General features: G+C 46.1%; 2 pseudogenes; both read right to left on the bottom strand.

The window, feature by feature from the left end:
• Positions 1–26700: 26700 nt before the first annotated feature.
• LOC136634141 (5S ribosomal RNA) lies at positions 26701–26819 on the bottom strand (annotated as a pseudogene).
• A 15492-nt stretch (positions 26820–42311) lies between these two features.
• On the bottom strand, positions 42312–42431 carry LOC136634149 (5S ribosomal RNA; annotated as a pseudogene).
• Positions 42432–72089: the final 29658 nt, after the last annotated feature.

The following is a 72089-nucleotide window of genomic DNA, read 5'->3' as shown; positions in this document are numbered from 1 at the left end:
CCACACAACATTTCAGATGGATCTTCCTGGTCTGGTCTCACTTCTGGCCCCCAGTTGCCTCTCACGCTGGCTGACAAGCAGCTCCTTCATCTCTCACTTGAAGGGCAGCCAAGACGCTTCTTCGCTCACACCAAAGAGCAGGTGGAATAACTTGGCTCATCAACTGTTTCAAGGTCTTGCCATTCACGGAGCTGCCAGTGGCCTCGAACTGGCGACCTTCAGATGTTATCTTCGGGCTAACGGAGGCTCTACCCACTAGACCAGACCTCCTGCCACATCACCTTCTGTGGTTTGTTGGAAGCAGTGTCATAACGTTGTTCAGTGGTAGGCAACGTCCTGTGCACGGAGAAGGTTCCATCCCTGCATCTCCAGGTAGGGCTGGGAAAGACATTTGCCCACAATCTTGGAGAGCTGCTGCCAATCAGTGTTGATAGCATCGATGTCGATGGACAAAGGGTCAAACTTAATGCAAGGTTGTTGCCTATATTCTGACACTCACCATCTTTAATTTTGATTACAATTAGAAAATTAAAATTAAGATCTTTTTGTTTCTGCAGTAGTAAAAGGTTAAATATAGGGGTGCCCAGGTATCCATGGGGATTTCATTCTGAACTCCTCTCGCGGATACTGGGGTCCCACTCCAAACATGCTTAGAAAGTTTAAAAGAAGCCCCCAGTAACATGCCCAATCGTCACACAGCACTTTTGCCGTGTTTCAAAGCTCCAGGCAGTCTCTTTGGCTTCTTCCAGCTTCTTCTGGGTGCGAAGACTCCCAGGAGCCCTGAAAATCCAGAGAGAGCACATACAATGAACAGGCAAGTTATGGGAACTTAAAAAATTTTCTGAACATGTTTGGAGTGGGTGCCTGATATCCCTGGCATTCATGGATAACTGAAACTGCAGATACTGGATCCACTGATATGCTTATATAGAGACTCCAAGATAACTCCTAGATGTGTTAAAATTTTATTTTTTTGGGGGGGGAGGGAGGTGGCTTCACTGAATAGCTGCACAGTGAAGCCAAGCTGTCTTGCTTTGCATTCTACAATATTGATTTTATATGTGGGATTGTTTCCTGGATGCTGTGCACATTTCTCTGTAGTGCAATCATCTCCGCAGGGAGTGGTTTAAATAAAATAAAATTAATAATGGGGGGGGGGGGAGCAACCACCCAAAACATGTTTAATAAAATCCAGAGCTTTTTTGTTGAAAATTCTGCAGTAAGCATTTTGTATTGCAAATTGGTCTGAATACTCAATGGTGATGCAAGGCGAAAAAAGGTTGCTAAAGGAAAGTGCATCCTCCAGAGGCAGATGTGGTGGGCTGAGGTGTGATCAATGCTTAAATATTTACCCAACTTGAAATTTAAAAACAAAAACCGACAGCCTGTTCTGAGCTAGAATGAATATTTCTCCATATGAACAACAGACCCAGAAACCGGTCTGCTGAAGGATGTCTTTTGCCTGCAGTCACATGACTCTTCATTGAGTTGACAGTCTGGGCTAGTAGATTAGTTATTGAATGACCCTCTTGACCAGTTGTGGGAGAATATACAGGAAGCTCCATTGGCGCATGGAAGTGGCACCTCCTCTCCTCTTTCAGATCCTTGCCCACTTTAGAGTGGATGTTGGTTGGCTGGTTGAAACGCTTATCACCAATGGCCTACCTAGGTCCTTCTTGTGAATGGTAACTGGCAGTGGCTTGGCAGGGTTGCAGCCCTCCCTGAAAATTTCTCAGATCTACCTGGAAATGCCAGAGATTGAACCTGGGGACCATTCATTCATTCATTCATTCATTCATTCATTCAAAATTATATCCTGCCTTTCCCATGCCAAAGCAAATGCTCAAGGTGGCTTACAAAGTTCCACAATAAAATGTACAAAATATAAAAAGAAGATGTAAAAATCATTTATAAAAATGACAAAACCATGGAGGGGGCTATTTAGTTTGGAAAGAGGCAGCTGAACCAAACCACTGTGACAGAGGGTAGACATCAATCTGTCATCCGAAAGTCAGCTGAAACCAATGTGTATCTTTTTTCCCCTCCTCACTGAGCTACTACTCTCTCTCTCTCTCTCTCTCTCTCTCTCTCTCTCTCTACTTGTGTACTCCTCCATAGGCCTCTGGCAAGCCACCAGGATGCTGGAGTAGATGGGTCTTTTGGCCTGATCCTGCAGAGCTCTGAGGTTGTTACATTTAACAACACGAGGGGGATACCAAGATTGTCCCAGTTAGAACTGTGGATGATGTCATGTATTCCTGAGATGTTGTGTATTCCAGTGTTTCTCAACTAGTGGTATTTATAACACCGGTGGTACTTGGAGGTGACATCCAGTGGTATGTGTGGGACCCCCAGGTCCCTGGTAGCAAGACCAGCAATGCAACATGACAAGCGGCAGTAGGAGGCTCAGTTCAGCAGGCAGAACTCTAGCGTGTGCTTCATGTGCACTTGAAAAAGCCCTCCAACTGCCATGTGCCTCTTACTGGTGTTTGTCACATTGTGTTTGGCCTCCCAGTCCAGAAGAAACTGGCAATAACAACATAGGTGGAGCATTCAAAGTGATATGGTAGGGCAGGGGTGCCCAAACCCCGACCCTGGGGGCCCTTGCGGCCCTCGAGGACTCCCAATGCGGCCCTCAGGGAGACCCCAGTCTCCAATGAGCCTCTGGCCCTCCGGAAACTTGCTGGAGCCTGCACTGGCCCGACACAACTGCTCGCAGCGTGAGGGAGACTGTTTGACCTCTAGCGTGAGCTGTGGGATAAGGGCTCCCTCCACCACTTGCTGTTTCATATCTGTGATGCAGTAGCAGCAGCAAAGGAAAGGCCAGCCTTGCTTTGTGCAAGGCCTTTTATAGGCCTTGATTCATATAAGTTCCACCGCTAGTATATTAATTTATGTAAACTTATATAAATTTATTCAAATTTTAAATGTAAATTAATTATTTCTTTCCTTGGCCCCCAACACAGTGTCAGAGAGACGATGTGGCCCTCCTGCCAAAAACTTTGGACACCCCTGCGGTAGGGGATGAACACTGAGTAGTGCTGGTGTATCCCAAAGCTCGCTTGTGGCTTTGGAGCTAGTGAAGAGTTCAACAGTTGGCAACTTGGCTTAACTGGATCTCATTTGCAAAACCAGCAGGTTCTGATTTTGTCCAGCCTGTGATCTTTATTTTACCTGCGCCTCTGGCAATGTTCAACACTCATCCGCCGGGGTGAGTCTTATAGCTGTGTCCTTCAAATCTCTCCTGTATATCAGCCGCTGATGGGAAGGCTGAGTAATGGTTTTCCTCTTGAAATCCCCGTTCAAAGGATTTCGCTCTTGGGCAGCCTTTGCGGCAGGTACATGTTAAGAACCAAAGAACTGTCATTGTCTTTTCCCAGGAAAATAAGGTTGACTCGAAGGCCCCTGTTGCAGACGGCACTAGGATGAAATGTAAATGTGCTTTGAGTTTTTGTATTCATTGGAACATAGGAAGCTGCCTGCCACTGGGTCAGACTCTTGGCCTGTCTGGATCATTATTGTCAACATGAACTGGCAGCTCTTTAAAGTTACAGTTGGGGGTCTTTCTAAGCCCTGCTTGGAGAAGCTGCCTGGTTTTGACCTCCTCCGTTTAAAATCATGGTCTCTGCCATTGAGCTATGGTCCTTCCCCATCTCTCCTCTTCCCATCTTCTCTTAGTTTGTCAGATACAAAAGCAATGTTCTTCATGGTGGGACTGGTTCAGCCATGTCCTCCTGCTCCAGTACCATAAGTGCCCATGCAAGTTCAACTGATGCCCCTTTACTCAGCGTGTGGTTTCTTTACTCAGTGTGTGGTTGCTCTGTGGAACTCCTTGCCACAGGATGTGGTGATGGTGTCTAGCCTGGACGCCTTTAAAAGGGGATTGGACAAGTTTCTGGAGGAAAAATCCATTATGGGGTACAAGCCATGATGTGTATGCGCAACCTCCTGATTTTAGAAATGGGCTATGTCAGAATGCCAGATGCAAGGGAGGGCACCAGGATGAGGTCTCTTGTTATCTGGTGTGCTCCCTGGGCATTTGGTGGGCTGCTGTGAGATACAGAAAGCTGGACTAGATGGGCCTATGGCCTGATCCAGGGGGGCTGTTCTTATGTTCTTAACTACAATTCCCAGGAGGCCTTGCAGGTCTCTTGTTATCTGGTGTGCTCCCTGGGGCATTTGGTGGGCTGCTGTGAGATACAGGAAGCTGGACTAGATGGGCCTATGGCCTGATCCAGTGGGGCTGTTCTTATGTTCTTAAACTACAATTCCCAGGAGGCCTTGCAGGTCTTCTTGTTGTCTGGTGTGCTCCCTGGGGCATTTGGTGGGCCGCTGTGAGATACAGGAAGCTGGACTAGATGGGCCTATGGCCTGATCCAGTGGGGTTGTTCTTATGTTCTTATGCCCCCCCCCCCATCTTCTCTGTTTCTGACTGGCATGTTTCTCTTATGAAGAGATGCCGATAAATACTGTAATGGGGAGGGGTATTTCCGCTACTGCTCACTGCCTGGTAAATCTGTGCCCGGTGCCCTTCGTCACACCCGAGATACGCCCCAAGATACGACTACAATGCTACTTGTACAGTTTTGTTCCTGATTCTGGAAGCACGCCCTGTCCTTCTGAAGAACGAGGAGGTTGCAAGAGACCATTTGGCACCAAACAGGAGTTCTTGTGTTTTGTCTCTGGCGTCTCCTCCTTGTTGGCATTAAGTGTGCCGCTTCCCTGGTGGTTTCTGCCGAGGAGCCAGCTTCTGGGGCAATCTTGGCAGAGGCTACAGAACCCAGATGCACAGCTCTGGAACGCTCTTCTCTCCACTCTGTGTCAGTTTCTCTCTTGCCTGGATGCTCACACTGATGTTGATGGCCAGCGCTCTTCTGCCAGACTCCACCAGCTACTGTCCTGTTTGGGTCTCTTCCCCCTCCCAGATGGCATTTGTATTTTTTTTTCTTTTGGACTTGCCTTTTAAATGATCACGGCTGCTCCCTAAATGATAGCGACAAGGCCCTTTTTGTATGGTGACTGGAGATGCTGGCATCATCTGTGGTGGGGGGTGGCAGGGTGCCCAGTGGGGGAGAAGCCTCTCAATTTGTGGAACAGCTGAGTTCAGAGATCGCCCTCTTTTCCTCTGTTTTTGAAATCCATCTTGCAACGCTGATAGGTTTGGAACCCAAATGGGGCAACCCCCAAAGAAGATGGAGGTTGCTCAATTGGGGAACTTTCCCATAAGCGACACTTTGCCGGTTTGTGTAGAGGCAATGCTATGTATTGCGATATTTGGGTTCTTGCTTGCTGGAGGGGGGAAGGGAGGAAAGGCTTTCCAGTTTCAACATTTTGGTTTCAAGCAGGAATTCTCAATGGCAGTTTAAGGCTCAGGGTAATAGCCTGGATCTTGTGGTAAGCCCAGAAACATATCGTATTTTTCGCTCCATAAGACGCACTTCCCCCCCAAAAAAGTGGGGGGAAAAGTGTTTGCACCTTATGGAGCGAATACTGCAAAAAAGAGTGCACGTTGGGGACCTTAATGATGGGGGGATCTTCATGCCAGTTTATGATCCCATTCACCCTAATAAAGGGAGGGATCTTCATGCCAGTTTATGATCCCATTCACCCTAAGAAGGAGGGGAAGGTTCAAATGTTATTCTGTTATAGTTTATTAAATATTTTATTACATTATTTGGTTCAGAATATTTTTTTCCCTGTTTTCCTCCTCTAAAAACTAGGTTTGTCTTATGGTCAGGTGCGTCTTATGGAGCGAAAAATACGGCACTTGCAGCCAATGCAGCTGGCACAGAGTTGGGGGTCATATGGTTCAGTGGCTCAGCCCTACTCTGCAGCCTGGCTTGTTCTTTTGCACATTGGACTGGCCAAAGATTAGAGGGATGTTCTTTTCCCTCTTGCACAACACCAGGACAAGGGGCATGCACTAAAATTGAGTGTTCTGAGATACAGGAAGCTGGACTAGATGAGTCTTGGGCCTGATCCAGCGGGGCTCTGCTTAGGTTCTTGTTTCCGGGAGTTTTTCAAGGACAGCTTCTTAGGGTCACAGCCCATGGCTTAGAGATCTATTTTAGTTATACAGACTGAGGTTGCAATGCACATGTACTGTACGTAGATAGTAGATTCAGGTCCCCACATGTACCAAGACTTTGGGATTCGGGGAGACCTTGCATATCCGAAAGAAGGCCTGTCTTTTTTTTTTTTTCCTGTTTAGAAGCATTGGCTGTGAGCCAGAGTTCTGCAGGTGTACAAGTCCCCACATAGACCTCCTACACAGGGTGGATAAAAATAAATGTGTGGGTTTTTTTTGTTTTTTTTTTGTAAATAACTAATTTGGATTTTAAAAGTAATGAATAAATTAGAAACAGCACTACTTTATTTTTTTTAATTAACCTGCTTCAATAGGAAATCGGAATGCAGTGCCCGTGTTTCAAAGACTCCCCTCTCCCGGAATGCAGTCATGACCCTCTATCAAAGGCACGGTTACTTTTCTGTAAGAGAGAACCAGGAGGGGGCAGAGCCTGACGTGTTATAATAGGCATTATAAATAGTACAGACCTACATGTTCCACTTTATTGTTGTCACCTGCCAGCTCTGCTCACTCACTAGGATGTGGTGCAGGCAGAAGATCTTGAGTTCAAGCCCTGGCATCTCCAAATAGTGCTGGGGAAGACCCATCTGTGACAACCTTGGAGAGATGCTGCCCGTCAATGTAGCCATACTGAGCTTGGTTGGATCAAGGGTCTGACTCGGCAGAAGGCTGCTTTTCTGTATTGATTTTCTCACACATGCTATACCCTCAGCCGTCATAGCACACAGATCCTGCTGTTTTGAATTATGGACACGCCCTCTGGAAGCACTCCAGGTTTTGGGGCAGAGGCCATAGCTCAGTGATGGAGTGCATGCAGAAGGTACCAGGTTCAAGTCCCAGAATATCTGGACAGGACTCTGGGGATTGTCAGTTGCACTGAATAGTTTGCCTGCTGCACTAGTAGGCGAAATGTTAGGTAAGAACGGTTTTATTTGACTGCGCCCTATTAGCTTGAGGAAATCCAATTTTAACAGTATGAATGCTGGCCTTGAAAGCTTTATTAGTTGCAATAGACCAGGGGTGTCCAAACTTTTTAGCAGGAGGGCCACATCATCTCTCTGACACTGTGTCGCGGGCCGAATTAATTTACATTTCCAATTTGAATAAATTTACATAAATGAATATATTAGAGATGGAATTAGTATGAATGAATGAAGGTCTTGCAATAGTTCAAGGCCTATAAAAGTCCTTGCACAAGGCAAGGCTAGCCTTTCCTTCACTGCCACTGCTGCATCACAGACGTGAAACAGCAAGCAGTGGAGGGAACCATTGTCCAACAGCTCATGCGAGTGGTCAAACAGTCATCTTCACACTGAGAGAAGTTGCGTCAGGCCAGCATGGGCTCTAGCAAGTCTCTGGAGGGCCAGATGCTCGTTGGAGACTGGGGGCTCCCTGCGGGCCGGATTGTGAGTCCCTGAGGGCCGCAAGTGGCCCCCGGGCTGGGGTTTGGGCTCCCCTGCAATAGACCAATGGTTCCCAAACTGTGGGTCGGAACCCTTTGGTGGGTCATGACCTGATTTTTGATGAGTTGCCAGAAGGTGATGGAACGATCAGATAACGAATTGCCTAGCCCTGAAGCTATTCAAAAATCAGATACTGTAGCTGCTAATTACCCTGCAAAGAGCTCAGCTCCTGCAGTTTGTAAGCATGTGTAAATACAGGGAGATTAATGTCTTTTTTCTGGTTGTTATTACTTATAAATAACATATTTCTGTCTAGATCTGCTTTTTTAGAAGTCTGGTAAATCTAGGTGAGTCCCGATAGAGCGTCGTTTAAAAAAGTGGATCCTGGTGCTAAAAAGTTTGGGAACCAGTGCAATAGACAATACTGATTTGTGTAGATCTTGGCTCTCCAAAGTACAGCTCGTGGGCTGAGTTCAGTGTTTGGAGAAAGCCCTTGTGAGAAGTGCTTACTGCTCCGCTGCACTGCCTCTGCTATACAGAGAGACTACGTGCAGCACCCACTCTATGCAGAGAGACTCTCTGGGCGTTTGCATCTGCTTAGAAATCCGGGCACAATGCCTGCAGGGGCGATGGGCACTAGACGCCAATGCGCAGAGCATCTCTCGATACAGGCCGGGTAGAAAGTTAAGTGGCAGTGTGGCAGAACAGTAAGCACCGTTCGGAATGGGGAGGGTTTTTCTGATGTGCAGCTGGCATAGATGAATGACCTGACCAGGAATAATTTGCATCTTTTCATGTAGGAAAGAGAAAGAGTTAAATTGTATTAGTCATACTGATCAGAATAAAAGAGCTCTAACTTGTGAGTTATTTTGAAACAAGAAGATTTCAAAAATAAGCTCCAGGTCTTTGGTACGAGGCGGAAGGGGATGTCTTCCAAACTAGTCATAGAATATAGGCACCTGTGTTCATTTATAGTCACCCTGAATGTCAAAATAATACCTTCCAATCTATGGTGTGTTCATTAGTAAAACAGTAGTAAAAATTCAAGTGTGGTCTGTGATGTGTGTTATGATTTTCAGCCAGATAGATTTAGGGTATGTTCTCGTATCTTCCCTTCAAATCCATGGAGTGTCATACTGCTTTTTGTGTGTGATACAGATACAACCTTTTTCATATCCTTCATGCCAGTTCTCAGAAAACGACATGTAGAGCCGTGTCTTGAGGCCTCCAGCCCCAACCAGGAGCAATCAACATGGTTTGTTGACAGTTCCTCTGCAACTTTATGTGATTGCTGTGTGCGTGTTCTCCCCCAATTTGAGCCATCTCTACATCTCTCAGAAAAATCAGTCTTTGGGAAAGGAGGCGAGGGAGGGCCCTCTCTTTCATGTCTGATCCATCTCTCTGAACTCTTGTCACAAGCCACATTTTGCAGCAGAATGATCACACTTCAAAGCCGAGAGGGTGAGAGACGCTGAGACTGAGGTTAGCACTACCAAGTTGTGTGCTTTCTGGACGTGTCAGTTTTTGGGTTTTTTTGTAAGTGTTTTTCCTCCATGTATTCAAACAAGATAACAACCATGACTCTCCAGCAATGTAATTCAAGGAGTGCCTTGCCCCCCTCCTCAAATTTCTCTCTTCCTTGTCTATCGGCTGTTCCCCTCCCCAAAAAGAATGATTTACTTTTGCCTCCAGGCCAGACTTCAGTGTGATACAGGAGAGCTGTGATTCACATCTCCCATGTTTATTTTATTTAAAAGTGAATAGCTCTGAGGGCTTCAACCCCAGGAGGTCCCAAGAACTGCTGAGTCAGAAGAAGTGGGCAAACTTTTTTTTTGTCCTTTGGTCTTCACTGGGATGTGGAACTTACACACAAGGCCATGATGCAAACTCATTGTTGTGCAGTCAGACCTTGGTATCTGCAGAAGATCCATTCCTGGACCCGCTGTGGATACCAAAACCTGCGGATAAACAGATCTGCAGGTCTGGTCCATAGTTTTGGTAAAAATTGGAAGTTCTGGAGGCCTTTCTGAGGCCAGTAGAGGCTGCACACGGACTCTGTGGGCCTCAGGCTCCCAGACACAACCAGAGAACATCTCTGGTTGCATCTGTGAACTCAGGTGTGGACCACAGGTTAGGAACCTGCAGTTTTTTAAAACAGCTGGTCCTGAATCCACGGATATGGAGGTGGGACCTGTAATTACCATCACATTTTGGGCAGCAGAGGAGAGAGACTTGAAAACATAGTGAGAAGGGTTTTTTTGGTACAGAAAACTGAGGACTTCTGAGTCCTTTGTTGCCCACCCTGGCTCACATTTTTACAAGTCTCATCTTTAACATCTCTATTGTAAATTCCCAGGATCTCCTTTCCCCAGCACCCTCTTCCCCGGGCCCTGAGTCAAATTCTGATGTGAGTAATGGCTCTTTTACCAATGGGAGCTGTGAATCACCTTCCACGCGTGAGAAGCTATTGCCATCTTTTTCTTACTTAATGTAATGGATTTTAAAAAATTATTATTGAGCAATTATCCCTTTAGCGGCATTTTTTTCCCATCTCCTATTTAAAAGTCTGAGTCATTAGCCAAACGTGAGGCTAAGAAATTATGTTCAGAACAGAAATTAAATTCTTACGTGGCTTAAATCCCATTTTCACCCTAACCTTTGTTTTCCTTTGTTTGTGTTACATAGAAAAGAGATTTTGTGTTACATAGAAAAGAGACTATTTGAGATCTAATCTATATGTGCAGTGGAATGGCAGGTGAGTAGAATCTGGAGTTTGTGTGAATTGGCCTGCCAAATCGTTCCGACAACCTGCAACAAAATGTTGCAATCTGCACATCCTTCCCACTAGACCAGGGGTCTCCAAACGTTTTGGCCAGAGGGCCGCATCAAATATCTGGCGTGGTGTGGAAGGCCAGAAAAACAATTTAAATATAAAATTTAAATAAATAAATTAGAGATGGAGCTTCGATGAGTGAATAAATGAATGAATGGGCTCATTCATTCAACCTCTCTGGCCCTCAGTACACCTTCCAGACACAATCAGAGCACAGTTCTGGTCATGTTCAGTTGAGTGGGCCAGAGGCTTTCAGGGGACAAGAGGCTGGCTGCGGACTGGAAAGAGGCTTGCTGCAGGCAAGCATCTGGCCCCCGGGCTGGGGTTTGGAGACCCCTGTGCTAGACTAAACATCAGATGAAACATATATTGAGCCCTGCTGTACAGGGCCTTGAGGCCACAAAATGTGCTCCGGTCTTCTTATCTGACCATAAGCAAAGCTCCAGCATGTTTCAAGGAAAGTAGATGGCCAGTGAACTTGTCTGCTATCTCTGCTGGCTTGCGCTCTGCATTCCAATCCCATAACTTTGCTGCCAAGAAGACACTGTATCAGTAGAGTAGCCTGGCCCCATTTGAACATTATATGGCTCCATTATATTGTTGTCTTTGTCTACTAAGACTTCTGTTTCTACTTAATAAGAGCCCCTCTGGACCAGGCCAAAGGCCCATCTAGTCCAGCTTCCTTTATGTCACAGCGGCCCACCAGATGGATCAGAGAGCCCACAAAATACTTGTATCTCGCTGCCACTCCCCTGCTACCCATCTGCAGCTCCCATTGAGGTACAGAAGCCAAGCTTTTGTGAATGCCTTGAACTGAGTTCTGCGCAAATGTGCGTGTAGCTTCCATAGTTGCTCTTTTCCCGTGCTTGTGGCTCTTAAAAATAAAGAACCAGTAAATAAACCATGAGACATTTGTGTCATCTTCTCCTTAGCATTCCACACAACCATCAAAGCCCACGGCTGGGGCATATATGTCAGGGTGGGTGTCTTCAACATAAGAACATAAGAACATAAGAACAGCCCCACTGGATCAGGCCATAGGCCCATCTAGTCCAGCTTCCTGTATCTCACAGCGGCCCACCAAATGCCCCAGGGAGCACACCAGATAACAAGAGACCTCATCCTGGTGCTCTCCCGAATGAAACAGTCAGCCTTGCTTCTTTCTTTCATTCCCAGTCTTCCCAATTTCTTTCTTTCTTTCTTTCTTTCTTTCTTTCTTTCTTTCTTTCTTTCTTTCTTTCTTTCCTTCTTTCCTTCTTTCCTTCTTTCCTTCCTTCTTTCCTTCTTTCCTTCTTTCTTTCTTCCTTCCCTCCCTCCCTCCCTGTACATGTGCTCTGCTAGGAGTCAAGTTTTTGTACTGACATTGGCTAGACATTTACCGCCACCCCTTAGGGTGGCGTAGGAAGTGAATATTCCAGCAGAGAGCAATGCCTCCCTAGGAATCTGGACTTTCTGTCTTTAACCCTTAAAGCTCCAGGGAAACAAAACATATTGAAGCTTCGTTGCCCCTCCCCCCCAAGTTCTTAACCTTTGAATTTCAGTGAGTACCCAGAAATCTCCCTCTCCTTTTGCAGGGTCCAGCATCTGTCCTATTGGTGAAGGCCTTAAATTGCCCTTGCCAAACCCAAACTGCCATGTCAGATTTTCAGGCACATAGAACAGAATTTGTTTAGGTATTTCAAAATAGAGAAGAACTGCAGAGTGAGTTCCTTTTAGCTGAGCATTCAGTTTTGAGAATAAAGCTCTTTTATGCTTGTAACTCAGAGATTACCTCTCTTTGTAGAATGTTTCTTAATTGGATTAGTTATTCACTGTTACCCTTCTTCTTTTTTAAAATTTTTTTTTTAAAAACCACAAAAAAAAGTCTTACAGGTAGCTGGCAGGGAGCAAATTAGCAGCAGTTGAAAGTGTATGAGGGTTTATTGATGGTTGGGAAAAATGGGTGCCAGCAGGGAATGTTCCATAATTATAGTGCAGGTAATTTGAAACCGGAGTTAGTGGAATTCTTTGGCTGCTCCTGAGTGATAATTACTACAATAGTCTGAAATCAGGTAAATGAAGTTGTACAACATGTCAAGCAAATTTAATCTTCTGCCTTATCATGCTTTAAAAATTTTTTTTTTCCTTTATATGGGGAAGTTTTTTTTTTAAAAAGGGAATTTAACCTGAATATTTAAGATTTGAACTTGCAGTCAGCCTCGGAAATACAGGCATAAATGAGCGTTTGAGTTTTCATGGCTGAAAACAGGAGTTTCTTGGCAAGACTGGGAGTGTCTTCTCCCAGCAACTCCTGTTGGAATCTTTTGTCATATGCGATCATCTGTGTGAGATGCCCGATCTTTTTGGAGATCTCAGCTGTGACTCTACATGATATCATTTTCCTTTTCTCGGCTGTCACGAGCACATGTTCGTTTTTGCATGCTCTCTGTGCTCAGATTGTGAGTGCTCTTTTCTTTCTTGCATGTGTGTCTTCCCTCCAATAATCGGGACCATGTGGATTTCGTGGGCGGACTTCGCATTTAGTGGTGGGTGTCACTGGCATACTGGGGGGGTCAAAGGGGCACATGTTCAGCAGCAGAAGGGTCTGTCTCGAAATGTGATAGACTCTCCATCGTTGGAGGTCTTTAAGCAGAGGCAGGATAGCCATCTATCAGGATGCTGTAGTCATGGACAGCCTGCTCTATCTAGCAAGTGTTTGACACAACAGTTTTGAGGTCCCTGCAACTCTTACATTCTATGCTATGAGCATGTAAGCTTTTCACTGCACATGGCCTCTCTGTGCCCCAGAAGCTTCTGGGAGGCCTTATGAGGTGCATGGAGGTGCACTCGCGGATTTCATTGTCTGCCAGTTTGGTATCTGTGGGGGGTCCAGAAAAGTATCACCTGCGGATACCAAGGACCGACTTGTGCTGACCTAGGTGCCCCAGTGGTCTGACTCAGTATGATGTAGCTTCCTATGTATCTTGCAATTCACAGGTGTATGTGAACTGACTCCAAATCCAGTTTGTTTTATGTGTTTTCTTTGCACGAGTAAACTCTGCTGTTTAAACAACTTACTCAGTAAGATTATCGCAACAGCGTGGTCTGTAGCGACAATGGATTTGTGGTGTTCTATATAATTTGGAAGGCTCGTTCATTGCGTCACAAAAACAGTTCGCTTTCATGGTTATCAACTAAAAAGCCAGATGGTTCCTGTCTAAAGAATACGTTAATAGGGTGGCATTAGCCCTTGGAATTTAATAGAAATTTAATGTTAGGTTGTTAAGGACCCCTGCAGAAGATATGGCTTGCACAGATTTTCATGGGGCTTTAAGACTGCATGATCCAAATGCATTTTTTTTTTTAAACAGGACATTCATATTTCTGCATTTTAAAAAAAGTGTGGTGTTGAAACTTCCTTTGGAGTCTAGACCACTTTCATTTTAAAATCATTTATTAGATCATTTGCCTTTTCAGAGAGTCATGAAGAAGGTTCTGATGGTTCCCAAACTGTTTTGATTGACGACTCCCTTGATCTACTGGGCCATTGGCTGTGGCTCTTCATTAGGGCTACAATCCTATATGTTGCATAGGTTTTTTGCAAGGATTCTGCGGTTCCCCTGGCTGGTTTCCACAGCTCCCCGGGGAGCCCTGGCTCACAGTTTAGGAACCACTGATTTATTCTTTTGTCATATGACTTCTTGACCAGTAATGAAACCTTATCTAAGGAATTGGATTGTATGAGATCATTTGCAATAGCAAGGCACAAGTTTGAAAAGGGCTACTTCTACAAGTAGTCTTTTTTTAAAAATCATTTTTTAACCTAATAGTGATCTATTAGGTTGGGAGGCCAATATTGATTGACCCCTCTTGGACTTTGCCATTTGAGGTGGGGTGGGGAGAAGTTACTTTTTAGGTCACAGTCAGACCTACGAGTGGCTCTTGAATAGCCTTCTGCCCACCCTTGGCTCCAACGCAAAAATAAACCATTGTAAGAAAAGAATTTCAGTTCTCAAATGTTGAATCTGCATTTTGAATTCCAAGTAAGTGTTAGCATTCCAAGCAGATATTACTGCATGTTATACTGTTAAAAAATCAATCCTGTCTCTATGTATAATTTTATATCGATGAATTGAACTTGCTAGTTATTGGCAGAGATTTAGAGTGGAACCGTCTTCTTGAGGCTGACGTTCAGGGAACAACTGGGGTAGGATTATATAATGCTTTAATTGTTAGCATGGAGGACATAACGTGTTTGATCTTATCCAAACAAGCTAGCATAGAGTAATTAACAAGGGAGCCTTTAATTAAATCAAATGAGGCTGTGAAGTGAACCCCGGTAATGGAATTAAGCAGAACAGAAAGCGCTGCAAGAATACAAAGGAAGTCAGTGAGAAATTGGAATTATAGGGCACAAAATGCAGATGTTGGATGAAAATGTATAAATTGTGTTAAGGCAATACCATTATGTCGTGGTTTTCAACAGACAGGGATGTCTTCAGTTATACAGCTGATGTACAGCTTTTGAAAATTTCATAGGTTCAAAGTGACCCCTTCTAGAATTGCAACCTCCAATAATGTCTTGGTGAACATCACCTGCAGCTTGTGTACTTGACTTTGTTAAAAAGGGGATTAAAAATTAGCCCCCACCCCAAGTTGATGTATTCCGATTCACCACTATTGTGTTGAGATCGCAATTTGCCTGGCCTCCTCACGCACATGGGATCCTTGCTAGGGAGTTGAGAGGAAGCCGTGGGATATGTAGGTGGGACTTTTGAGGATTTAAGAAGCTCCTGGCCCACACAGTGGCCTCTCTTGCGTGCAGTCTCTGTGCATGTCGTTTTTGGATGCCTGACTGCCCACCTGCCCTTTGAAAAAGTATGGACCTAGCTAGTTGCCGTTTGGGGCCAGGTAGAAATTTTTTCAGCCCACCTATCTCAGACTGACTACGTGCTGGGTTGGGACCTCTATTCTGCCTTTACTAACTGTCCTGGTCACTTTATATTGCAGGTTAGTGTGGGCTCAAAGGCATCAGATCAGCTATTGGTGTACCGATTAGTCAGGAAAAGCAGGCTGACTGAACCCACTTCCCACTCCTTAGTTGCTCACTGGCCTGAGGGGCTGGCTGGTTGTCCCTGGCTTGGATCACAGGGGCTGTCTAGCTTGGCTTGGGTTGCCCTGTGTTGTCCAGCTGCCTCTCTCCCCCTTGAGGGATGGACTGTGATAAGCTTGTATGTCCCTGGGCTTCACTTGACCTCCTGGACATGTCTGGAAGGATCTTTGGGTCACTTTTGGGAGGCTTCCTGAGCTCTAAAGAGGTCGCATGCCTCCAGTTGTGATTGGAAGGCGCTTCCATTCACATCCACAGGTAATCTGATTGCCCCCACTCATGGATTCCATTATCCACACATTTTGGTATCCATGGGAGATCTGAGAACAGATCTCCCATGGATACTGAGGTCCAACCTGTGTTTATATAAAAAACCAATATAAGATGGCATTTTTCAGCTTGTGCTCTAAGTCTCTGTTGTTCTCTTCAACCCAGTTTGGTTGTATACTTTTCAGGTGGCAGAAATGCATGGAGAATTGATAGAGTTCAATGAAAGACTGCATCGTGCTCTGATGGCCAAGGAAGCACTCATCAATCAGATGAGACAGGAACTCATTGACTTGAGAGGACCGGTAGGTTAAAAAAATGCATACTTTGTCTAAGTTAACAGTGGTCTGATTTTCTTACTGGAGAGGTGGAAAGTTTCCCAAAATAATGCTTGTTTATATCCTGCTTGATCCTGTAAACACAAAGCAAGGAGTTGTTAATGTTTTTGTGTCCGATGAAGTGGGATCTAGTCCACCAAAGCTGATGCCAAAAATCAATATCTTTAAGCTGCTACGAGACTTGGTTGCTTGGCAGAAGTTCTTTCCAAAATATCTTGTAAATCTTCTCCAGGGATGGCATCGCTACTGAATTGCATGTTAATTTCTGCTGCAATTTTTCCGTTGATATCCGAGACCTAGAAATGCTCAGGTGTACATGTTTTGATGCATTTTTTAAGCAAAAGATGTGATTTCTTGATCCACTGCCTCTTCAGCGAGAGGCTGATAAGTTCTGAAAGAGGTGTTGCCTTAGAGAACTTGGTCTCTGGCTGCTAAATAAGAGAGTGTTGTACAAACAAGCCTTTGAAACAAGAATGTGCAGACTGTTTTTTTCCAAGTGTCTCAAACAACAAGGGCAGGAAAAAGCAAGATGGAGAAGCGGATATAGAAATGAGGCATGCCAGTGTAGGAGGCTTTGATAGCTACAGACAGCTTCCTCTTTCCAGGAATTCTTTGCAGCCTCCCACAGGAGAAGACAAATACGTATTGTCTGGTTTTGAGCTTGTATTTCTGCAGCAGAATCTGTTGAACTATTGCTCTTTCTTTACACAATAATATTTGTATAGTGCGTTCTGCATGTGCCGAGTGTCTCATGTATGTTTTGATGCAGTCCTTGCAGGAAACCCTTTGAGATAAGTTCAGGTTGTTATTCCCATTTTACAGATGGGGAAGACTGAGGCTGAGAAGGGAGTGGCTTGCCTAAGCTCACCCTAGTGAGCTAGTTGCAGAAGGGAAATGCATGCTGTTGAAATTCTGATTTGCAGCTCCGTGTCCTTAGGCTGCAGCCCTAAACTTACTTACCTGGGAGTAAGCGCCCTTGAACTCAGTGAGGCTTGCATCTGAGTAAACATGCATGCAGTTGTGCTGCCACAACTCTGCACCCACCATCTATTAAACCAGGGGTGCCCAAAGTTTTTGGCAGGAGGGCCACATCAGCTCTCTGACACTATGTTGGGGGCCAGGGATGAAAAGAATTAATTTACATTTAAAATTTGAATAAGTTTACATAAGTGAATATATTAAAGATGAACTTATATAAATGAATGATGGTCTTGCAATAGCTCAGGCTGGCCTTTTCTTTGCCTCCGCTACTGCATCACAGACATGAAAAAGCAGGCAGTGGAGGGAGCCCTCATCCCACAGTTCACGTGAGAGGTCAAACAGTCACCCTCCCGCTGAGAGCAGTTGCGTCGGGCCAGTGCAGGCTCCAACAAATCTCCAGTGGGCCAGAGGCTCATTGGAGACTGGGGGTTCCCTGAGGGACGCATTGAGAGGCCTCGAGGGCCGCAAGTGGCCCCAGGGCCGGGGTTTGGGCACCCCTGGCTTAAACAGATGTCCTTCATTCGAAGGTGTCTGGATCTGTGCTGTTCAATTACATTGTTCCAGTGAGTGATACAGCAGAGAGCCAGAACGGTGCGATTCAGTAGTTCTCAGACTTTTTGGAGATCCAAGAGGCTGCTGCCTGATTTATAAATGCCAACGGGTGTGGCTATAATGGTGATTGGGTAGCAGTGCTCCCACCCACGTAGCAGTATATCTAACCCTTGGTGCACATAGTCTAATCTGCCCTTTCAGTTTTGTGATCCCCCCCAAAAAAATTGGGTCATGGCCCCCTGGTGCATCCCAGGCCCACAGTTTGAGAACCCCTGGTATAGTGGTTTGGGTGTTGGATTTAGACCTGGAAGATCCAGGTTCAAATCCCTGCTCAGCCACAAAGCTTCTTGGGTCAGCTTGGGCCAGTCATTCAGTCCAACTGTACCTGTTGGTTAGTATTCTTGCCGCTACGGTGTCATTGTGGAGGGATCCCTTGCTTCTTTCTACAAGTCGATTGTTTTCATGCTCATAACTTAGCCACATAATTTACCAACCTACTTCAAAGGGGGGGAAAGCTTCCCTTTGAGTATAGTTACTCACTTTGAAGTGCAAAGTCAATTTTCTGAGTTGAATTGGCATGCTGAGTCGTGTGACGCTTAACCCTCTGCTTAGCTCCTGGGCCTGCTGAAATGGTGGCCATCACAGCTGTCGTCAAACTTATAAACCTCAAATTCGCTTATTTTTATTAAAAATAATATAGGCCGCCTTCCTGTTTCCATAGCAACTCTGTGCCCGGCAGTCTTCACTTCACTGCCAGAGCTCAGGCAGAATTAGTGGGGGGGGGGAGCGCGAGAGGAGTTGGGCTAAAGCCATCCCTAAAGGATGAGGGTGTAAATGTTATAAAAAATTCAGAAAGAGAGAGGGCACAATTTGGAAATGAGTGGAGAGCAGGACAGAACAGTTGGTCAAAGAGTCAGACCCAGCAGCGGAAGAGTTGCATACACACTAACAGCATTTGGAAGAGGACAGAATATATAAAAATATTCTTAATAATAATAATATAGCTGTTTATATGCAAATGCTAGAAAGCTACGTACCAAGGTCAGGAAGCTGTAGTGGTTGATTGCAAAAGAGAACCTACATAGAGTGGGTGTAATTCCCTGGTTCCCAAACTTTTTCAACTATTGGCTCCCTTGACCTACTGGGCTGATGTCTGCAGCTCCCCATTAGGTCTTCAATCCTATACATTGTATGGATCAGCGGGTTTTTTGCAAGGATTCTGCGTCCCCCTCCAGCTGATTTCTGCAGCTCCCCAGGGAGCTATGGGTCACAGTTTGGGAACCATTGGTGTGGGGGGGAATGGAGATAACCAATGGGATATGGTTATTCCAGGTTACAAAGTCTATGGACAAGGCAGAGAAGGGCTGTATTGGAGTAGTATAGCTCTGTATGTCAAGGAGGTTAGAGAATTCGACAAATCTCCCTGGGTGACTTTTTTCCCCCCAGTGGTGTGACTTTGGGGCAAAGCCTTGTCACTTCATGCAAAGCATAAGTGGTGCAGTCAGTGCACATGAAAAATCTTGCCATTGCCTGTTATTGTTATGGGCAGTTTGCTTCTTTGCGGTTCCTGGCTTTTGAAAGCATAGTTCTTTGCTAGCGGTCCGGTTTCTTTGAACACGTTAAAAATTCGGACTAACCTTAAACAGGAAATTGACCTTAGAAATTTGGTCTGCTAAGTGTTAAAATTACCTGCTCTGTCAGTGATGCACCTGACCATGTGCAAAGAGCCAAAGGCAAGAACATAAGCATAAGCTTTATTTCCCCTTCCCTCTGGCTGCAGCAACCACACCTCACTAGCATCTCCTCAACTCTCCCCTTGCTTTGTATTCCAGAGGGGTTAGTCCAGGGGCTGGTTCTCCAGAGGGAGGGCTGTTAGACAGTGCATGGAGGAAGACTGTGCCCTTGGAATTATGTTAGCTCTAGACATGATGATCGAAATGCCTTCTGCAAAGGTTACACGCTTCATGAATAATTCTTCGAGCTCTCTAACCTGAAACTCCTTGAGGTGCAATAATCAGCAAGTTTGATGGCACAGATAATGGGAACATAATTATGGTAGAGGACAGTGCATTTTTTAAGGATGCAGATTTAAAGGTCATCTGGCACTGGAGTGGCTCCCACTCTCCAAAGTGCAGCTTTTTTTTTTTTCCTCCTCTTTTCCTTCAAAGGGTATTTTGTACCAACTTGTATAATTTTTATACTTTTTAAAAAAAAAATGGGAAGGATAATTGTACACAATCCCATGTGCTTAATTTAATGTGACTGGGGTTGGTCATACAAATTTATACGCAGCTTCCTATCAGAAGACGGTCAATCCATCTAGGTCAGTATTGTGTGCACTGCTGCTTTCCAACCAATGGCACGCGGGCCACTCGTGGGTACATAGTGTTAGCAGTCAGTATTTGGTCTCCCTGCCATGATGACTGATTGGCAGTGCCTTGCCAGGGCCAGCCCTACTGGAAGTGGAGGTGGCTTGGCAGCAGGGTTTGTGGTGCACCAGTGGGCAGGACGTGGCCTTTCAGCTCCTTGGCCCTCCTAAAGAAGCTCAGAAGGAGGGTGGGGCGAGCCTCCTACTCCTTTGCCCAGCCCTGGTGATGCTTGCAATGGAAAAAACTGCATTTGCTTCCCCTGTTTACCCTTTCCTCAATCTCCCTTGCCTTTTCTCTTTGCCTCCTTTTACCTAGATTGTGAGCATCTCGGGGCAGTGCTGCCCACATGGATAGAGATCTAAATAGTGTGGTGATTGTCCCCATGGTGACATTCTGAATGTTTCTGTATTTCATAGTTTCTTCTTTTGTGTTTTTATACATCTGCTTGCTTAAATTCAAATACGGGATACACGTTTGGCAATGAATGAAAAGAAAGCTGTAGCCGCTGAAGGATTTTATCACCTTTCTGTTCTGTATATTTATGAAGCTGAAAATTTGCTTCATTATTGGACCCAACCCTGACCCCCTTCTATTCAGGGCTCTCTCATTGTTGCTTTATTTGTGGACTCGGTACATGCTTCAAAGGTCTCACTGTTCCGAAAGCCTCGTGGGGATCTCTGCATACATTGCCCTTTCTTTACCGAACTTGTGCGTTAAATCTCAAACCAAGGAAATAACCATATGCTTAAGACCTTGGCCTTTCTCTCATTAGGGATGTTAACAAATGCAGGCCTTAATGTGCATCCGTGTATTTTTCTTTAAAAGGCACATTTCCTGACCCATCTTCTCAGGAATGTTGCTTTCTGCAATTCTGTGAAATTAATTCAGAGCTCTGTTATGCGGTGTATCAGAATGTAGCAAGTCCAGCATTCCTCCCACCCAATGTTATTTGACAATGCAATTCTATGATTCCCCATAATGTTGATAAATAGTACCTTGAACTTGAATGCATTCTAACTTCGGGATAGCCCCACCACCCAAGGGCCTGTTTGTCCCCATGTTTCCACGTTACCTCCATTAGAATCCTCCTTCTGTACTTGTAATTGTATAATTTTTTTTTCTCCATGGAGTAAGATACCATCTTGAAAATGCCTTTATAGTCTGACTTCTCAAGGTAATACAAATTGAAAATGCTATTCCTTTGGAGGTTTCCATGTGGTTAGTTTGGATCTGTCTGCAAATCTATACATCCAGTTCAATAACATCATTGAATAACACTAATAAGGTCTCCCCCTTACCGGCAATGCTGTTATTTTACAAGCTGTGCAAGGGCATAGGTTGGACGTAACCTCATTTCCTGTTCCTTCAATGATAGGTTCCTGGAGATCTGAGCCAAACATCTGAAGACCAGAGTCTGTCAGATTTTGAAATGTAAGTGGATGGAAAGCTTGTAATCTGGTGGATCACGTTTTTGCAACGGCTTCAAGGGTGTAGCAAAAAATTAATTGGAACATCTTTTATTCCTAAATACATGAGCATATTCTCTTTCCAGTATAATCTTTACATAGCACATTATTCACTGTTTTCAAACTGTGGGTCAGGACCCACTAGAGGGGTCGTGAGCCAATTTCAGGCGGGTCCGCATTTCAATTTGTATTTTATTTTTAGCACATTAAACTAGATGCTACCATGGTATGTGACTGCATTTGGGGAAATGTTACAGATCTGTACTTTTAACAGGCTGCTCTGTACATGCTTTTAACCATGATAGTCAGTGGGGCTTATTCCCAGGTAAGTGTGGGTAGGATTTCAGCCTTTCGGATGGTTGGGGAATTTATTTTAAACATAATAGCAATTGCTTGGGAGGGTTAGGAGGGTTCTTCTTCATTTTAAATAAATTTTCAAACTTACAATAAACTTTTAATTGATTTGATTTTGTTGTATGGAGGTGTTAAAAAATTTCCTGCTTGATGTGTTACTTCTGGCTATGACATCACTGACTGGCGGGCCCTGACTGTCGTTCTAAAAAGTGGGTCCCAGCGCTAAAAATTTGAGAACCACTGACCTATTTGGGGAATTTACCACTGTAAGATGTGGTGATGGCCAGTAGCCTATAAGGGAGTATCATATGGAAATCATGATGGAAAAGTCTGTCAATTACTGCTAGCCATGATGAATGCATGCTACTTCCAGGTGCAGGGGTAGTATGCCTCTGAATTCTAGTTGCAAGGGTGCAGTGATGGGAGAGGGGTCCGCATCTCCTGCTGGTGGGCTTCCCAGAGGGATCTGCAATGAGAAACAGGATGCAGGACTAGACAGGCCTTTGGCCTGATCCAGGAACCTTTCTAATTCATCCAAGTTTGGGACCATTACCCCAACAACACCTTTTGGTGACTGGTAAAACTCATCAGTGAGATTGCATTCTTATAAATTTCTCTCTCTCCCTCTCTTTTCACTCAGATCAAATCGAGCACTCATAAATGTCTGGATCCCATCAGTCTTTCTCCGTGGGAAAGCCACCAATGCATTTCACGTTTATCAGGTAAATGCTTCAACTTTAAGGGCTTAGTGTGCATGGTAGACTCCGCAAAATGCTTTCAACAGATTGAACAACTCACAAGCTTAAGTTCTTTGTTGTGACTGGTTTGTGGTTTGGCCTTGGGTTTGTGGAATATCATAGTTCCATCAGAACCAAATTATTGCACTTGCAAAACATAGTTTGCCTGTAAACCTGAACAGGAAACTGGAAATCAAACCATGGTTTCCAATTCTGGTTTGCACAACCCTCTGTTTGTCTGGTTTGGATAGAATAGTAACCTGTGGTTCGCTTCAAAAGAGGAAGTGGAGAATGGAACTGGAGCGTGCTGGGGAGGAGGGAATGCAAGAATACGTCTCATTCATGTTAACAACAAAACACAATTTGATTTTGTCTGAATCCAGACAATGTCTTGCAAGGTGCTTAAAGTCTGCAGCTGTTGGTGAACCTTTGATTAAGTATATTACGGTCAAATGTCAGTGCATATGAAAAGAATAATACTTTAGTATTGTTGATATTTGCACTATTGTTAGTGAATATACTTGTGAGAAAGTGCAGTGCCTTAACCCATATCATGCACTTGCACTGGGTAACATCAACTGGTTATTATCCAGTAGGACTATTTAAGGTGACTGCCTATCACTTCATTCAGGTGTTCCAACAATGCAAGTCTACTTCAACTTGTATTTTAGGCTGTTAAGCCTAAAAGAGCGATGTTTCATCTGGGACATTTGTAGTCATTTATAGTTTGCTTTTTATGCAAATTTGCTGTTTGTGAATTTGCTTATCTGCAAGGGTCAGAAATGCTACCTACCTCCCATTATCTGCTCCTCTGTTCTTATTATCTGCTATTTAGAGACCTTCCAAAGGCTGCAGGGACCTTCAGAATGGTGCCCGCCACCAGCACAGACCCCCTTCAGAATGACCAGCGGAAGTTTCCACCGGCCACTTTAAAGAGGTCCACACTGGTTGCAGGCTTCATTGCGAAGGTCGCTGCAGCCACTGGTAGGTCTCTGCAGCATTCAGATGTCTTTTGGCATTTCTTGTTGCACTCTGCTGTCTTTCTGTGGGGCTCTGCTGGATTCTTCTGATGGCAGGTAAGATACCCCTTGCGCCTAATCCCATTCCTGGAAATTCACTATCCGCTGGGTTTCCAAGAACCTAACCCTAGTGAATAACTCGAACTGTTGGTATACGGGAAAATCTGAAAGCCCTTCAGTCCAGTGACAGTCTATTTTTCTGCTAAATGTTCTCCCTATCTGATCTCCCCCTCTTGAAATAATCTCCTTGACATCTCACCTCTGCCCACCTTCCTCTCCTGATCCAGTTTCCTGATCTGCTCTGATACTGCAGTGGGCGTGGTGGGGGGAGCTAAACAGCTATGGAGGGACTGTAGCAAACATTACTTTATCAACTTAAGGATTCAAACCATGAATTTAAATTGCTTTGTATTTGGCCATGAGCCATCGGTTTCCAAGTGACATTTTCTTAGTGCACAGAAATTCCCAAGATCCTTATTAATATATGGGTAGACACAGATTCTAAGCCGTGCCCACCTGCTTGCCAATTACGTTCCACTCGTCTTCTGTTTGAAAATCACTTTGTGTTCTTCTTTTTATGCTTTTAAAACTGGCACACAATGTGGCTTAATTCTCTTGTGATTTTTTTTTGGGGGGGGGTGCAATGAAGTTGACTCTCAGACTCTTTGCTTGCGAGAGATTTGCTTCTTGTTATCCAGAAAAATTGTGTGCAAAGATGGAAATAGGAACATAAGAAAGTTGGCAGTGATTGTTGGTGGTTTCAGGGAGATGTCTTCTCTCACCCCTACCCAGAGATGCCAGGAAACTAACCTGAGACCTTCTGCATGGAAAGTAACTGCTTTACCAGTAAGCCTTCCAGTGCCGAGGCCGTGATGTCACATGATGTCACATGATGTCACTTCTACGTTCTCACTGGAGGGGGGGCCACTTACTGCAACCACTGGAAGTGGGAGCCTCTGCAGGAGAAGGAACAGGGCGGAGAAGCCACCAACACCGCCTTCACAACTAGGGCAGAGCCCGGGTGGCTGTCATGTGCCCCTGCTTGGTGTAGCATCCGGGGCAGATGCTCCTCATGTTCCTCCCTAGTTATGGCTCTGAGTCTATGCTTCTTCTCCCAAATCATCCCATTAAGTTCTCAGAAACAGAAAGATAACCCTGGTCATTCACTTCAGCCACAAAGCACATCCGGCTGAGGTTAATTTTCATATTTTGTGGGCATGCCAACAACTTTCCACTCCATCACTTTCTTCTTTGAATGACTTGTCAGGAGAATGGTGGCGGTTCCTTTCTAAATGAGGAGTGAACCAGATGTTCCTTAGGTTGCGTCGCCGTCTTGCTTTGTGCTCTTTAAAAAGCAGTATATTGTAGGACTAACATAGATTTTTTTTTTCCCCCCTGAAAGAGATGGGATGGTGTGACTTGCTAATGAGCTCCTAGCAGCAGCTGCCTTGGGTTTTACCTTTTTAAGATCAAGATTGCTTGGGAAGTTCCTCAAGGAGAATGACTCAAAGTTAATGTAAAAGTTCTGTTTAAGTGTAATCTGATAAAACAAGAGGGAAGTGTCACGCTGTACAGCTGGGAGAGAGTCCTCTCTCTCTCTCTCTCTCTCTCTCTCTCTGCATCCCCCTCCCCTTTCTGTCTCTTTTTAAAAGCCAAGCATGGGAAAATATGATTTGCTATAGAGAACTGGGTAGGTCATTGCATGAACGCCCTCTTGTCTCAGTAGTAGGTTTAAGTCCCAGGCTGGCCCAAGTCCTCCAGGCTCCTATGGCAGCTTGCTAAATGCTGCCCCCAGCCCAACAATGTATGAGCCTCTGCTCCCCCCACTCTCCTTGCTCAGCACTCTCTTCCTCTCCCCATTTCCTCTTCCTCTCTGCAGTGGTGTAGCTAAAGGATCTGGCACCCCGGAGCATAAAATTTTTTAACCTCCCCATGTTAAAACTTCTGAGGGCCAGATACCCAGAACATCTCCCCTGTTGCATGCAGCCTTCCTATGCCTCAGAAAGCCTCCTGGAGGCCTTAGAAGGGCACTTTTGCCCAAAAACTGGAATTGCCTTTCTTAAGGCCTCCAGAAGCCCTCCTGAGACCTGGCAAGGCCAAGTGCAGCCTCCTCAAACCTCGGAGCTCCTGAAGATGCCTTGGGATCCACCATCAGGAGTGCAGATTGCCATTCCCACAAGGCGTGGCACCCCGGGCAATATACCCCCCAGCCCCCCCCCCCAGTTATGCCACTGCCTTTGTCTCCTCTTCCAATCCAGAGGAAGGCGAAGAAGGAGCAGAGGCTACAGTGGGGAAGTGTTGTGTCATTGTAGTGCCAGATTTCACTGCAACAATCTGGTACATGTAACAATCTGGTAAGGGAAATGGAGCGACCTCCTACCCCTCCTGCAGTGTAATTTCAAAGTCAAATGGCTCATCTGTTTTGACAAAACACTCAACGTGTTTCCGTTGTCCCTGGTGTGTTAAATCTCTGTAGGATGGTAATATCTTCTATTTCTGGATTTTTCGAATAAGGAGTGTGCTGCTTTAAAAATAACTATCTCTCGTTAACTCACACTTTTTTATTTTTACAGCAGGACTAATATTAACTGGTTTCTGCCAGTCTTTTAAATATGCGCACGTATATATTTTCCTGGAAGTAGTAAATGTTTCACCAGATAGAACTTACACCGAAGATTTTTTTTTTTAATCACCTTCTCTCAAATTATGCCTATTTAAGCACAGCAGTTCCATGTTCTCTTATTAAATCTATTTTGCTAGAGGCCCCAGAGTTAGTAATGCAGTAGACTAATTTTCTTGTGGCCTTCTTGGATTCAATTGGATTGAATTGAATTGCTATTGTAGCTTCAATTGGCACTACCATCTCAGAGGGTAGGTGAGAGTGAAGGATGTGCATTGTGGGTAATGGTTTTGGTATTTGAAGGAGGTACCTACGCACCCCTTCAGTTCTGCTGTAGTCTTTACATCGCCAGCTTCTCCCAAATGTACCCCTCCTGATGCTCAGATGCCTCTGCTTGGGGTGCCTGACTTTGTTGAAATTATGGCATCCACAAGGAGCAGGGCCTTCTTGGTAGCAGCACCAGTCCTTTGGAATGACTTCCCCTTTGATTCAGGTAGGCCCCCACTCTGCAAGCTTTTCAGGAATTTGTCAAAATGTGGGTCTTCAGGCATACATGGTTGGCAACCTCGAAAGACTATGGTATATGCCTACAGCACCCGGTATTCCCAAGCGGTCTCCCATCCAAGTACTAACCAGGCCTGACCCTGCTTAGCTTCCGAGATCAGACGAGATCAGGCATGTGCAGGGTCTTCAGGCAAGAGCTTTGATAATATATGTCGGTCTTTGCCATCTGCAGGGGGGGGGGGTGTTCATTCCCGGGACCTCTGTAGATGTCAAAAACTGTGGATAATCAAATCCCTGGTCTAACCAACAGAGGACATCCTGGATGCAACCAAAAGTCATGTCCAGAAGGCCACAAGCAGTCTCCCTATAACTCAGAATGCCTGCTGGAGCCTTTTAGCAGGCACTTCCGGTTTTTGTGCAAACTGGAAATGTCAGCTTAAAGGCTCTGGCAGACATTCTGTGTCATGATTAAGCTGCGCCCAGCCCCACTCCTGATGTCCTGCTGGGATTGGGAAGAGGAGTGCCTAGCAGAGGTTGGTGCTCCAATTTCCCCTGCTAGTACATTGCCTGAGGCCTCATGTCTTAATCAGTATCATGGATAGGCCAACCCTGCCAGAACAATCCCCAATGGAGGCATCTCTGATGTGTTTGAATGGTGATTCTTGAGTTTTCCTTTCTTACCTACTCTTGGTTTTCTCAGCTTGCCCAAGACTACCAGACTGGGTGTATGTTAACTTCAGAAGGATTTGTTGGTCACATGTTTATCAAATAATTGCGTGGCTTTTTCTCTGCCTCCGCTTCCCTTCCCTTTCTCTGTCATCTCCCTTCCATCTCTTCCACGTGAGCCCCATTGTAGAGGGCAGTACATTCCAGTATGAGAAACTTTTTTAAAAATTGAAAATAAGGATGTCTGAGCTGTCTAAAGACTTTTCTAAAGGAACAGGTAAAAAACAAGAAGAGAGCTTAAAATCATCTGTCAAATAAATAGATCTATAATGCTAAATCACAGTGTAGATCTATAATGGACCATCCATTAGTTAAAAAGCATTTAAAATTCCATGAACACAGAACGCATAATACTTAACGTTTATGTAGTGTACCTGTATGTGCCTCGTGTATTTTTCTTATTGTCCTTACAACAGTGTTGTAAGGTGAGTACAGGTTGGTCATCCCTTATCTGAAGCATTTGGGACCAGAAGTGTGTTTTGATATTTGATTTTTCTGTATTTTGGAATATGTGCATGTATCTAATGAGAGATTGTGGGGATGGGTCCAAGTCTAAACATGGAATTCATTTTCATATACACCTTATACACACAGCCTGAAGATAATTTTATGCAATATTTTAAATAATTTTGTGCATTTAATGCAACCCATCACCTGAGGTCAGGTGTGGAATTTTCCATTGTGGTGTCATGTCGGCATTCAAAAAGTTTTCGGAATACTTTGGATTTCAGAATTCCGCTTGCGGGATTTCCAGCCTGCAATATGAATTGCAAAATAGATAATGTGGTGCAAGGGTACTAGAGCTGTACCATGTTGCAGCAGAAGTAAAAGCAAACGTTTGACCCCGAGTCTTCTAGTGGGGGATGTGGTGCACTCAGATTGAGTAGAGTCAAGGCCAACCTACCTAGGGAATGGAGGAAGGCAGCCACCTCCGGTGGTGAGTTGGCAGGGAGCAGTCTCCTCTTACAGCCTGCCCAGTCTCATCCTATTCTCTGTATTCAGGTCATAAAAGACAAACAGAGCAGAAGAGGCTGCTTCCTGAATTCGGAAAGGGAAAAGAGAGTGGTGCAAAAGAGGAAGTGTAGAGGAAAGCAGAGACACTCTAGGATGTCATTCTCTTCTCCTCCACTGCTCTGTTTCCCTCTTCTTTATGACTCCAGGGAGTGAAAGGAGCAGCAGCAGAAGACTTCCCATTGAGTAAGGGGGGCTGACATTTGGGCACTGTCTCAGTTGCTGGATCGTCATGGGTTGACTCTGAGGATTGCTGCTATAGCCTCCCTTTCTGGTTTTGACTTCACTGGCACCAGTGTGTCATAATGCTAGAGAAATGATAGCATTTGTATCACATTTTCTGAGCTTCGTGTGTATTATCTTGATGTTGTACTTGCAATAACTCTGTACGGTGCGCAGCAATATTGTCTATGGGGAAGGCTGAGGATAAGTGGCTTTGCCCAAGGTCATCTAGTGAGCTCATGATATTTGAGAGGGGTCATCTATTAAAGCTGAGCATTGGGCGAGTTAGAACAGACAAAAGAAAATATTTATTTACCCAGCGTGTAATTAGTCTGTGGAACTCCTTGCCACGAGATGTGATCTTGGCATCTGGCTTAGATGCTTTTAAAAGGGGACAAGACAAATTTCTGGAGGAAACGTCCATCACAGGGTACGTGCAATCTCCTGGTTCTAGAAATAGTCTGTCTCTAAATGCCAGGTGCAACAGAGTGGCACCAGGATGCAGGTCTCTTGTTGCGTGCTCCCGGAGGCTCCTGGTGGGCCTCTGTGAGATACAGGAACCTGAACTAGATGGGCCTTTGGCCTGATCTGGCAGGGCTCTTCTTATTTTCTTAACCCGAGAGCCGGATTCACTGCTCAAAAACAAACTGTGCGTAAATGCATCCAAGTCATTTCTGTAGAAAGAAGATAAAGTTCACTTCTCAGGCCTTTCCTGCTAATTAAAAAATCATAGAAACAGAGAAAAAGATTAGATTTATTATTAAAAGTGTCATCCGTCTGTGGTACTTTTTCTAGACCGAGGAAAAAAAAAGAAAAATCCTGAATACACTATTAAAAGGTCAGAGTAATTTCATCAAGGTTTAGAACTGTAACACTGAAAGCAGTGCTCAAATTATGAGAGGAGGTATATGTGGCACTGAATTAAATCCACAATTCCCCCTCCTTGTTCCCATTGGCAGTAGCGTAGCCCCAGAGGGGGTTGGCACCATAAGTAATAATAGTATTTATATACCACCTTTCTTGGCATTGGATTTCTCCTCTGACTTTCATCCAAGGTGGTTTACATGGGCAGGCTTTTCTAAACCGCATGTAGGGATTTTTACAATTACATTTTCTAATCTTCCACTGAACTTCTTCAGTCCAGGTGGAATCCTTCTCAGTCTGGTTTCTTTCTGGCTGCATTTGCCTCCATGCTTTATCTGATGGCACTACTTCACTCTCACTGAAGGTGATCATCTCACTCCGCTTGTCTGCTGGGATGACTCATCTCATTAGCAGCGCAGGTCAGCAGCTCTCGGATGTTCTCAGACATCTCAGATGTCTCAACTCTCAAATAAAAGAAAATATTTCTTTACTCAGTGTGTAATTAGTCTGTAGAACTCTGCCACAGGAAGTAGTGATGGCTTCTTGCCTGGATGCCTTTAAGGGGGGACTGGATAAATTTCTGGAGGAAAAGTTCATCACGGGTTACAAGTCATGGTAGGTATGTGCAAGGTACAGGCAGATTATCTCTACCAAGGCAGATTACCTCTACCAAGCTATGTGCAAAGTAATGGCAGATTACCATTACCAAGTCATGGTAGGTATGTGCAAGGTAGATTACCAGACGCAGGGGACATAAGAACAGCCCCACTGGATCAGGCCATAGGCCCATCTAGTCCAGCTTCCTGTATCTCACAGTGGCCCACCAAATGCCCCAGGGAGCACACCAGATAACCTGCATCCTGGTGCCCTCCCTTGCATCTGGCATTTTGACATAGCCCATTTCTAAAATCAGGAGGTTGTACATACACATCATGGCTTGTAACCCGTAATGGCTTTTTCCTCCAGAAACACGTCCAATTGCCCTTTAAAGGCGTCCAGGCCAGACGCCATCACCACACCCTGTGGCAGGGAGTTCCACAGGCCAACCACACGCTGAGGGGAGGGCACCAGGACGCAGGTTGTATCTGTTGCCTAGTGTGTTCCCTGAAGCATTTGGTGGGCCAATGTGAGATACAGGAAGCTGGACTAGATGGGCCTTTGGCCTGATCCAGCGCGGCTCTTCTTATGTTCTTACGTTTCTGGCAGTCTCAAACTGCATTCCCAGCTGTTCTTCGGGCATCATAGGTGGCAGTAACAGCCAGACCTCCTGCCCAATTGCCCAAGTATTGCAGGTGCTTCATTGTGAAATGTGAGCTGCCCCTCTCACTGTTGGAGCCATTCTAGCATCTCAGTTGCCATTGCTGCCCAAAATGGCCCTGAAGGGGAGCGGGGGGGCGCTTGTACGGTGCGTTGCGGCATCTACAATACTTACCGCGCTGCCCCCCTTGTAGCTATGCCACTGCCCATTGACATTATCCAAATAATGCCCTGTGTTTGGTAACCAGTGAAAAGCTGTAGCTGAGAGGGCCACGCAGAAGGTAAATTGGCCAGGCTCCCTCTGCCTATCCCCCACCCCAGTAATTCAAATACTGATTGGAAAGGTTTTATCAAGTTGGAAAGTTCCACATCTGACTTGTACAAATCTATGGTAAGGCCACACCTGGAGTACTGTGTCCAGTTCTGGTCACCGCATCTCAAAAAAGACATAGTGGAAATGGAAAAGGTGCAAATGAGAGCGACTAAGATGATTAGGGGGCTGGGGCACCTTCCTTACGATAAAAGGCTATGGCGTTTGGGCCTCTTCAGCCTAGAAAAGAGGCGCCTGAGGGGGGACATGATTGAGACATACAAAATTATGCAGGGGATGGACAGAGTGGATAGGGAGATGCTCTTTAACTCTCACATAACACCAGAACCAGGGGACATCCACTCAAATTGAGTGTTGGGTGGGTTAGGACAGACAAAAGAAAATATTTCTTTACTCAGCGTGTGGTTGGTCTGTGGAACTCCTTGCCACAGGATGTGGTGCTGGCGTCTAGGCTAGACACCTTTAAAAGGGGATTGGACAAGTTTCTGGAGGAAAAATCCATTATGGGGTACAAGCCATGATGTGTATGCGCAGCCTCCTGATTTTAGAAATGGGTTATGTCAGAATGCCAGATGCAAGGGAGGGCACCAGGATGAGGTCTCTTGTTATCTGGTGTGCTCCCTGGGGCATTTGGTGGGCCGCTGTGAGATACAGGAGGCTGGACTAGATGGGCCTATGGCCTGATCCAGTGGGGCTGTTCTTATGTTCTTATGTTCTTATGACTTGATGTGATGAAAGAAGTGATGAAAGAAGCAGCGTTCTCTGTCTTTCCACCCTACAAATTAATGGTAAAAAATAACGATGTACGGAATAAAAGATCCCCTCCCCAGCATAAATGTGAATTGTGATTTTATGTTTGGCAGTGGCTTTTATTTTGTTGGTGTTTAAAGCAGGCAAAACATATGTGCTCGCGTGTTTACATCTCATAGCAATTATCTCCTTTCGCTGAGCAAAATCATACCAGGGATGTGGGACTTGCCGGGCTGCCGTCCGTAGGTCATCGCAGAGAGACACATTTCTGTGTGTTTCCTTTCTGTTGCATGGCTTCCCGAGTTGCAGTGTCCTTGGCTACTGAAATAACCGTTCTAAGTGTTTTCAAAAGTGTATTTTTTTTTATAGGCCGAACAGCTGGTTGTGTTGAGATATTTCGGTGAGCATGTATTATGCCCGAGTGCAGTAGCTTGGAACTCCATGAGAAGTGGCTTCTTAAAAATAATAGCCATGTCCTGAATGCCTTAAAAACCTTCTGTCCAGGTGTCGGGGCCCCTCCCAGATGCCCTGACCCCCAACCTACCCTGGAGCAGGCACCCCATGCCCAGGGTGGGGAGGCTTCCCTGCCCTCGAAGGGGGCAAAGCAGGTTGGCTCACCCCAACCAGCCAGAGGGGGCTGGCAGGGCAAACAAGGAACACTGCAGGAAACAAGCCAGGAACAGGAAAGGCCTTTTCCGCCCCACCTGGAGGAAGGGGAGGGGCCAAAGGGGGCGGGCTTGCTCCATAAAACAGGGAGGCCAGGGGTGAGAGGCGGTCAGTGTGAAGCAGGGAGCCATGAGGTCAAGAGCTCCTGCTCCTAGGCCAGGTTTGGTAGCTCTGCTAGGGAGGAGGACAAGGGTGCTGGAACCCCCTCCCCCTTTAGCCTATCTGAGGCCTCCCTGGGGGTGGAATGAGCCTGCTCTAGGCCCCTCCAGGGCAGGGACCCTACACCAGGCATAAAATTAACAATGGCACATCCCTGTTTGAAATCTTACAGTGTACATTAGTGCAGGCAGATGAGAGTCTGCTGGTAGCTATGATGATTTAAAGCTGTGTTTTCCATACTGAGCTGTGGCTCCCTGGGGAGCTGTAAAAACCGGCCATGGGTGCACAGAGTCCTCACAAAAATCCTGCCACCCTATGCAATGTATAGAATTGTAACTTTAATGGAGAGCTGTGGCCTTTGGCCCAGTAGGTCAAGAGAGCTACCAGTCAGAAATGTTTTGGGCACCACTGCTTTAAAGCAATGTTTTTTTGACATTTCCCAGTGGTACTGGGACCACTAGTTGTGCCTCATAGTGTTGTGGGTGTTGGTTGGCCAGCTGCTCCTCCCACACCCTGGATTGGAAGAGGGGCACAGAGTGGAAGAGGGAGAGCTGAGGAGAGTGGTGAGCTTGAATGTCCCCTAGAAGATACTCTAGCCCACCAAAATCCTCCATACTCCTCTTCTGCTCAGTCTCCCTCTTCAATCCAGGAGTATGAGAAGCAGAGACTGGCTCATCCCCAGGTACGCAAGGGTCATCACCTGGTGCACCACCTCGGGTTCTAGGAAATCTTCAGCCAGCCCTGTCTGTACAGCCGCCTAGTCCTTTCAGAGAGGCACACGCGAGGAAGGAGGGTCCAGAGCGAAACCCCAGCTGTGGGGCAAGGCATCCACTTTTGGGCACAGCTGCTATTTCTGATGGCCCTCAGAAGCGATACCCACAGAAGGTGGACGCAGCAAGCATTGCTAAATTATTGGGAATATAGACCCTGCCTGAGAGATGACTGGGAAGGTTTTCTTTGGTTTAAGCTTGGCAGCGGCTGTCGTAAGGCTCTGTTAGTAGGTGGAGGTATTCTTTTTACGACTTGGGATGCTACTGGTGTAAAGAGAACTGCCGAATTAGGTGAGAGGTGATCACTTGAGCATGACTAAGCTAGTTGATTTACATGCTGACAAGCACTGTGGAGATGATGCAGGTTTTGCATTTTTCAATTCAGCTATCAGAGAAAGCCTCTGCGTGTACACAATATTTCTATACTGTACTGTCTTCCAACAATATGCCCCACAAGCAGTTGATGCTGTCAGGTCAGACCATGAAAGCATTTTAACTCTGGACAATTAAAGCATCTTCCCTTCACCATCTCGATACCCCTGCCACTGAGTGAGTGGGATCTATGTGGCATTCAGGCGCCTGCATGTGAATTAAAGCCAGACTTGCACAGCCCTAGATATGTGTTTCTTGTTCATCGTTAGAGAGCAAGAGCTTCACCCACAGAGTGAAAAGGCAGGTCTGTGTTGCAAAGTCTCAGAATCTAGACATGGTACATACAAGGGAGAGAACAGGGGATGTGGATGCAGAGAAAGAATATGGAGGAAGCTGTGCATTTCTAACCAATATGGAAGTACCTATTTATTGATCACAGTACTGATATACAACCGCTGGGGGCTGGGGTTAAGAATAGGCCCTAGGTTTGGCTGTACTTGTCATAAGAGGTGACTAAACAGCCACCGGGTAGATGGGACTCGTCAGCCTGGGAAGGCAGCTCATCTGAGAGAAGGAAAACTCTGATCCCAAACCTCCACTGCCTTGTGGCTACATCCAGTTATGGAAAAGGCTTCAGGAGTCAGCCTCGAGGCAAAATCCAGAGCTGAAGTCCCTGAGGCAGTTCGCGGCTGAACACAGTCACGTTCTGGCAACTCCTGCGATGCCGCTGGAACCAACCGTATGGGCCTCTGGCTTTCCATTGGACCATTTAAGTGATGTGGAGAGGGGGGGATATTCTGCATGGGTAACAGTCTATCCATATCTACTTTACCCAGGCTTCGCGCACTGGAGAGGACACTCTGTTCCGGAACACTATTCAGAGCACCATACCATAGTCTTCCGATGCTGAACGATGCCAACAACAATAATAAACTGATATACCGCCTTTCTCGTAGACTTAAGGCAGTTTACTTAGGCAGGCTGAGCATAAACCCTACTTTTCTATGAGATTTTTACAGCTACAGTCAGTTCTCTGTATGAGTAAGGGACAGATCGCTGCAACACCTAGCAGATACCGAAATCGTGGGTAGTGAAGCATTGATCCAGTGGAATCTAAGGGGTTAAGTGTAGGAGAGGGCAGCTTAACTGCTTCAGAGACCCTCAAAGGCAGCAGGAGATCAAAGGCAGTGGGAAGGCAGGGGTGACCAGAAGAGACCTTCAGCAGGAAGCCAGCAGAGACCCTTTGAAGGCAGCAGGGGTGCTCACAAAGGCACCCATGATCACCGCGCAGCCCTTTGGAATGCATTGGTCACAGGTGCCTTGCTGAATGTCTCTGCTGCCTTCCGAAGGTCTCTGCTGGCTTCCTCAATGCAACAGAGAAGTTCAAAATGGTGCCTGCTTCTGAAACTTCCCACAGACATTTCAAAGGGCTTCACGCTTGTTGTTGGCACCATTTTGAACGTCTCTGCGTAAGAGACGTTTGGAAGACAGCAGAAATGTTCAGACTCCTCCACAGTCCACTTCTCCCAGTGGTTCTCCCATCCAAAGCAGCTGATACTGTTTAGCTTTTTCAGGCAAGGTGACTGCTCAACCTCCAGACCACACCTCCTACCCTATATACCTGCCCTGCAGATCTGTATAAAGTATATTTTTTTCTTCTCTAGAGCAGAATCCAGTAAAAGTTGCAAGGACAAGTGGGAGTATCATCCATTATCTCACTGTATTGAGTGCTCTAGTTATTTACAGAAAAGCTGGGATGTAATTCATGTAAACAAACAAAATCCTAGTCTTGATGGAAAAATTAGGCATCACACAACATTCTTCATTGCAAAATTAAGTATACAGGGGGGGGGCCCATATCGTGGATTCACTTATCCACGAATTGGGTCCTTGCCCCCCCGGGTGTGCTGAAAGCACCTCCGGAGGGTCCTCTGAATCCAAAAGAGGCCACGCGTGTCCATCCGTGGCTTCTGCTGGGTTCAGACTGAGCCTTACAGTTTTTTAAAAAAAATGCAATTTCTGGTTTTATGGAAAAACCAGAAGTCACTTTTTTTACTGTAAGGTTCAATCTGAACCTGGCAGAGGCCGCTGTTGGAGGTGCGCGGCCTCTGCTGGATTCAAAAGACCCTCCGGAAGCAAGCAGAGCTCCCCTTGTCTCCAGAAAGGGGGGGGGGGAGAAATTCCCTGGTATCCGCTGTTTCAGTTAACCATGGGGGGTTCCGGATTAGAATCCCCGCAGATACTGGGGCACGCCTATGATAGCAATTCCCAGTTTTTAAAAAAGCATAATTTCTAGTGTTCTCGTATTCAGAAAAGAATATATGTGGCTCTATAATGAGACTCTTCAAGAAGGCAGTGTGCTATACTTGTCCCCCACTCTCCAGAAAAGCTTCAGGTCAAAAGTCATGACCTAGCTCCTGAGAAAGTGTGACTCTCTTGGCTTCGAAGCTGGGTCGATACTGCCTCTGCTCAATCTATACACATTCAGACACCCACCAAAACAACCCCAGAAGCACAAGATTCAAGACCTAATGCTGCAATGTAGGGCAGGTCTAGGACCTTGCATCACATGGATAACAGCATCTATAACTCAAAAGGCACCAAACAGGCTTTACTGTTTGGTTCTGGGAAAGCAGAAGCGTGTCATCCGTGCATAATGGAACTGTTAATTCTTTGTCCACGGGCCTCACTGCAAAAAAAAAAAGCAACTTCCCCACTGCTTTTAATTCACATAATTAACATATAAATTAAATAATAGCAGAGTGAGAGTATGATGCCACCAAAAGCCTAGAGTGGCAGAAATGGGATCAGTTAATAGGATAATCTAGTCCAGCTTCCTGTATCTCACAGTGGCCCACCAAATGCTCCAGGGAGCACACAAGACAACAAGAGACCTGCATCCTGGTGCCCTCCCTTGCATCTGGCATTCTGACATAGCCCATTTCTATCGGGATCCACCTAGCTTTACGAGACTTTTAAAAAATGTGATCTAGAAAGGAATGATATTTTTTATTTAATTACAAGAAATATTTTATTTATTTGCAAAAAACTTGATCCATTTCTCATAATGAGGCCATCCTAATAAACAGCCTCAAGGCTTGTGGGGCTTAGTTATGTGACCCAGTCTTCATCTGCCCCCCCCCCAACTATCTGTTATTGAGGGACTTGCACTTAGAAAACACACCAGAAAAAAAGACACTCAAACATTTATCTCCCTATATCAAGCTTGCAAACTGCAACAGCTCGGCTCTTGCAGGGCAATTAGCAGCTATCTGTTTTTTTATTAGCCTCAGGGCTTGAGGCAATTAGTGATCGATCTTTCTATCAACCTTGTTTCCATTGAAGGTCTTCGGGACCCACCAGAAATCGGGTCATGTGGGTCCCGACCCACAGTTTGAAAAATGCTGCCCTAGAAAATTGCAGAGTTCCAAATCCCGGGAAGAACTCTCCCCACTTTCAGAACTTTGCAGACAAACACCGAATATGAGGACAGGGGGGTTGGTGTGAACAGATATATGGGGTCATCGCAGGCATGATTGCGGAACTCAGCCATCCGTAGAGAGGGAGTGTCTGCTCAGGATTAATGACAGCAAGTATATTAAAGAGGACAACTTGTCCCTCTCTAATTGAGTAATAGATTTGTCACTCTTTTGGCTAATGTCTCTGTATACAGCACAAGCTTTGTTTTACCAATCGCCCCTTATTATCTGCTTCAGCAATTATCATGTTTGTGATCTTTACACTAGTGTTAAAATACGGCTTTGTTGGGATAACAGCTCATCCTTTAATATTATATCTCTGCTAATGTAGCGAAAGGGCCACAGATCGCTTTTTCGCGTCACAGCTGAAACGGCTCATTGTTCAATTTGTTTTTTCATGACTCAGGGAATGATTGCCGCTGATTTTTTTTTTTAATTTTATTTTCTTTTTAACTAGATCATTTTCAAAGGGACTATAAGTGCAGCCTTGCAGCTGTGTCAGAATGTAATTTGCATCTGTTTTTCTTGCTGGCGTTTCAGACAGAGCTGCTGAGAATTCACCTTGGCCCTCTGCTCATTGCTGTCACAAATCTTTTATTTCCCCCCCCTTTGGGAAAAATCAAGCGACACATCTGCTGGTTGTATCTTCATTCTGTTGTATTTATTTTTGGCGTTCCAATCCCTTTGATTAAATGTCTCCTAATTGGATTGTGTTAATTATTGTAGCAAAGGGGGAAAAGTAATCTGGTTGGATGACTTCACTTTCTGTTTAGTAGTTGATGTTAGGATTTTGGTGTTTAAGATATTTTCTAGAAATCAAAATAGATTACTTTTCCAGTTAGAAATAACACTGTGGCTGTATCTGCCGACACGTTATCACCTATATCAGTGATTCTCAAACATTTTAGCACCAGGACCCATTTTTAAGAATGACAGCCTGTCGGGACTCGTTGGAAGTGATGTCATTAACCTGGAAGTGAAGCATCAAACCGAAGCCGTGATGAGCCAAAGCTTGTGCAGCTTGGAATTCAAACATTCCAGCTCTGAAGTCAAAGCACAACGCAGTCTTGGGTCCTTCTCCAATCACACAACCCTCCCCCCTTTCCAGCGTCCCATCTTCCTACCTATTCAGGGCAAAGCACCGTGCCTGTCTCCAGTAGGGAGCCTGCCCTGCCCAGCAGCTCCGCCCCCTGTGTTTTCAAATCTGTATTTTCAATGGTGGCTGAGCTAGGTGCTACGTGACCCACCTGAAATTAACTGGTGACCCACCTAGTTGGTCCCAACCCACAGTTTGAGAAACACTGACCTAAATAACCTACCTAGTACACTTTTATAAAGTGTGTAAAATTAATAAAAATGAGAACTGGAATTTAAAAAGTAACACTGCTTTCTGCCTCTCTCATTTTTAAAAATCTCAATCTGCAAAAAAAATAGAAACCATTTTCAAACACCCCTATCTTGCATTTTTGATTCCTGGGTTGACAGTTCATTGAGATAATGTTTCTGAGCATATCAAGACTAGTTTATGCTAGCTTACGGCCATGTCTTGCAGCAGCCAATACCAAGCCCTTAACTGGCCCTCCCCATGTTGGCAACCTTCAGTCTCGAAAGACTCTGGTATCGCGCTCTGAATGGTGGTTCTGGAACAGCGTCTAGTGTGGCTGAAAAGGCCGATTCGGGAGTGACAATCCCTTCCACTCCCCAAAATTCTGAAAAAATCTTTGTCTTTTACACCAAAGTTGGTTCTCTTCCCCCCCCCCCCCGAATATCTGTAACTAGTTAAATAGCTAGTTTGGATGTTCTATGCAATCTCTTGGAACTAAGAGAGCTGGTTTTATGTTCCACATTCCGAGAGAATGTGCGTTGCAGTATTAGCGAACAGAGTCCAAGATGAAGCTTTCGACGAACATCCGAAGCCCAGTAAAAATGGATGTAGCACTACAGTGTTTGGATTGGCGGTTGACCGCCGACAACAAATGCACAAGTAGCATTCGCCAAGATTTCCACCTTATTCAAACAAAATGAAACGCTTATAGGCATCCTGGTGGGGATTACTGCTTATCACAGCCTTGTTTTGCTTAATGGCTTGAAACCACTGAGCCAAAATATTAGGGAAAATGGAGGAAAGGACGCATCCAAGTCCATAAAACTAAGCGGAGGGTTTTCAGTTGGGGGACAAAGCAGTGGCAGAAATGATGAATTTGCCAACCAGAGAGCTCTGTAATGGCTTTTAATTTTCCCTGCTGGTTGAACTGCCAAATTTCAGAGATAAATTTACTTTTTATTGGTGCATCTTTATGGCTTGAAAACGGTCTCTAATGCCCACTGCCATTTTTTACTGTTTATTTTTTGTTGTTGGTTTGCAACATAATGCTGTCATTTACTTGCAAAATGTCATCAGATTAGCATCATTACCGACAAAAAGAGAGTATTTTGATTTTGTATATGTGGGTTGTTTTTTTCTTTTAAATTAACTTCGGCCTCTTCGGAACTGGCTCATTAGGAATAGGCTAGCCCTGCTGTCTAGGCAGATAGGACAAGCTATTAAGAAATGACATGAGGGGTAAGTGACAGAGCTTGACCGTTGTGAACAGGGCCATGCAGCAAATGAACCGGGGTGGTGGTGCAGGGATGACCACCACTGTGCAATTTTGGGGAAGGTCCGTAGCTTGGTGAAAGAGCACATCCTTTACATGCAGAAGGTTTGATCCCCTCCCAGGAAAGCTCTCTGTAACCTAAAGGACCTTGTCTGATCTTGTGGGCATTTTTTTCCCCAATGGCATTGGGTATACAAGCGATTTTTAATTTTTTTTACTTTTCACAGCACAGTGATCTCTATGGCCTTCTCTATAGTCTTTGCCTCTTGTGATTGCACTTCTGACTTCCGGGAGACGCTTCTGAGTTCGGTGGCTCTAGTCCAGGGGTGTCCAAAGTTTTTGGCAGGAGGGCCACATCGTCTCTCTGACACTGTGTCAAGGGCTAGTGTATTAATTAAATGTAAAAATTAATTTACATTTAAAATTTGAATAAATTTACATAACTTTACATAAATGAATATATTGAACTTATATGAATGGTTGGCAACCTTCAGTCTCGAAAGACTGGTATAAGCCTACAGCACCCGGTATTCCCAGGCGGTCTCCCATCCAAGTACTAACCAGGCCTGACCCTGCTTAGCTTCCGAGATCAGACAAGATTGGGAGATAGTGTTATATGAATGAATGAAGGTCTTGCAATCGCTCAAGACCTAAAAAAGACCTTGCGCAAAGCAAGGTCAGCCTTTCCTTTGCTGCCGCTACTACATCACAGACATGAAACAACAAGCAGTGGAGGGAGCCCTCATCCCACAGCTCATGTCAAAGGTCAAATAGTCACCCTCACGCTGACAGCAGTTGCGTCGGGCCAGTGTGGGGTCCAGCAAATCTCCAGAGGGCCAGAGGATCATTGGAGACTGGGGGCTCCCTGCTGGCCACACTGAGAGGCTTAGAGGGCCGCAAGTGGCCCCAGGGCCAGGATTTGGGCACGCCTGCTCTAGTCACAAATTGTCTGTCCTCACAGCCGGCAGAGGAAGGGGACAGACAGTTGGTTACTCCAGACAGCTACCCTAGAAACAGAACTGCAGAACCCAGAAGAGTTTTTCAGCAGTTTCCAGTGCTATGCTCCAAAACCCTGTGGCACACTGCAGACCTTTCGTGACACATCTATGTGCTGAACACACCTGTTGAAAATTGCTGGGGTATACTGTGGCTCAGTTACAGGGTTGCCCAGGGATTCATCCTGCTCAGAGGAAAGGAGCAGAGCCATGTCTCCTGGCTCAGGGAAGAAGGTGGGGACTGGCTCCTGGGGGTCCCCTTATGTAAGAGGTCCAGGTGAAATAGGGGTATTCGAGATTGCTCACCTGGGCTGTCTTCATCTTTGACTTGACAGCCCCATCAACCAATTGGGAGGGGGAGGTAGCAAGATTCTGTTCTCAAAGTATGAAAGGGGTTGAGCTCAAGGCGCACAGATCATGGCCTAAACAGAAGTTGCCATCTGTTCAATTTTCACTCTGTTTCTGCCAAGTCAGTTGACTAAAAAACTAAACCTAGAGCCTGGGCAGGTCTTTAGAGGTTTGTTTGCAATTTATACTCTCCCTTTTGTGTTCCATGTTCTACATTAATTATATTTGTGGGTTTTCTGCTATCTACATACTGTACGCAGTTCTTATTTTTGTATTTGGCATTGTATATTAATGTGGTCTTTGGCAACCGTTGGAAAAACTTGCTAAGTAAATATCTATGTTGAGCTACCCAAATGTCCTCAACTGAGTGCAGAGAAAGTAGATTACAACGTCTGCTATTTCAGGAGGGATTGGAGTTGGCTGTATATTTAGTTCTGCAAACTTGGAAATGAAGGCTATTGGTTCCAGTTGCCAGGGGATCCCGGCTGATTTGCTCACAGCTGAATTAATCTGGAAGAAATGTCTCCATAGCTAACTCTGTCAGTCATTGCTAGCAAGTGCAACGGCCTATATAGCAGCAGATCTCAAACCGTTGGTCGGAACTCAAACTGATTGGACCCCCAGAGCCTCCAGTGAAAACACAGGTGGTGGAAAAATCTAATGGCCTCAAGCCCAGAAGCTATTCAGAAATCAGATCTCAGATTGCTTCTAACTGCCCTGCAAATAGCTAAGCTTCTGCAGTTTGCAAGATAGCTGCTCGTTGTCCTGCAAAGAGCTGAGCTCTTGCAGTTTCCAAGGTTGTGCCAATACAGGGAGAGAAATATTTGAGTGTCTTTTTATCTGCTGTGTTTTTTTTTCCCCATTACTGACTTTAATACACAAATTCCCCCATTACTGACTTTAATACACAAAGAACCTTTCTTCTCTTCCCAATCAGGTTGCAACACAAATTCTGTTTTTGTTCTCCCCTCCCCCCGATACTCCACGACAGAGAAAATCGCAGTTGATGAATCATGTAGTTTGGTATTGCATATTAAGCTGCAACCTGTTGTTAAGTAATTAAAGATCCCACTACTCTGTCATTTAATTTTTAGAAGATGGCAGAACTGGTTGGCAACCTTCAGTCTCGAAAGACTCTGGTATAAGCCTACAGCACCCAGTATTCCTAGGCGGTCTCCCATCCAAGTACTAACCAGGCCTGACCCTGCTTAGCTTCCAAGATCAGACGAGATCGGGCATGTGCAGGATAACAGTTGCTGCTAAATGTTTATTCATTTCTCGTGGAAGTTGCGAAAGGTTTTACCTGCTCTCCTTTTTGAGAAAAGGATAAGGATCGCTTTGAGGCCATGTCGGTTTGAGGGACTGCTGCCAGAACCTTGTATCAGAGCAATTTGATCGAAAATAAGCTAATTCAGTATGAAGAGACACAATCTACTTTCCTATGCTAGTGCAAGTATTTAAAGCTCAGTTATCCCAACAGGACATGATGAAATACTCCAGTCTAATCTACTTCACAAGGTTGTGGTGAGAACAAAAGGAGGGAAGGAAGTATGTATACCTTCCTTGGAGTGAGCTCCTTGGAGGAAAGGTGGTATAAAAATATGAAACAAATTAAATTAATATTCACAAGATTTTATTTAACACTTGGCTAGCTTGGAAAGACCCTAAATCAGACCCTATTGTTTTTATCTTAAGGCATATGGACAATTTTCAGGGCACCCCATCAATTTTTTGAAAAAGGACAAGGCACACCGCACTGAAGGTGGGGAGGGGGTTCAGTCCCCCAGTGGCCCTACTAATTAACCTCCCCAAACTCCTGTGGCACACCTGCAGACCATTCACAGCAGCCAATTGAAAATTACTGCCCTATAAGTCAACCCAGTATGAAGCTCCATGGGGTGCCCCCTTATGCGTGAGTACATGTATCTGGACCTCTGATGGGCTTGGGCCCTTGGCTAGTGGCCTGGCCTGGCTGATTCCTGTTAACCACCGTGAGTGCAAATTTAGTATGGGTGCGCAGGGGGAGGCGAATGCACTACATATTTTCTTAAACTTGCAGATCTTCCAGAATTGTGGCTTTAATTTAGAAAGCCTCCGACAATAGGTTGTGCATGCACATGAAATTTTGAACCTTTTTTTCCAGTGGCTTTGTCTATATATTGTACAGTAACACACCACCGCTCCCCACCTTCTCTGCAAAGCAAACTGGGATTTTGATACTGCATAGTAATGAAAGAGGTTCGCCATCATCTTTTCCTACAAAATACGTGATTCGGGATGTACGACGACAGCTGCACTGCAGCAAGCGGGGAACCGAAGCTGTCAGAGGCAGGAGCTTGGGAGCACTTTACAATATCTTGAACATCAGTATTCTTGGCGAGAAAGCAGATTTCTAGCAATTGGAGACAAATTAAGAAGATTGCTTACTCAACTCACTGATTTTTGTGCTTCTCCCTTAGAATCCAGTATTTCCCTGCCAATCTGTGGCTTAATTCAGGCATTGCATCAAACCTACAGTGTGGTGTAGCTACATACTAGCTACATTGCATCAAACCTACAGTGTGGTGTGCCTATATCAGTCTGTAGTGCAGTCACAAGAAAGTTGGAAGCCCTTGGGAAGATAACATTCCACCAAATAGAATTCAATGTATTGCTGGAATTCAGTGACAGAACACCTGCTTTTGCATGCAGTAGACCCTTGAACCATTCGGCCGAATATACACCAACTGGCAGTAGCGCTCCGAGTTCTCGCAAAGGGGTCAAGCCCAACCCTACCTAGCGATTCAGGGCCAGAACCTGGAATGTAAACTCCACCACTGAGCTATGCCTGCTTTTGTTGAAGTGTCTCACCTTCTCTCAGACAAGCCAGCCAATTCACTTATACCAGGGGTGTCCAAACTTTTTGGCAGGAGAGCCACATCATCTCTCTGATGCTGTGTTGGGGGCTGGGAAAAAAAGAATTTAAAATTTGAATAAATTTACAGAAATGAATGTATTAGAGATGGAACATGTGAATGAATGAAGATCGTGCAATAGCTCAAGGCCTATAAAAGACCTTGCACAAAGCAAGGCTGGCCTTTGCTGCTGCATCACAGATGTGAAACAGCAAGCAGCGGAGGGAGCCCTCAGCCCACAGCTCACGCGAGAAATCAGTCACCCTTACGCTGAGAGCAGTTGCGTTGGGCCAGCACGGTCTCCAGCAAGTCTCTGGAGGGCCAGAGGCTTGCTGGAGACTGGGGTATCCCCACGGGCCTGATTGGGAGTCCCCAAGGGCCATGATTGGCCCCCAGGTTGGGCTCTGGGCCCCCAGGTTGGGGTTTGGGCACCTCTGACTTATACCATCATCTAGGACCTTGCTATACTCCCTGCCTTCAGAAGTTAGGGTGCTTGCTGTAGGCAGAACCTTCTCTGTAGGGGCACTCTGACTTGGGAATGCCCTTCTCGGAGAGCTGCATGATCCCTATGCTTCTGGGTTTTAAAAAATTTAATGTTTTAACTTCCTTGTACCTTTCATGGGCTTCACTGCTTAGGAACATAGGAAGTTGCTTTCCCATACTTTGTCATTTTCACAGCAACGAAAGCTCTGTGGCTGCTCTAGACAGAGGCCATGTAGGGTTGTGAGATGGGAGGGGGGCAAGCAGTGGGAGATGGAACCCTCCTGAGAGCCAATTTTGAGAATAATGCGATAATGGGACAGTGATGCAGTGGGATGTGCCAGCGTTCTCAGTGTTGCTGCTTCTAGTGTCTTCCAGGAGAATATTCAAACAAAAGACTTCTCTGAAATTAGTGAGGCATTGTTAAAGCTCAGAAAAGGATCCTTTTGAAATAAGCCTGTAACCGAAGGGGTTTTCTTATGGATGGCCAAACAGCAGGTACCCACAGAATCTTTGTGTGTCTTCCAGGCAGTCAGCGAAGCTAAATCAGATTTAAAGAGGAGAGTCTCTGTGAGCAGGGATGCCAGAGACTGATTCTCTTTCCCCTTTCAGTCCATGCACAATGAAACCAAATGGGAGCCCCTAGCAGGGGTGCGGGGGAGGTGACAGGGGGGATCCCCAAAGCTTGTTGGCTGAACTGGAGGAAGGGAGGGAATGAGCTGAGGTAGGGCTGGGCTATTGGAGCAGCAGAAAGAAGCAGTGGAAGTCTGGGGGGGGGGTTGGGGAGAGTTAGGTAGGTAGGTAGCTTCAGGCCAAGCTTTAGGCCAGCAGTGGAGGCGTCTCAGGAATGAGGTCAGCAGATTAGAGTTTGGCAGAGGCTGGAGACTAGCCAGTGGAGGGGGTGGAAGTAGCAAAGGGGTCCCTCACTCCCCCGTGTCAATACACTGCTCTGGTTGACCACATCACCCAGCCTCTGTAGCAGGTGCTGCATCAGAGACACAGTCCCTCTTCTCTCACAGGAGGGAATGTCTTCATTAAGGATGGTGCCTGCCAACTTCTACCCAACAAACAAAATGTTGCTTTGTTTGCATGCAGGGGGAAATGATGGAGACACAGTGAAACCACCAATGGCACTGCTGCTGTCAATACACCACTCTGTGTGTGATTTGCAGACTGGCCCTACTCTCCTTGTTATCTCCATTGTCTCTTCTTTAGACTGTGAACCTTTGGGACAAGGACAGGTGGACACTCTTTGTTTGTGGGTTCAGCACCTACAGATTTGACTCCATGCAGGTGTGCCAGACCCATGCTGGAGGGCCTCATTTGACCTCCCAGATGTGATTGGAAGTGCCTTTCCAACACCTCCAGGAAGCGCTGAGGCCCAGAGAGGCCATATGTTCAGCCTCTCCGGACCTCACAACGCCTCTGGTCTTGACTGGTCATGTCTGGAGGTGTTCTGATGACCCCCACCCGTGGATTCCATTAGCCACAGGTTTCTGCAGGAGGTCTGGGAACAGACCCTCCCTGCAGATACCGATGCCCAACTGTGCTGTGTAAATGGAAGAATCCGGAAGTGACTGCCTTTCACACAGCCTCCGTGGAGAAGGAGCAGGGCATGCGAAACATCCACAATGAGTTCCCCCTTCTCTGGGGAGAACTGAGAAGTGTCGTCACATGGCATCGTGATGCCGCTGCCCCCCTGGGTACCAGGGCTGTCCATTGCCTGGCTCGGGCGGTAAGAGCTGGAGACCTGCTGAAATAGCCCTGGATGCAGCAGGTGTGTTCGAGGTGCCCCCTACCTCCCCACACTAATCTGCCGCCCGAGTCAGCAGCTTTACCCAGCCTCAGTAATGGGCCATCCTCATCAGGGAGAAATTTCCTCTCTTCCCTCACAAGCAAGGGGGGGATGCCTCTCCTGTGACTTTGCTCTCGTTGGGAATGGCCGGCAGTCGCACGTTTTGGGTATGCCAGAAACATAGACTTCAACTGCAGCACCTTTGACTAAAACTGGTTTTCCTCCCCACCTGGCTTCCGACAGGTCTACATCAGGATAAAAGACGACGAGTGGAATGTCTATCGGCGATACGCCGAATTCCGAAGCCTGCACCACAAGCTACAGGCCAAGTACAACCAAGTGAGAAGCTTCAACTTCCCACCGAAGAAGGCCATTGGTAACAAGGTAAGCGCCATCTAATTTTTTTGACCGACAAGTTAAAAGTTGGAGGAGGGGCATGATAGATGACAGTGGCATCACTGGGGTTTGTGTCCTCTGGTGTGGGAGGCCTGTGTGTCACCCCTATGATGGACCTCCTCTCATACAGTGTGCGGGGCAATGCCGTGGGCAGTGGGCTTGGTGATGCAACACCCCACCCCTCCTGGGTTTTTTGGCTATAACTTTTGATAGAATGGAGATATTTCAGCGTGGTTTGAATTTAAACATGCTCATGTTTCATGCCTTGTGTAAGGATTTGACGCATTCTTTCCTATTTTCATTGCGAATGTGCCATTCCATTTTTTCACATCCTTTTACAACCCGTTAAGTAGCATTTTTCCTAACGCCAGTAGGGCTTCATCAGTAGCATGTTTCTGCTTGGTTTCTCTGGCAGCTTTCCTTTCTGCAGGAACACGCACTGGTACTGCTTTGTCTTATTTTGTTTTAACTTGAGAATGTAATAAGGGAGCCCGCACGGCGCCGGTGAGTGTGAAAATAAGATTTAAAAAATCCGGATGTTTCAAAAGCTGACAGTTTTACCTAAGAGGCAGACTCGTCCCAGTCTTGACATGCCTGTCACTCCCTCTTCACAATGACAGTGATTCTGTTTCGTTTTGATTGAACAAGAGTACACTGCTTCTCCTGAGTGCACTTCGGCTACTGTCAAGAGCGGGGCGAGAGTAATCCTAACATGTATATTATCCAGAAGGGTGTTCGAGATTGGAAGATTGTGCTTGGAACTGCTGATTGGGGTTCCTGGTGAGCTTTCTTGGAGGGCCGTGGCAAAATTCAGTTCCCACGTCCGTACAGAAGCGGGTGAGCTTGAAGTCTCAGGCTTGCTTTCAAGGGAGGTGGGGGAGCTGTCCAGCGAGGTCATGAACCAAGAAATGGTGGGCTCCTTGATGATCCAGTGTGCCAGGAGATCTCCTATGGCATTTTGGTTGAATTGGTTTGGGGTGGTGTTTAGTAATGTGATCAGGTGATCATCACTCCTTGAGCAGTCTCCACAGTTGTCATAGTGGCTGATCTTGCAAAGACTTATATGGGCATGGTATCATTATGATCTCTTAGAACAGCACTTTGCAAAGTGTGGGTTGTGAGCCCAAGTGGAGTGGGTTGTGATCTGGGCCCTACCACCTGCCCTTGCACTGGGAGCCAATGTGGAAGCCCCATTGCTTACCAGAGCCTCCAGAGGCCTCTCCAGACTGGCAGAATGGGCAGCAAAATGGCAGATGCGCTTCAATGTCAGTAAGTGTAAAGTCATGCACATTGGGGCAAAAAATCAAAACTTTAGATATAGGCTGATGGGTTCTGAGCTGTCTGTGACAGATCAGGAGAGAGATCTTGGGGTGGTGGTGGACAGGTCGATGAAAGTGTCGACCCAATGTGCGGCAGCAGTGAAGAAGGCCAATTCTATGCTTGGGATCATTAGGAAGGGTATTGAGAACAAAACGGCTAATATTATAATGCCGTTGTACAAATCGATGGTAAGGCCACACCTGGAGTATTGTGTCCAGTTCTGGTCGCCGCATCTCAAAAAAGACATAGTGGAAATGGAAAAGGTGCAAAAGAGAGCGACTAAGATGATTTCGGGGCTGGGGCACCTTCCTTATGAGGAAAGGCTGCGGCGTTTGGGCCTCTTCAACCTAGAAAAGAGACGCCTGAGGGGCGACATGATTGAGACATACAAAATTATGCAGGGGATGGACAGAGTGGATAGGGAGATGCTCTTTGCACTCTCACATAATACCAGAACCAGGGGACATCCACTCAAATTGAGTGTTGGGCGGGTTAGAACAGACAAAAGAAAATATTTCTTTACTCAGCGTGTGGTCGGTCTGTGGAACTCCTTGCCACAGGATGTGGTGCTGGCGTCTAGCCTAGACGCCTTTAAAAGGGGATTGGACAAGTTTCTGGAGGAAAAATCCATTATGGGGTACAAGCCATGATGTGTATGCGCAACCTCCTGATTTTAGGAATGGGTTAAGTCAGAATGCCAGATGTAGGGGAGGGCACCAGGATGAGGTCTCTTGTTATCTGGTGTGCTCCCTGGGGCATTTGGTTGGCCGCTGTGAGATACAGGAAGCTGGACTAGATGGGCCTATGGCCTGATCCAGTGGGGCTGTTCTTATGTTCTCTCCCAGCCTGCTGACCCACTCTGCAGGCCTCTGGGCGCTTCAGAATAGCCCTTTAGAAGCCTCTCTAAAAGTCTCTGGTTTGCTTCCAAAGTGACTTATGGAGGCTTCTGAGGGCCATTCTGAGGCCCACAGAGGCTTGTAGAGTGAGTTGCCAGTCCAGAAGAGGCTTCCAGGAGTATCATGACCCACTGCAGAGGATGAAGTGGGTCATGGCGCTGCAAAATTTGGGAGCCCCTGTCTTAGAGTCCTGGTGTCTCTTTTATTTGACTATGTAGTGGGTGGCAAGGGTGTTCAGGAATGGACAACAGCTAAGGAAGTGTCTAAAGCAGTGGTTCCCAAACTGTGGGCCAGGAACCACTGGTGGATCATGACTTGAGTTTTGGTGGGTCAACTAAGGGTGCTGGAAAGATCAGAGAACTGATTGCCTCAAGCCCTGAGGCTATTCAAAAATCAGATAGCTGCTAATTAGCCTGCAAAGATCTCAGCTTCTGCAGTTTCCAAGATAGCTGCTAACTGTTCTACAAAGAACTGAACTCCTGCAGTTTGCAGGCCTGTGTAAATATTGGGAGATAAATGTTGGAAGGGTCTTTTTCTGGTTATTATTATTGTAACTAAATAAATAAAATATTTATTTCTGGATCTCCTTTTATTTAAAATCTGTTAAACCTAGGTGGGTCCTGATAGAGTGTTGTTTTAAAAAGTGGGTCTTGGTGCTGAAAAGTTTGGGAACCACTGATCTAAAGCACTCCCAGCCTCCCAACAACCAGCATTGCATTTGAGGGTCTCTTGAAGCAATAGAGGAGGACAAAACCAGGTGATCATTTTGGCTAGCGGTGGCATTACAAAACTTTGTAATAGCTTGTGAGCCGTCCATGCTCTTTTCTGGATAAAAGTTCTTGGATAAAATAGAAATAGCAGCATACACACATTTTTATATGCATGTGTATATAGAAATAGTTGTATATAGTTAGAAAAACAGGGAGTGGGAGCATCGTAGAGGTGACACATGCTGTCCTGAATCACCTCTGCAGGAGAACCTCATGTATTTTGCTTTTTGGGTCTGTCAGCACAGCCTGTGATTCGATTCTTGCTCTTTCATCCATAACTGAGGGATGTTTCAGTTAGTACGAGCTGGTTGTTGGGTCTTGCAGATGTTGATGAATGTACCCTTGCCGCCGTCCTGCCTTTTGGAGACGTTTTTTAGGCCCCAGCTCACTCTAGTGTTGCAAATGAGAGTACCATCAACCACTCACATAGGGCAGAACTGCCGGTGCGGAAAGGTACACCAGGTTTGCCCTGCCTGCTTTTCTGTCTGAATTCTCTGCAGCAGAGAGAGAGAGAGAGAGAGAGAGAGAGAGAGAGAGACTGCCATGAGGAAGAAGCTATGCAGAGCTATTAATTCTCTCGTCTGCTAAATCGGTGATGTGAAGGATCTTGGGTATGCACACAGGGACATCACAAACTTTTAACGGAGAAAATGAGGACATTGAGTTGTATTGCTTGCTTGTGTGTGTGGTTGCTGGGGGACAATCTTGGGGAAATAAATCCCAAACAGCCTAATCCTGTCCACCCTTTTCTGGGAGTAAGCCCCATTGACTCGACTGGGACTTACTTCTGAGTAGACATGCATAGGATTGGGGTGTGATCCAGCACTGTTTGCAAAGACATTATTTCATGTTATAAGAACATAAGAACAGCCCCACTGGATCAGGCCATAGGCCCATCTAGTCCAGCTTCCTGTATCTCACAGCGGCCCACCAAATGCCGCAGGGAGCACACCAGATAACAAGAGACCTCATCCTGGTGCCCTCCCTTGCATCTGGCAATCTGACATAACCCATCTCTAAAATCAGGAGGTTGCGCATACGCATCATGGCTTGTACCCCATAATGGATTTTTCCTCCAGAAACTTGTCCAATCCCCTATTAAAAACATCTAGGCTAGACGCCAGCACCACATCCTGTGGCAAGGAGTTTCACAGACCGACCACACGCTGAGTAAAGAAATATTTTCTTTTGTCTGTCCTAACCTGCCCAACACTCAATTTTAGTGGATGTCCCCTGGTCCTGGTATTATGTGAGAGTGTAAAGAGCATCTCCCTATCCACTCTGTCCATCCCCTGCATAATTTTGTATGTCTCAATCATGTCCCCCCTCAGGCGCCTCTTTTCTAGGCTGAAGAGGCCCAAATGCCGTAGCCTTTTATCGTAAGGAAGGTGCCCCAGCCCCGAAATCATCTTAGTCGCTCTCTTTTGCACCTTTTCCATTTCCTCTATGTCTTTTTTGAGATGCGGCGACCAGAACTGGACACAATACTCCAGGTGTGGCCTTACTATAGATTTGTACAACGGCATTATAATACTAGCCGTTTTGTTCTCAATACCCTTCCTAATGATCCCAAGCATAGAATTGAACTTCTTCACTGCCGCCGCACATTGGGTCGATACTTTCATCGACCTGTCCACCACCACCCCAAGATCTCTCTCCTGATCTGTCACAGACAGCTCAGTACCCATCAGCCTATATCTAAAGTTTTGATTTTTTGCCCCAATGTGCATGACTTTACACTTACTGACATTGAAGCGCATTTGCCATTTTGCTGCCCATTCTGCCAGTCTGGAGAGATCCTTCTGGAGCTCCTCACAATCACTTCTGGTCTTTACCACTCGGAAAAGTTTGGTGTCGTCTGCAAACTTAGCCACTTCACTGCTCAACCCTGTCTCCAGGTCATTTATGAAGAGGTTGAAAAGCACCGGTCCCAGGACAGATCCTTGGGGCACACCGCTTTTCACCTCTCTCCATTGTGAAAATTGCCCATTGACACCCACTCTCTGCTTCCTGGCCTCCAACCAGTTCTCAATCCAGTTCTCTTTAATCCAACTGTTAAAACAGTTTTTTTTAGAATGACAATCTGATGGGATCAACCAGAAGTGATGTCATTAACCTGGAAGTGATGTCATGACTCAAAGTGTCATCATCAATCAGGAAAACTTTTTAACACTCCCTATACAACAAAATCAAGTTAAAGTAAATTAAAAGTTTTACAATAAGCTCAAAAATGTATTTAAAATAAAGAAGAACCCTCCTAACTCTCCCAAGGAGTTGCTGATCTGTTTGGGGAAAAATTCCCCAAGCATCCCAAAGGCTACAATCCATGCTTTTCTGCCATCCTGTGATAAGGATTTGCAGAAAGTGAAGATGGTGATTTTTAAAGTTTCCACAAGGCTGGCATGTCCATAAGATGGACTGAGGGGGTCATCTCTGGCAGGGGATTAGTAGCAGCTATGGGGAGGGTACCGCTCAATGCCCACCTTTGCTGTCTACCACTGCCAATCCTCCAACCTACTGTCCCTGAATTTGGAAAGGAAGAGAACAGACCAGATGAGAAACACTGCAACCCACCATTTTCCCTGCCTTCCATGTTGTCTTTGTCTCCACCCCCTTCTTCTTCCTCACATAGAGGAGCAGAGGAGGAAAATCAGAGGCAGCTTTTCTTGTCTACTACTGTTTTGTGTGTGTGTGTGGGGGGGGGGGCAGCAGTGACATTTGCTACAAGGATTTGCCTGTAGCCAGGTAACAGATAGGCAAGTAGTAGCAGGAGCTCAGACCCTGGGAATTATTTGACCAGCCTTGAATTTTTATGTCTCTTGAGAAGGTTCTAGGTAGCAAAAGAGATGGATCTTCATTGCCTTATAATGGTCTGAATTATGCAATTGCCTGATTCTGCCGGGGGGGGGGGGGGGGAGTGAGACCAAGTTGCAAAAGATGCAGGCTGCATATATGGAGTATCTGCTGTTCTCCAGACAGTGTGAAAGCGAGGCAGGCCTTTTTCCAAGTTTAAGAGGTTGACTTTGTTTCGACTTCCTGAGCTCCCAAGCGAGAACATTGCAGAGGTCCAAAGTTAACTGTCCTATCCCAAAGGCATTTTTCAGAGCAACGTTCATCCATCACTTTGACTTCCCTAGTCAAGTGTTGTCCAGCTTGGGGCTATTCCAAGCAACTTTGTCTGCAGAGACTAATTTGGGCTGAAGAGGCCACCCAGGACCCAGTTTGAGCACAAATCATTACGCAGGTTGGAACTGGAAAGGGAATCGAGCGTCGCTGAGGAAAAGGGACAAAACAAGTGGAACAGAAGACGTGTCCTGGAGAGATTGGAACAAAGAGAGGAGAGATCCTCGATTTTGCAAGCTGCTCCATATTGCTGATATTGGAGGCTGTTTCCTCCTGGGCCTGAAGAGACCTCTGGTTTCTCACACTTCAAAGCCTTGTGGGATCATCACCTCACAGCCCAAAGAGTCCTAGCCCAGCACCCTTGGACGCATCCAACTGTATCCCTAACAGTTGAGGTAAAGAGCAGCTTACAAAGGGAGACTCCAGCAAGAAACAGTTTAACTGGAGTTTGTAAGGAAGCTGGAATTGACTCAGTTTGGCTTGAACTCAGTGTGACTAAACTTCTGTGCAGACACACAAAGGAATGTGCTGTTAGGGACTGTGTCGGTGCAGACAGCAGGGCTTTGCCAGTCTGGCCTTGTGTGCTCCCCTCAGCTTGTATGGACACTGTCTATATCATGTCTGCAATCACAGAAGTTGGATGGATGGGTTGGATGGACGCTTGGAGGTCTTCTGTTTCCCGCTCAGTGCAGGTGACCAAGTGGCTGTTGAAAAGTGGTATATAAATATATAAATATAGGTGTCCCACATACCCACTGGGGATAGGTTCCTGCTGCTTCCACTGATACCCGAAACCATGGTTAGCAACAAACCCTATACTTTGGGCGCTACTTGGCAAGGGTTCAAAGAGAGATGAGTCCTGAGAATGACGCTTACAGGAAGTAGACAGCAGCGGGAGCTTTTTGGAAAAGGAAGCAGATAGCAAGAGTTCTAAACTCATAGCTGCCAGAGCAGGAATGGCCAACTTTTCAACATTAGGGCTCACAGATTACACGCTGCACCTGCTGAAATTCCCTCCTCTACACAATTGTTAAAGGTCCAGGAGCCCTAAAGTTTGAAAGGTTGGTCATCCCTGTGCTAGAGGAGGCGACAGCAAGAATGCTAACAGGAACATAAGAACAGCCCCACTGGATCAGGCCATAGGCCCAACTAGTCCAGCTTCCTATATCTCATAGTAGCCCACCAAATGCCCCAGGGAGCACACCAGATAACAAGAGACCTGCATCCTGGTGCAGTAGAAGTGGAGTCTAGCAGAAACGGAGTCTGTGAATATGGGGGGGGGGGGACTTCTGTAATAATAATGTGAAGCTGCTGTCTACCAGTTCTGTACTGACTGACAATGGCTCTCCAGATTTTCAGATAAAGATGCTGGGAATTGGACCTGTGACTCATTCAAAGAGATGCTCTACTGTGCACTAGATGCTCCTGATAAAAATAGGAAACTGCCCCTCCTTGTTCCCTGTAGCTCAGTATTATCTACCCTGGCTAGCAAGTTCTCCAAAGTTTCAGGTAGGCCACTGAAACCAGCCCTATCTGAAAATGCCAGGGATTGCACCTGGGACTTCTTCATGCAAAGTCTGTGCTATGGACCCCTCCCCATTACCATAGATGCCGGAGATTCTGAATCAGCTGGAGAAGAGAGAGCTGACTGGGAAAAGGTGGAATGAACTTTGCTTGTTTTATAGTGAACCACGTCCAGATTTATGTGGGCAATAACGCACTCCTCTGTAAATAAGGATGCCTGCATTTCATAAGAACATAAGAACAGCCCCGCTGGATCAGGCCATAGGCCCATCTAGTCCAGCTTCCTATACATCACAGCAGCCCACCAAATGTCCCAGGGAGCACACCAGATAACAAGAGACCTCATTCTGGTGCCCTCCCTTGCATCTGGCATTCTGACATAACCCATTTCTAAAATCAGGTGTTGGCGCATACACATCATGGCTTGTATGCCGTAATGGATTTTTCCTCCAGAAACTTGTCCAATCCCCTTTTAAAGGCGTCTAGGCTAGACGCCATCACCACATCCTGTGGCAAGGAGTTCCACAGACCAACCACACGCTGAGTAAAGAAATATTTTCTTTTGTCTGTTCTAACTCTCCCAACACTCAATTTGAGTGGATGTCCCCTGGTTCTGGTGTTATGTGAGAGTGTAAAGAGCATCTCCCTATCCACTCTGTCCATCCCCTGCATAATTTTGTATGTCTCAATCATGTCCCCCCTCAGGCATCTCTTTTCTAGGCTGAAGAGGTTTCCACTGGCCTGATCCTCTGCCTTCAGCTTACAATTCTTGAATCCGTTAGTTTCAGGCTGTTAAGAATGACTTTAAAGGCTCTTTGTGTTTCACATTCAATCAAGCCACATCTAATGAGTATTAATGAATGCAATTTACAGTTAAGAGTAATTCAGTATTTTAATGAGAGGAATTTGTATTTCTGAGGACGTATGCACTTAGTGGTTGTGAGCTGATGCATTTGATGTTTTTGAAGATAATGAAAAAAAAAGATCTGGACATCTGAGAGATGTGATTTTACAGCAGAGAGCCTGTGAAGGAACGACATTTAAGGCTTGATTTGCACCAGCAAGTGGCAACTTGAAGCACCAGTGCATGATGGCTGTACACAGCTCCAGGGACGGGCTCCAGAATCTCCCTGCAGCTAGTCTCTAGCACTGTCTATGCCTTGGGTGATCGTCCTGGCATGTAACCTATGGGACTGAGTTGCAGAATGAGTTGCTGTTGGCATCCTTCAGTCTTGGAAGACTATGGTATTGCACTCTGAATAGTGTTCTGGAACAGAGCGTCCTCTCCAGTGCGCGAAGCCTGGGTCAAGTAGATATGGAGGATAGACTGTTATCCACACAGCAAATCCCCCCTCTCCACGTCGCTGAAATGGTCCAATGGAAAGGCAGAGGCCAATACGGTTGGTTCCAGCGGCGTCGCAGGAGTTGCCAGAACGTGTCTGTGTTCAGCCATGAACTGCCTCAGGGACTCCGGCTCCGGATTTTACCTCGAGGTTGACTCCTGAAGCCTCTTCCATAACTAGATGTAGCCACAAGGCAGTGGAGGTTTGGGATCAGAGTTTTCCTTCTCTCAGATGAGCTGCCTTCCCAGGCTGACGAGTCCCATCTACCCGGTGGCTGTTTAGTCACCTCTTACGACAAGTATAGCCAAACGGAGGGCCTATTCTTATCCCCAGCCCTCAGGGGGAAAAACTATCCTGTGCCTCCTGGGAATCGAACCCGGGTCGCAAGAATGGGAATCTTGCATGATACCACTACACCAGCGGCGCGGTGTAGTGCAGGATGAGTGACTACCTAATAAGTCTCAGTAAGTAAGGCTTACTTACTTACCCCCTAGTAAGGGGGTGACTACCTAGTAAGCATGCATTCAAGAACAGCACAAAGTCATGTAGGGGGAGGCAAAGGAAGAGAGCGATCAAAGGCGACTCTAAGGATGTGAAGTCAGCTAACGCATGGTCAGATAATGATATCTCTATCATTGATGGAGGTGTATAAATGAAAGCACTCTCACTGGACAGATGGACAGCTCTGCCTCTTGCCATATTCAATAGAAATAGGAAGTGTTGGCAAGATAGGAAGACAGGCCGGAGTAGAAAGAAGACAGAAACAGACAAAAAAGTAGATTCAGGAGTCATCTGTTTTCACGATGAACACGGCAGCTGTGAGATTAATATTCTTCCCTGGATCTCATTCTCAAAGTTGAGTGGTAAACGAATGTACATCGTCGAGACTCTTAGGCTAGGACTGAAGGATGGATTTATTTGAAGGGGCTCCTTCAAGCCTTAACCTAATTCTTTCACTGTAAGCTGCAGGCCACTTCCTCAGGTGTGTGCAAGTGAAAGCCTCTGTGAACATGCATGCAGGTACTGAGGGGGGGAAAAAAAAGCCTAGACAGGTGGAATCAAAGGACTGTGGGATGAGATACTATATGTGACCATTACTATGTAAATTACAGTTTTCATCTGCAGGAGATTAAGCTGTGTTCCTGGCTGTCCTGAGGGCAGGAGCAGTGTCTACTCCTCCTATAATAATAATAATAATAATAACAATAACAACAACAACAGGTATTTATATACCGCCTTTCTTGGTCTTTATTCAAGACTTTATTCAAGGCGGTTTACATAGGCAGGCTTTATTTAAATCCCTTATTAAATAGGGATTTTTACAATTTGAAAGAAGGTTCTTTCTTTCAAGAACCACTACATTCAGGTGTTTCATTCTGATCTGGCTTCACATTCTGGCCTCAATCCTCCCACGCTCAGAGCAGATGGAATAGCTCGGTTTCAGTTTGTCAGCTGCTTCAAGGTCGCACGGTGCCGGTGGCCTCGAACTGGCGACCTTGTGGATGTTATCTTCAGGCAGACGGAGGCTCTACCCTCTAGACCAGACCTCTAGACCTAGGCTCTACCCTCTAGACCTCCTCCTAGACACTACTAGAGTCTACATGGGGGGGGTGTAGACAAGGGGACACCTGGCCACGGAATGTGAGCAAGGCACCAGGTTGCTCTTCCTATGGGAAACCCCAGTGCATGAGATCATTCCAGTGATCTTTGACATCAGCCATAAAAGGTGATTGTATATAGAGGGTGGTCAAACTGCAGTGCACGAGCCCCTCATGTTACTCTTCGACATAGATAATGTGTAGCTTGTGGAATTATGTTGACTGAGCTCCTTTTTGCATCAAACGAATATAAAAGGTACACTAAAAAATTTCAAGCTTTATGATAATTTACTGGGTATAAACGGAGCGTCCACTAAGTTTTAAAGGTCTTGGTGAATAAATATATTTATGCTTCTTAAATATTATCTTTAATAATACTATCTTTAATATCTCCCTCACTGGAGGTCTTTAAACGGAGGGTCAGCAGGCAGCTTCTGGACTTGTTCAAGGAGGATTGCCTGCTTCAGGCAGGGGGTTGGATTAGGGGCAGGCTCTTTTAACATTTGTCCTCCGCCGTACCACTGTGCACGATCCGCCTATTGAACGTACCTCCGGAAATAACTGGTGATGAGGTCATCACAGTGACTTCCAGGTTGGGAGGCCAGGTGCAACATGACAAACACAGGTAAGAAGCTCAGAGGGACAGGAAGGCATTTTTGACTGCACAAAAGCACAAGCTGGAGCTCTCCGCCTGTTGAGCCACGCTTGTCATGCTGCATTGCTGTTCTCGCTGCTGTGCCAAGCGGTAGAGGTCTGGGGGTCCCACTGGACATCACCTCAAGTTCCACTGGTGGTGCAAGTACCACCGGTTGAGAAACGCTGCTTTATGTTGATCTGGATAACACTGTGATGTACGTCTCTATAAAGCAATTTGGCAGCTCAAAAAGCAGGCGCCCAATTGCACAGCAGCAGTTATTTCTCTGTCTCAATGCTTTCTTTATAAGGAAGTCACACCACTGACTTAAATCTCTCCCTAATGAACGAGAGGAAAATTATGCTGATCAATTTTTAAATATATCGCTGGGAGATGGACTCTTGGGGCGCTGCCGCATTTCGAATAATGTACAGTAGCGTTTTTTATTCTTATCGATGAGCATGTTGAGTGCAGTTTAGTCATGGCTTTGTGTACCTGTTTAAATAAGGACTAGGAAGTGCTTTAAAAATCTTGTCGTACTGATTGCCTTATTTGCTTTTTCTCCAAGGAGCTGCTTGTGCTCACAAAGCAAAGAATGTTAAACTGGCTTTGAGATGCCTAATTTCATTTGAGAGGCTTGAGCATAGTAATTGTCACGTTGGTTTTGGGGGGGATGACAACCCGCTTTGTCAGGGGTATAATGTGAAGTCTTCCGTGGTCAGGTGCGTGCTGGGCTGGCCCGAGACCTCTCAGCACCTCAGGTGGGGTGCTTAATGCTGCCCCCTTTACCTGGTGATCCCTCTCTCAGAGGCAAGATTCAGAGCCCAATCCTGAAATGGAGATAAGCTGGTGCAGACCCCCTATGCTGGTCTCCAAGTGTCACGAACATGCCATAAAGCACGTTCATGCCACCTCAAAAATCAAGGAGGCTGGTGCAGAGGCCCGCGCTGCTTCCCAGATGCCAAATTTGGACCCTGTTCCACTGAATGGACACTGGCCAAGGCCAGCCGGCACAGGGGACAAGAGAAGGTGGCGGGAGGGTGTGTTTTTTGGACAGGAGAATGGCTGTTTGGGAGATGGGTTGGGCCTGGAAGGGGGTGGGATTGGCTGAGGCACTGCAGGCTGTATGCTAACCCTCATCCCCGACCCAGGCAGCCTTACACGGGCTGCTAGGATTTGCACCAGAGAAACTTCTGGCACTGATCTGAATAGCCCCATGGGGTGATTGTGGCTCAACATGGGATAAGGGGGAAAATACCTCCTTATCCCACGTTGATCTCCAGCCAGCACCTACCTTGTGCTGGATACAGCGCAGGCCACTCAGCCTGACTGTTCCAGCACAGGATTGGGCTATCCATCTGGGAAAGCCCTGATTCACAGCTTGGTCCAGGGGTGTCAAACATAAGGCCCGAGGGCCAGATGCAGCCCTCAGGCTTTCGGCTGCTGAGTAGTGCTGAAGTGTTACTGCCGAAAGGGCAGCCCACATGAAAATTGGGCTCTCCCATATCTTGAAATACGATCAAGATTCATATATTTTCTGTTTGGTTACTTGCAGCTAATGAGTTCCTAAGTGAGAAAAAAGTGTTTATTTTTGGTTATGACCTGTTTAATGACATCACTTCTTGCCTAATGACATCACTTCCAGGCCTCAGCAGGCATCATGAATGCTATGTGGCCCTCCGTATGAAATGAGTTTGACACCCCCGGCTTAGTCAGTGTCTTAACCACCCTGGCTCACAACCACACCTTGAACTATGTCTTGAGACAAATCGGGAGCCCGTGGTATGGACAAAGGGTGTCCGTGCAAGGTGGGAGATGAAGGAGACAGTCCTGAAATGAGATAAGATGAGCGACTGTTATCAAACAAGACTCGGTGAGCTGAGGAGCATTCAGGCAACTTTTGCATGCGCTGCGTACACGGACATGTAGCCTGCTCAAAATACCATCTATGTTCAAAATGAGGTTGGGATGAGATTTCAATGTGGGAGGAAGTGCTGCTTTGGGAGGGTCTCAGGCCTCTTAAAAAGTGCCTTTTTACCCCATCGGCAGGGGTCATGTATAAATTTGAAGGCAAAAAATTTGTTGTGACTCATAGATGCATTTTACTACAGAATAAGTTTAGTTTGGTCCTAAGTTGTAGAAAGAAAGTATATTCCATTTGCTAGTTGGCAATCTTTGCAGTCCTGTTTCCAGCTAACTTGATTGATGGACATAACAATTCCCCAAACGGTGATTTTTTCTTCTTTTTTTTTGCAAGATTGTTAGGTTGGTCCATAAAGGTGTTCTCTTCACTTAACAGCCAAGCTCCCTTTGAGATGTTTAAGCTTGCGATAATGAGAGCCTCTTGTTCTGTAGATTGATATGGTTTACCAGTTAGCCAGCACTTATTGGTCTCCCTAGGAAAAAAAAATACCAATTTGCAACTGCAGACGTGAAGAGCGAAACTTTTCTATATGAAATAAATTCACAGAAAGAGACCTTTTGCGTTGTACAGTATGTTCTGATTTGAGTTCTCGTTTAAAAATGGACTGGGCAGCTTGATGATATAAAAAGGAGAGACGGAGAGTTGCAATCAGAAGCCTGTCAAGCCGCAGGGATTTGTGGTGTAAAATAGAAAGCTGGTGTAGCTTAGTGACTAAGGGCCCAATCCCATCCAACTTTCCAGTGCTGGTGCAGCTCTGAGGAAAGGGTACAAGCATTCCCTTACCTGGAGGATCAGTACGTGGCTGCCCTCCTACCATAGGATGCAGCGCATACCCCATTGGCAAGGCTGTGCCAGCGCTAGAAAGTCGGACAGGATTTGGCCCTAAGGGCGCAATCCTAACCAAGTTTCTAGCACTGGCATAGCTGTGCCAATGTGCTGTGTGCTGCATCCTGCAGGTGGGGGACAGTCACAGAGGTCTCCTCAAGGTAAGGGAATGTTTGCTCCCTTACCTTGGAGTTGCATTGCCCTTAGTGCCGGAAAATTGGTTAGGATTGTGCCGTAAGCGACTAAGAGCCTATCCAACTTTCCAGCACTGATGCAGCCGCAGTGCAGCCTTCCTCTGCATGGAGAAAGTCCCTTGCCTCTCCTGGAAGGGGGGGGGGTTATGTGCAGCCCTGGAACTGTCTGTGTCCAATGGTGAGATAGGTCAATGTTCTGGTTACAGAGAAGGCAGCTTAGTATGTCTGGGCTTATCTCCATAGAGTCAAGATCATAAAGATCAGCCTTGTTTAAAGATTACAGTTAATGCCACACAATGCACATGACTGGGTACTCTTCCCCACCCAGTTAGGCTGGCTTCCTAATTTCCTATTTTGGGGCATCTTTTTCTTTGCCCTGTTAATGTTTGTGCTTCTTTCCAGGCACTTACAGTGCACACCTAGGCACGTTTACTCAGAAGTAAATCCCACTGGTTTGACTGGGACTCATTCCCAGCTTAGTACGCGTAGGATTGCAGCCATCCATTTGTGGATTCCCTTGCCCTGATTTTGATCCTGGTGTCTGACTTCAGTACCCAGTGCCCAGTTGCCCCAATCCAGAGACTCATATGCAATCAGCGCTCCAGGCTTAGCAGCTTTCTCCATTCATTTTGACAGCAGAGACTGCTCAGTGCCATTAAATGCCTCCCCCCCTTTACCTGTTTCACACTAGAGGTGCCGACTGCATAACTGCAGAAAAGCAGTCGCAGGTAGGTAGCGCGCTTATGAACTGCTAAACTTCATTAAGTGACTTCCAAAGCTCTTTGGCGCTTCTCGGTCTGGGCTTGGATCCAGATTTGTTGTTTTTCTCACGCATTGTTGACTCGAGACCCTAGGAGCTCAATTGGAAGAGACTTGAAATAAATTACAGTGCTCCACTTTGGGCAGATGTAAATAAAATCCTTGGCTGGGTGTCATTTTTGATTAATATGCAAACTACAACGTGGGATACTGAAACCTCATTTGGGGAAGATGGTCTGAACGGACTTGGAATAGAACTCCCAGGGCACTACTCCAGGACCGGATTTGTTATTCTAGTACCTTCTCCTTCTCATAGGTCAGTGGTTCCCAAACTTTTTTCAACTGGCAGCTCCCTCGACCTACTGGACCGTTGGTTGCGGCTCCCCATTAGGGCTGCGATCCTATTCATTGTATAGTGCGGTGGGATTTTTGCTAGGATTCCATGGCTCCCTTGTCTGGTTTCTGCGGCTCCCTGGGGCAGTGATTTTCAACCTAATTCGTCTCATGGCACACTGACAAGGTACTAAAATTGTCAAGGCATGCCATCGGTCTTTTGACAATTGACAAGACACACTGTGCGGCCCACAGGGGGCTCACATCCCCCAAAGGCCCTGCTAATAAATGGCCCTCCCCCAAACCCCCGCAGCACACCTGCAGACCATTCGTGGCACACCAGTGTGCCACAGCTCAGAGGTTGAAAATGGCTGCCCTAGGGAGTCACAGCTCACTATCATAGATCCTACATGAGTGAAGTGGGTCACATCAGATAATGTGGATCATGGAATACGTCCCTTGCAACACTCTCTTTCACCTGCAGAGGAAAGAAGGCTTTGCCTCTTTCCTTCCTGATGAAACAGAAGGGAGGGTAGTGCGATTTGGAGAAAGGAAGGAATTGTGGGTCTGCTTTTAATGGGGGCGGGGAAAGAGGGCAGAGAAGGGGAGGTGTCATTTGATGTTCCATTTTGAGCAGCAAAATGTGAAGAGCTAGTCAATGTGAAACCCCAGGGCAACCAACGAGACAAGTGAATTAGGATACAACCCAACCCCATTGGCCATCCATCAGATATGTACGTTTCCAATCCGGAAAACATGGGGCGGCGTTTGAAAATGCCTCAAGTCTCTCTTTAGCTCACTTGGCTGTCAAATAGCATTGCGTCTTGACAGCAGAAATTGGAGACCCTGTGTCAATGCTCCGAAATTGACTGTTTGACGAGCAGGCAGCAGATGTACCTGGAGATCCATGTTGGTCCAAGTGTGCCCATAAACAGTGTGTTAAGATGTGGGCGTGGGCTTGAGTGAAACGATTAATCGAAACAGGATTAGTTTTATCTTGAAGAGCATTGTCTGCAGACTTCAGGTGTGGTTTTTCGCTTCGCAGAAATCTAGCACTGTTGAACGTACATGTTTTTTCCCCAGTGCGGAAATAACAGTGTATCTGAGCCCCAGCGATCGATGTCAAATTTAACAGAAGAGCTTGAGATGGGAAGGTTCTGTTTCCTGCCTGTAGCCCAGCACATCTTCTGAGAAAGACATTTATACAGGATGCAGAGGAGAGTATCCCTCTGTTTCTCCAACTAATTTCAATGGGACTTTGCAGGAAAATTTCCAGGTGGAATTTGATGCGTATTGTGTCCCGCCTCCCCCCACCACAAAGGAACCTCTTTTGTTTCTACAGTCATAGTGCTTCCTCAGAGCTGTTGGACTGTTCGCCTTTCTCTTCTCCTGTGCACTTCCACTCCATTACTGTCTTCAGATCCTGGAAGTACAGTGGGCCCTCCGCAGGTTCAAAACCCGTGGATTTGACCCAACATGGGTTCCCAATCCACATCTGGAGGGCTCACAGAGGACCTCTAGACATGACCAGAAGTGTTTTCTGGTAACTAGATGTTACTAGGGTCCTCTGTTAGGGCCCACAGATCCCCATATCTGTGGGTTTACTATCCATGGGGCATCCAGGAATGGATGATATCCAACCTGTAGAGCAGGGCACTCCAAACTATGGCCCACAGGCCAGATCCAACAGCCTTGCTAATCCCTCCCCCGTGTAAACAGAGCTGACTGTTCCATGGGGGAGCCTGCTATTTCTGTTCCCCATCTCCCCCAAAGTTCGTACTGGTCAGCCCTTTCTGCGTTCTGTTGCCCCTGCAGGCTCTGCATCCGGGTTTCCGAGCAGACATGGCTTGGCAGCACAAACTTTGGGGAGATTGGGAACGAAGTTAGCAGGCTCTTGGGCAGAGCAGTAAGCTCCGATCACGCTGGGGAGGCTTTTCCTGGCATATAGCAGTCTCCAATTTGGAGACCACTTCTGTAACGGGAGGATCTGTGACATGTCGCAAGTCTCTCCTGCAAAGCTGCTGCCTGACCTGGCTGCTTCAGTTGGTCTCATGGACGGGACGGCCCTGATCGGTAATGGACGTTTGTGTTGCTTTTTTGTTTGTGTTTTTTGAACGACGCAGAAATTGAATTTTGTGAACTTCTTCCTTTCTCAGGATGCGAAGTTTGTAGAAGAGCGACGGAAACAGCTCCAGAACTACTTAAGGAATGTGATGAACAAAGTGATCCAGACAGTGCCAGAATTCACGGCTAATCCTAAAAAAGAGACGCTGACCCAGCTGATACCGTTTTTTATGTAAGTGCATCTCACACGGATAGCTGTCACTGAAGATATAGTATTAAAGTTTTGTTTTTTCTACAATTTAAAAAAAATTGACTGCTCTGAAATCTTTGCAACATAGACCGCTATGTGTGTGTTTTCATAAAGATTCTCCCATTTAAAGTTCAAAAGGTCTGGCTGTTTCTTAGAGAAGTGGATTACAAAACCATTTTAACAAAGGCTGGAATGGCACTTGTGGGCTGTGTGTATGTTATATATGTTGACCTAAGTGCAAGCAAAAAAGGCAACAAAGATCTGTTTTCAGTTGTTTCATTAACAAGCTCTGTAGCTCAGTGGCACAGGCCCAGGCCTCCCACCTTGACTCTCCACTCATCGCTCTTCCTCCTCCTTCCATGGAAGCACTTGGGGCTTGCCACTCTTCCCTTCCCCTCTCCAGCACTGCTGTCACCCCTGTTTCTCCCTCATCCCCACTTCCTACCTTTTTCAAAAGGCAAAGGGGTAGGGGAAGCATGGAGGACTAGAGTACGGGGCTAGAATGTCTTCATTCTATACAGCTATCCTCTCCTTCACACTTTATCTTTGGTTCTTTTTTAAGAAAGGAAAACGACTGAGGATGACTGGCAGGAGGAGGGCTAGGAGAAGGAGCAGAATGGCAGGCAGGGCTTTTGGGGGCAGCAGTTGGCACCCTGCCCTAACTTATTAATAAGTTCTTGGGCTACTACCCAAGTTGGGCTACTTGGGCTACTTAGTAGTTAAGAACATAAGAACAGCCCCACTGGATCAGGCCATAGGCCCATCTAGTCCAGCTTCCTGTATCTCACAGCGGCCCACCAAATGCCCCAGGGAGCACACCAGATAACAAGAGACCTGCAAGGCCTCCTGGGAATTGTAGTTAAGAACATAAGAACAGCCCCACTGGATCAGGCCATAGGCCCATCTAGTCCAGCTTCCTGTATCTCACAGCGGCCCACCAAATGCCCAGGGAGCACACCAGACAACAAGAGACCTGCAAGGCTTCCTGGGAATTGTAGTTAAGAACATAAAAACAGCCCCACTGGATCAGGCCAGAGGCCCATCTAGTCCAGCTTCCTGCACCTCACAGCGGCCCACCAAATGCTCCAGGGAGCACACCAGATAACAAGAGACCTGCTTCCTGGTGCCCTCCCTTGCATCTGGCATTCTGACATAACCCACTTCTAAAATCAGGAGGCTGCGCATACACATCATGGCTTGTACCCCATAATGGATTTTTCCTCCAGAAACTTGTCCAATACCCTTTTAAAGGCGTCCAGGCCAGTCGCCTTCACCACATCCTGTGGCAAAGAGTTCCACAGACCAACCACACGCTGAGTAAAGAAATATTTTCTTTTGTTAGGCTACTACCCAACTAAGTTTCAGTTGTTTATCATAGGGAATGGAGCCCACCAATCTAGATCAGCTCTTAAAACTCAGAACCAATTTTCTAAAAAGGAAAAGAAGATGTATCGGGGAGAGCAAAAATCACTGGTTTACATACCCTTAATTGGACCGCGGGCTCCTCCGAATGCATCAGAGTTGGTGAGATTTGCATGCAGAATGTAACATTTTTCAAGTTGTAGATCTGTAGAAATGAAACTTTGACTGGGGAAGAAAGATTTGTGCCTTTAAAAAAAAATATATTCCTCAGTAGAAGTCAGCCTGTCATTTTGTGATGGGGAAATTTCCATAATTTTAAGATGTTCGTACTTGATTCCGGAGGGTTTTCAAGTGTATATGTATAAAAAAAAATGTACATGAATGTCTTCAAGTTTTAATGAGCTGCCTCCCCGTGTCTTATACAGCTTCTGACATATTGATTCTCAAATGTGCTGATTCTCTTTCAGTTCTGGTGGTGCTTCCTTGCACTTTTCAGGCCAGAAGCAATCCCCGCTTGAAAACAAAAGAGTTAGACATGTCAGCTTTCAACTTGGGCATCTAAATAGCCTGCTTCTGATATTCGCTGTAAAACCAGCTGTCCTGTCTCCAGAACCTGGTATTACAGATAGGAAAGATGCCAGAATTCTCTCTTTGCCCTAAGCGAAGCATGGCAAGGGTTTCAATCCACGCCTGTCAAAGCGATGGCTCTTTTCGCCCATGTTCTTCATCTCTGATTCCCTTTGTTCCTCTTTCAGGGGTTTGTCTCCACAGCTTGTCAGTCTGCAGCAGATTGCATCTTTAGGGGACCACTTCCAAAGGCAAAACAGTGCAGGGGTGGTAGGCTTAACCACCCCCCCCAACCCCTTGTGTTGTGATAAGAACATAAGAAGAGCCCCGCTGGATCAGGCCATAGGCCCATCTAGTCCAGCTTCCTGTATTTCACAGCAGCCCACCAGATGCCTCAGGGAGCACACCAGATAACAAGAGATCTGCATCCTGATGCCCTCCCTTGCATCTGGCATTCTGACAGCCGAAGTGATCTCTCTCTGTACCTGCTTTGTCTTATTTCTAAACATAAGCACATTTGTGGTATCGCCTTATATGTGATGTATAGTTCAGTTCTAACAGCCAAAGCACATGGGGCATTCGTGATGTCCTGCTTTCATGAGCTCCTGGTTTAAGAGGTAGGCTGCCTGATTGCCTGATTGCCAGATGCAGGGGAGGGCACCAGTACACAGGTTGTGTCTGTTGTCTTGTGTGCTCCCTGGGGCATTTGGTGGGCCACTGTGAGATACAGGAAGCTGGACTAGATGGGCCTTTGGCCTGATCCAGCGGGGCAGCTCTTATGTTCTTATGTTTTATGCAGATGTTAGCCATAGTGTGCAGGGCCAACTCCAGACCTGTGGACATGTCACTCCAAATGTCACCTCCTTTCCTGGTCCTTTTCCTTCTCTTGCTTTCTTGATTTCAAAAAAAAAAAAAGAGGGGAAACAGAGCAGAAGAGACTGTATAGAGAAGAGAGTGGTTGGTTGGCAACCTTCAGTCTCGAAAGACTATGGTATAAGCCTACAGCACCTGGTATTCCCAGGAGGTCTCCCATCCAAGTACTAACCAGGCCTGACTCTGCTTAGCTTCCGAGATCAGACAAGATTGGGCATGGAAAGACTATGGTATAAGCCTACAGCACCCAGTATTCCCAGGCGGTCTCCCATCCAAGTACTAACCAGGCCTGACCCTGCTTAGCTTCTGAGATCAGACAAGATTGGGCATGGAAAGACTAGGGTATAAGCCTACAGCACCTGGTATTCCCAGGCGGTCTCCCATCCAAGTACTAACCAGGCCTGACCCTGCTTAGCTTCTGAGATCAGACGAGATCGGGAATGGAAAGACTATGGTATAAGCCTACAGCACCCAGTATTCCCAGGCGGTCTCCCATGCAAGTACTAACCAGGCCTGACCCTGCTTAGCTTCCGTGGGCTAGATATCCTCAAGAGCAGCAGTCCCCAAACTGGAAAAATACCCTCCCCATTGCAAACGATGCTTACCATTTTGCCACCGCACCACACATTTTCCTCCTTGATCACTACATAGGGATGCTCTCAGCATTGGCATCTATAGCTCAGAGTCCCAGCAGGCTGTGCATCAGGATGTCTGGGCAGACACGACTGCCTGGAACAACTCTGTACAACGACTGAGGGGGAAAATGAGAGGTGCAGCAGCAGAACTTTCCAGCACTGATGCAGCTGCAATGCAGCCCCAAGTTAAGGGAAGAAAAGGAGGCCTCCTTACCGCTTATGGGTGGGGGGCTTTTTGCAAACCTTGAATCCAGCCCAAAGGCCAGGGTTTGGAAAGCCCTAGAGAAGGAATGAGAATGGTTTTGTTCTCCACTGCCTCTGAGAGTAGAACTAAATCCAGTGGGTTCCAACTGCAAGAGAGAGATTCTGGCTGGACACCAGGAAGACATTCTTGATGGTCAGGCCAGTTCAGCAGTGGAACAGACCACCGAGGGAGGTTCCCCCCTCTAGCCCCCCCTTCCACTCTTCCCTACATTTCCTCTTCTGCTCAATTCCTTTCTTTTCAAATCCAGGGAGTATCTTTGCCATCTGCCTCAGGGCCTAACCCTGTCCAACTTTTCAGCACTGATGCAGCCATGTCAACAGAGTGTGCACTGCACCCTGCAGTGGCAAGGGGGGCTGTCACAGAGGTCCAGTGTGTGTGTGTGTGTGTGTGTGTGTGTGTGTGTGTGTGTTAGTGTTAAATGCAGCCCCAATGCAACTGCAATGCAACCCCAAGATAAGGGAAGAAAAGGAGACTTCCTAACATTAAGGAGGCGTTTTTCTTCCCCTATCTTGGGGCTGCATTGCAGCTGCATCCTTGCTAGAAAGTTGGATAGGATTAGACCCTCAATTTGCTTGACACACCATGTGACAGGGCCGACCCTGCCCATTGACCCATGATCTTAATTTACCTCCATTCATTTCCTGACACACAAAGAGCTAAAAGTTTGTGGTCAAAAAATCCAGACCCAAAGGTTTGTCGTCTTTCTTTAAGATCTGAATTATTGAGATGTTAATAGGACAGTGAAGCTTAACTGTTATTATTTCAAAGGTCAGTCATGTTTGCCTCCATTTTACAAGGTCTTTTACTGGTGTGGTTTCATATTCAACACACACACACACACACACACACACACACACACACACCCCTGGGGAAGATTGTATGTGGCTTAAAATTAACATTCTCTTTCTTGATGAAACCTGCCAAACGTATTTTATTGTGTCTTGTTAGTTTCCAGTCTGGGCAGTACAATTAATGTGGGAGCTGCAAGTCTGAATTCCAAGACAGATTATTGATTTTATCATTAGATGGTCTTTTGAATGATCATCCAGCAGACAAATGTGACCTAATGTGGCAAGATAAACATTATGATGTCTTTAAATACTTATTTGTTTCCATTTGATGCCACCAAAAATTAAAAAAAAACCCTTTCCAAGTGAGATTTGGGGATCAAAGTGTTTCATCCCCCCCCCCACCTCCCAGTTTACTATCCAGAGTAGCTTTTCCTGCAGCAGTGTTTTAATTCAGAACCTTGGTTTCTTCAACCTGGTGCTCCGTACCGGATGCCCCCAATAATTTAGACCTAATACAGACAACACAAACCAGCAAAAGGAAAAAAAACTGGAGAGCAGCGATGGTAGAGAAGGACTCCTTTCTCTGCTACCTGTGGGATTCTTGGTGCGTCACAGTGGGAAACAGAATGCCAGACTATCTAGTCCAGTGTTGAACCTGTTCCATCAGGGCTCATATTGTTAAGATACACAAGCATGTTTCTGACCTCTCCAAAAGTCTTCATCAGAGCTCCAGAATTCTTCATCAAGTCCTTCTAAGCCTTGTTTGGTGGGTCCTTTTTATCCACGGGTTTGGAACCTAACTCACCATGGATCCTCCTATGGTGGAGGGCCTCACTTAACCTTCTGGACATGACCGGAAGTTCTTTTTGGTCAAGTCTGGAAGGCCCTCTGAGTTCTGGGGAGACTCTCTGGACCTCAGAACATCTCCGGACACACCTGGTCACGTCCGGAGGTCAGGTGAAGGCGTCAACCCACCAATTCAGTTATCCTTGGGTTTTGGCATTCATAGTGGTTCCAGGAACAGAACCCCCATATATGTCTGCAAGACCTCAATCCTATGTGTAATAATTGCACACTCTTTACAAACGGCACTGGTGAAGATTTCGAGAGTGAGGTTTGAATCTACCCAGTCTCCATTTCGTGAGTCACAGCTGCATTAATTTGTCAGGGTATTTGCAGACAGAACATCACCAAATCTTGGCCTTCCTTCCTCCCAGAGCTCTTACAAGAGGTTGGAGCTGTCGCCAAGTTTTCCTGGAGCAATGGATAATGAGCGATGCTTGTTTGCTTGTGTTTATCATATTTCGTAGAGCTAGTGCCAAGAGTTGGGGGGCACATTTCACACACCATGCGCTTCAGAATCCCAAAAGCTCCAGAGCAACTTGAGATTAGAAAACGGGGTTGTTAAGTCTGCAATGCTGAATAGGTTTCCACTCTGCGGCTGCGAGAATGCATATGGCTGCGACACCCAGACAATGATTTACCCAACCTCATAACCATTTGTCAAAGCTTCCAGGACTCTTGAATAAATGTTAACCCTGTTTGCACAAGCGGCATTCCGAAGAAAGGGAGCCTGTGTCTTCACTTACTCTCAAATGTATTCTTAGTGGAAGGAGTTTTGGCTCTGCATCTTGCTTGATGCAGATGCTCCATGAATATTAATAGAAGATGGTTGAAATGAAGCAGTTACACACACACACACACACACACACACACACACACACACACACACATATATATATTTCTGCACCATTCCAGTCTCTACTGCAGTTATTTTCAACCTTTTTCATCTCATGGGATATTGACAAGTCAAGGCACACCATCCATTTTTTTACAATAGACAATGCACACCTCACTGCCAGTGAGAAGTCCATATCCCCCAATGGCTGTACTAATAAATAATCCTCCCTCAAATTCCCACGGCACTCTTGCAAGCCGTTCATGGTATGTCAGTGTGCCGTGACACAGTGGTTGGAAATGGCTACTGAAACCATGAAGTTCCCCCAACATTTAGACTGCGGTCCTATACAACACTTTTCTGGGTGCAAGTCCCACTGTACTCAGTGGGGGGGGGGCTTACTCCTTGGTAGACATGTCTCAACTGTTTGCACTATTGGGTTGATTACAAATATTTTGATCAATTTTCAAAGGGTGCCTCCCCCCGTTAACTGGACTGCAGATTTTATTTATTTGTCACATTTTTATACCTCCCCCCCGGTTCCTCCAAGGAACTCAGGGTGGTATGAATAGTTTCTCCCCTGCCAGGTAAGTGAGGCTGAGAGCGTGTGTCTGGCCGAAGGTCACCTGGAAAGGTTCATGACTGAGCAAGGATTTGAAGCTGGGTCTTCCAGGTCGTACGTTCACTGCACCATCCTAAACATTTTAATATTATTCTTGTTAAAAATACATAATGCAAGAACTGTAAGTACTTGTATACAGCTCCCCTACATACAGAATATTAGAAAGTAGTGTAGTTTGGAACCTCACTGACTACTGAATTATTCTCTTGATGGTGATGTGTGCTGAGTCTTTTGATGTGTGATGGTGATTACTGTGTGCTGGGAATTATTTATTAAATTTCAATGAACTAGTGTGGTGTAGTGACTAACAGGCTGGCTGCCAATTGGGACTTCCTCAGTTTCACTCTTGTCTCTTCTGTGAACTCATTAGGTAACTTTAGGCAAGTTGTTCTTTGTTGGCCTTAGTATTCCCTTCTGTAATATGGGGATACTAATGCACAATGGTTTTACAGGCTGTTATGTCCCTTCATTATACCCTCTCTTAATCCCTCTCCTTCCTTTTGCATACTGTCTAGCCTAGGGGCAGACATGATGCCACTTTAGAGCAGGGGTGTCCAAAGGTTTTGGCAGGAGGGCCACATCATCTCTCTGACACTGTGTCGGGGCGGGGGGGGGGAAGAATTAATTTATATTTAAAATTTGAATAAATTTACATAAGTTTACATAAATGAATATATTAAAGATGAACTTATATGAATGAAGGTCTTGCAATAGCTCAAGGCCTATAAAAGGCCTTGCACGAAGCATGGCTAGCATTTCCTTTGCTGCCGCTACTGCATCACAGACGTGAAACAACAAGAAGTGGAGGGAGCCCTCATCCCACCCGTCATGTGAGAGGTCAAACAGTCACCCTCATGCTGAGAGCAGATGTGTCAGGCAGTTTGGGCTCCAACAAATTTCCGGAGGGCCAGAGGCTCATTGGAGACTGGGGGCTCCCTGAGGGCAGCATTGAGAGGCCTCAAGGGCCGCAAGTGGCCCCAGGGACGGGTTTTGGGCACCTCTGCTTT

The sequence above is a fragment of the Tiliqua scincoides genome, chromosome 13 (genome assembly GCF_035046505.1).
Source record: "Tiliqua scincoides isolate rTilSci1 chromosome 13, rTilSci1.hap2, whole genome shotgun sequence".
Classification (NCBI taxonomy): domain Eukaryota; kingdom Metazoa; phylum Chordata; class Lepidosauria; order Squamata; family Scincidae; genus Tiliqua; species Tiliqua scincoides.
Note: the sequence above shows the minus strand (reverse complement) of the source record. Positions and strands in the feature narration are given on the sequence as shown.